The sequence below is a fragment of the Lemur catta genome, chromosome 11, assembly GCF_020740605.2.
Source record: "Lemur catta isolate mLemCat1 chromosome 11, mLemCat1.pri, whole genome shotgun sequence".
Taxonomy (NCBI): Eukaryota; Metazoa; Chordata; class Mammalia; order Primates; family Lemuridae; genus Lemur; species Lemur catta.
In genome coordinates this window covers 75969914-76042002 of record NC_059138.1, presented here as the reverse complement: position 1 = coordinate 76042002, position 72089 = coordinate 75969914, and positions in this window count along the sequence as shown.

Below are 72089 nucleotides of genomic sequence, written 5' to 3'. Positions count from 1 at the left end.
CCATTGTCTAAAGAGCCACCTACCTGAAAGTAATAGGAAGTGGTGGTTTATACAAACTACAGAAATAAATACTTTGGTTTTTTTCCCATATTTGCAATGAGTCACTTATGTAATGATTTTCATCACTCTTTCAAAAAGTATGGGCATCAAGTTTTTAAACAAAGAGTGAAGAATATAGATATAAAGACATTTATATGCACTGTGTATATATGTATGTGTGTATATACACACACATAAATGGAAAAATGAAGGTACTCATTGCCACTATATGGAATATCATGTTAAAATGTGGTCATCTTTTTTTTTAATCTCCTTACAGATGTCCCCTGTCACAACCCTCCTCCCCATCATCACAGACTGACTTCAGTGTTCCCACTCATTGCTGTATAATACCTCCTTCATGGCACTGATCATATTGTTACCATTATTAGACTTCTTGCTTGTCAGTAAACAACTGGCTCCATGATCAACTTCATGCCTCCGCCGTCTAACACAGTGCCTGGCACCTATGATGGTACAATCAATGTTCTGTGAATGAATGAATAAATGAGCAAATGCATACATCTTCACCAGTTGTACTAAAATGGTTGTCTCTTGAAGGTAACTCATGAATTTACCATGTTCTTATTCTCCTTCTCATCTCCCTTGTGGTGGGTGCCCCTTCCATCTCCTCTCTAGTGGGCCATTTTGTTTCTTTCCCCACGAAGATGTTGGGGATAAAACTGTGGCTTTCTATGTTCTTTCCTTACCCCTCTTCCCTCTCTCCTCAACCCTCTCATCTCTCTCCAAACAGTAATCTGCATGAAGCTATCATTGTGTTTTATTGTCAACCAACCAGTTCTGACTTCATTTAAAATTTGTAGCTTCTTTATTACACCCTAGCAGTTCTTCAAAAATTGAAAGTGTTACTTCATCCGAATGACTACACACGGGTGTACACATATGTGGAACTGAAACAAGTTTTGTAAGATAATACCTATGCCACATGGGTAGTATTTCTATTCTATTTCACTTTTGTAAAATGCTGGTCACTGCCCATGGAATTGATTTCATAACCCACTGATGGGTTGTAATCTGCTGTTTGACAAACAATGATCTAGATAAATCAGCACTTTGCAAACTTTAGTGCATAGGGCGACCTTGTTAAAACAGACTACTGTGCCCCACCCTCAGTGATTCTTATTCCATAGCTAAGGGTTGGGCCTGGAGAATTTGCATACTAACAAGCTGCCAGTGGTGTTGCTGCCACCAGACCTCAGACCACATTTGCAGAAGCCTGCAGCCTCAAGGTGACATGTGGCCCTGCAGATCCCCAAATGCAGCCCCTCGAGTGATTCCAAACTTCACAGAACAAATCCCTTTCTTTATTAAAAGGATTTGTTCTGTAAAATTTGGATTCAATAAGGCCACACTCAATGATCCAGAAGTCCACATGTGACCCCAAGGCCACAGGTTCCCCACCCCTGCATGATGTTTCCCTGTACACAATCAGAACTGTTGTTTTAATGTCCTGCTGACTTGTCAAGAGACCAGAGCCCCTGCTCCTTAAAATTCCTCATATTTGAAGCTTTTTAATATACTATATTTTTCTTCCTCCTCACAGGGCTAAATGATGATATTTTGACCCAAGACTTAGGTTTGAGATTAGTTTGAATGTTCTGTTAAAGTACTTCACATTGACAAAACTATTGGCCAGAAACCCATGCTGGAACAGGTAAGCTACTTATGAGCTTTCAATAAAAAATGTCTGACTGACCCGTTTGCTGTTGTCTAGTTTGAGTTTGAGTTGAGGGAAGCTTCTACCCTTATTCTCCTTTGTGCTCCCCTTTCCTGTCTTGCTGCCTCTTTTAAAGCTGTGCTGGATCAGACCTTTGACACATGGGACAGCAGATTTACATAGGGCAGAAGACCTGTGGCACCTGTTGGTTCCCACAGTTGGGTCCCACAGCCTCCCACCAGGGTTCTCCTGCAGCCAGCACCAGCCCTACACATTTTGCTCAAGTCTTTGCCAACCTGCTTTCCCTCTCATTATAGTGTTTTAAAGATGGCCCTGGTTTTGCCTTTAAAAAAAAAATGTTCATACACTACCTGGTTTGTTTACCAAAATAAAACTATGTGTATAATTACCTTTGTTTCATTTCTTTCTTTCTTTTCTTTTTTTTCTCTTTCTTTGACAGAGTCTCACTCTGTCACCCTGAATAGAGTGTAGTGGCATCGTCATAGCTCGCTGCAACCTCAAACTCTTAGGCTCAAGCAATTCTTCTGACTCAGCCTCTTGAGTAGCTGGGACTACAGCCACCCACCACAACACCTGGCTAATTTTTCTATTTTTAGTAGAGATAAGGTCTTGCTCTTGCTCAGGCTGGTCTCAAACTCCTGACCTCAAAAGCAATCCTCCCACCTTGGCCTCCCAGAGTGCTAGGATTACAGGTGTGAGCCACCTCGCCTGGCCAATTACCCATCTTTAAATAGGCCTTTTTTCCTATTATTATATTTTATTTTTTAAAGAAGTAAATGGACCATCTAAACATTATGTTTATCTTAACATATTCTACAGAAAACACTGTTCAAGATTTTAGTGGTGACTACAGACTTACATCTTAAATTCTAAAATTTAGAGCATTTAGGAATCACATTATTGGGTAATCCTTCAGAGAACATCAATAGTTTATGTAACTGTATTTAACAAACTTTCATTCTCCCTTTCCTGTACTTTCATTGGTTCTTTAATGAAAAGCAAAGGATGGGAGCCAATCTTGACGGGATTATAGGCACACACCATGAAGTGGGTGAGCTCAAGCTGGGGTTAGGCCCTAGCTCTGTCTAACACTGGCTGTGGGATTTAGGGCAAGCCACTTAACCTGGCTAAACTTGTTTCCTCTGTAAAATGCAGATGATCATACAGTTTAATATACCAGTCTCACAGAGTGGTTATGAGTCTCAAAAGATTGTCTCTGAGAGTTTGAAATTTAATGGATATACAAATTGTAATCTCAATGTTATTATCCCTAGTGGGTTGTAAAAATTTGCAGGTTATCTCTAGCAGTTTGTGATATTGTCCAGTTTAATATATACTGATACTCACTGGAATTGATTTTACCATTTTGTGTAGTTTTAATGCTTTTTTTGTTTTATTTATTTATTTGAGACAGAGTCTTGCTCTGTTGCCCTGGGTAGAGTGCAGTGGTGTCATCATAGCTCACTGCAACCGCAAACTCCTGGGCTCAAGCCATCCTCCTGCCTCAGCCTTTTGAATAGCTGGGTCTACAGGCTACAGGGTGTGCATCACCACACCTGGCTAATTTTTTCTATTTTTGGTAGAGACGAGGTCTCACTGTTGATCAGGCTGGTCTCAAACTCCTGACCTCAAGTGATCCTCCTGCCTCGGCCTCCCAGAGTGCTAGGATTACAGGTGTGAGCCACCATGCCTGGCCTCTTAATGCATTATGGATGCTTAAGGATTTATTGGTAATAATTGTTTAGTAGTAGTTTACTAATAAGCATAGATATCACTGCCATAATATTGAGGATAATACAACATTCTTGATGACAAATCTATATATTTCTACCATGGCTTGGATAGATGTGTATGTATATATATCTATATAGATAGATAGATAGATGAAATTAGAAAAGAAAGTGTCATTAAGAAACCAGAGACTATTTGAAATTTCTGATACTTAAAGCTTTTAAAAAAAAATTTCTCTTGATGCTACAGGGTAGTTAACAGTTTGACTAAAGAGTCTTTGGGGTCCTAAATAGACTTAAATGTGTCACAAAAGCATCTCATGTTAATCAAAGACCAGAGCCCTATGCTATATTTAACATAGATTCCAGAATCATCTTGCTTTCTAAAAACAGCTTGAGATACAATGTCAGCACCTGCTAATAAAAATAAATAACTTAATTCTTGCTTGTCAAAATGGTATGTAGTATTAATAAAAGCTTAAATATTTATGTTACATTCTCAATTCACTTTGGCTTGCAAACTATTTTCTTTAATCTCTAAAAGCCCTTATTTAAAAACCCTTAATACAAACCAACCACAGCCCATGATGCTTTTCCTCCATTATAAAGAAACCTCTCAGATTCCACATATAGTGTTTTGGAAGTATTCCAAGATCTTTACTGGGGCCATACTGTTAGAAAGGCATAAAATTTAGTGGAAAGGCATGTCATGGGGTCAGCACCAAGGGGATTTTCCAAGCCTACAGAAGTGACGACTAGCTCAGAGAAAAAATAGCTCTCTGCTACATAATGCATGTGGTCCCTCCTCCAATGCATATGCACCCTCCAAACTGCCTCCTGTCACTTGCTTAAATCACTATGGTTATACATGAATGATTAAAAAATATTGTAAGACATTTTCTCTTACCATCTCCTCCCTCAAATGTAGCCAGAAGCACCAATAAAGACAAGCCCCACATTTTAGGCCTAGATTGCCTCCCAAGTATAGGAACTCTCTTTCTGCTTTATTTTTAACTCCTCATGGTGCCTGCTTCTAGAGAGCTCCAAGACAATCTGCAGGCAGGAGACTTTGAGTAATTGCTATGGGTCGCTTAGGACCGGCAGCAGTGATTAATGCATGTCCTGAATTACTACTGACTTGGCAGACTGTCATTACCACATTGTGTGTGTCAAGTTGGCTGTCTGCTACACTTTTCCACCAGGGCAATTTGTACCTTAGGTGGCCAATTCCCTTTGAGTTGCTATTGAATGATCTGTGCCCCCAAGTTGAAGCGGATAAGGTCATAGTTACAGGGACTATCTTTCTCCAGCAGCAAGAAAGAGAATAGAGCAAAAAGAGCTCCTGGTCAACTTACCGCACCCTCTGTTCCTCAGAAGCTATCTGGGCTCTGGCTGAACTCTAGGCATACAAGTCTAAACCGGGTAGGTTTTGGAACATAGCCCTGAGCTGGGTCATCCCTAGTGCATGGAAACATCAGGATACCTTAGGACCCATGCTGGAGAAGTTTTCATTCCTTAAACAAAGAGTGGCTGAGCATCTGTAATGTACCAGGCCCTGTGCTTGGCACTGGGGATCCTATAAAGTTAAGCCAAACAGGAGGGTCCCTGCCTTCAAAAACCTTATAGCTTACAGTCGGGGGGGGGCCTAGATATAAATAAAAAGAGGATCAAAGTGCAATGTGGGAAAGGCATACCAGAGCTGAATGAAAGAAAGAGAGTTGGGTGAAGAGCAAAGATGTGGTCCCAGAAGTGACACTGAGTTGAATCTTGACAGACAGCTGGCCTAGGCAGCCATGGGCATTCCAGGCTGAGGGAGCATCTGAAAAACTTCAAGAGTTCATTACAGCTGGAATAAAGAGCAGCAGGCAAGAAGGGGAGAGAATAGACTAGAAAAGTAGGCTGGGGCAGAGTCTAATGGGTCTAAGAGGGTGGAATCGATCCAGAAGGCAAAAGAGAACCACTTTCCTAAACAGGGAAGTAGCATGATCATATTTACAATTTGGAAAGATAACTCTGGCGGTATTTTGGAGAGTGGATTGATGGGAGGGAAGAAAACACAGTGAAGTGGAAAACTAGTTTCGAGGCTGATACAATCATCCAGGCAAGAAGTGAAGGGAAACTGAATTAGGGCCATGGTAGGGCAGATTCTAAAGCTCTAGAGAGAATAGCTGCCACAGGGCTTGGAGACCAACCAGATGTCGTACATGACAGAGAAGGAAGAGTCAAGGATAACAGGGAACACTTTCTGGTCGCTGGTGCTAGCACTAAGTAGGCATACGGGGGAAGGAGCACATTTGAGAAAGGGGGAGCAGAATTCAGCTGTATGTGGGTAGAACAAAACCAGCCTTGAGGTTGCAACAAGTCATGGGTGAGGTTCTGTTGGCTTTAGGCATCCAACTCTATGTTGAATTTGCAAGGGAGGTACACATGGGTCACCCTAGCCTGGTGTCTCAGAGCACTGCATTTCATTTTGCTCGATGCTTCCCAGTGCAGGGACTGTCTCTCCTGCTCTCTGTGTGTGCTTACCCTGTGCCAACTTGGTGTTATTCCTGGGATCAACATCCTGAAAATAGGGATCACCGTGAGGCAGCGGAGTTACAGCCCGGTCAGGTTGGAGGCCGACCAAATATTAATGCAGGGTGTGGCAAATCTATTTTTCTACATTGCTATCATTCCATGAGCGAAGGAAATCGAGGCCTTGTTATTTTCCAACATAGTCTACTGTATAAACAGCAGTTGTTTATGGCACTGAATTAGTCTATTGTAAAGTCCATCACCTAAAAAATGCATATGTTACTTTTAAAATAATGATTATTTTAGGCAGGAAAATGCCCCCTCCACCCACCCAAAGATGTTCACATCCTCATTCCCAGAACCTGTGAATATGTCACCTTACAAAGGCAAGAGGGACTTGGCAGATATAAATAAATTAAGGATCTTGAGATAGGGAGATAAAATCTGGATTATCTGAAAGAGAGAGGCAGGAGAGGCAGGCTCAGAGTGATGCAAAGAAAGACTCAGTAGGCTTGTTGGTTTTGAAGACAGAGGGGGCTTCAAACCAAGGGATGCAGGAGGCCTTTAGAAGCTTACAAAAGCAAGGAAATGGATTCTCCCTGAGAGCCTCCAAAGAACGAAGCCCTGCTGACTCCTTGATTTCAGCCTAGTAAGACCCATTTCAGACTTCTGACCTCCAGAACTGTAAGATAAATTTGTAGTGTTGTAAGCCACTAAGTTTGTGGTAATGTGTTCCATCAGCAACAGGAAAACTAATAGAGTGAGTATTCTTTAAGGCTTCAGAAGCTGTCTGATTACAAACTACCTAAAAACAAAAAATCTGGTAAACAGCCACTAAATCCTATGTGGCTAATCATATATATTTTTCTTGGCTTCTTGCCCCAATGTTGAGCCATGGTAGCAGAGAGGATGCCACGGTTTCCTAAAGCCGGGCCTACAGGTGTCCGGGTTATCAAGCTGCTGTTAAAAGACCATAAGTGGGATCTTCCATTGCCTGCCTTCTAATGTCCTCGTGGCTGCCTTCCCAATGCAAGCCCTGAGATTAGAAGATCAGGGCTTTAAAAAGAACCACCTTTGATTCAGAGTTTCTGTTTGTGTTTTTAAAAACTCTGAAAAGTCAAAATATGTAAGTAGACAAAATGTTTGGTAAAATTACGGTTCTGAAAATAGCCCTGCAATTGCCAGGACTTGAGGAAGGACCCTGGCTGATGTCTAATACATCCCCAGCAAAGGCGAAAAGGTGGTGGTTGGGAAAGTCCACACTGACATCTAGTGATACAAAACTGCGCTGCTGAAGGTTCCAAACGAAGCAGTTTGCATCTGTGGGCTCCTCATTCGTGATGCACCTACTACCCACCAAGTGTCTCAAGGCTCAGTGCAGACCAGCCAGATTCAGCTGCCCTGGTGGCAGCTGGGGCAGTTCTGGCTTCTCTATGTTTGCACTCACCAGTACAAAGTTTGGCTGTCTAAGAGTTTTGTCTCAATTTTTTGAAATGATCCTTTGTGCACATTTTAAAGCTAAAGATTTTACTTCTAAAAGCCTTTTTATGTTTCTAGTGGCCAGATCCTTTAATGCCAAATGAGTTTTTTATTTTCTATATGTTCTCACAATTGCTTGGGCTGAGATGTCCCAGTGGGGAATAACCTACATCAGGGGACAGAACCGGTGCAGCGGGTACCCGCCCTTCTTTGCCCTGAGAGTGTTTTCTGCATTTGATTTTCAGCAACTCTGAAGTCTAAAACCCAGAAGAAATGACAAAGAATGCCCCTTCCTTCTTTCCATTTTTCTTCTATGCACAGATGAAAATAAGTCAGCAAACATAAGATTTCTATTTCCTTCCTTAAGGGGGGCAAAATTAAAAGCAAGACTGGAGTTTGAAGGCTGTTGCAATAATCCAGGGAAAAAAATAACAAGGGGGTTGTACAGCAATGTGAATGTACTTAATGCTACTGAACTGTACATTTAAAAATGGTTTAAATGGTAAATTTTGTGTTATGTGTATTTTACCTCAATTAAAAAAAAATGATGAGGGCCGAACAGCATCGGTAACAGCAGGAATGGAAGAAGATTCTGTAGGACTGACCAAATGCCTGGATGCAGATACATTTTCACATAATTCTTATAGGCAAAATGTGCAGATGAACAAATATTAAATTCTTTAGAACACCAATGCCAAAAACACTCCTACAACCTCCACATTGAAACAAACAGACCTAAACATTAGGAAATAACTTAATCAGATTTTACAAGGAAATGTGTTTTTTTCATACATTTAGAACATTTCCTTTTATGACATGTAAGTATCAAAAGCTTCAAGCAAATTATACAGATGGGAAAATAAAATGTGCTACACTAAAAACACACAGATTTAGCAAAGAAGGGGCAAAAAGAAAAAACAAAAAACTCCATGAGGCATCTCTGAATCACTTTTGACTGTCAGAAATATATGACAGAGAGAAAAACATTTCCAGAATTCAGTTCTTCTGTGAGGCAAGCAAAAAAGGAAAAGATAAATAACTTTTAGGAAGGTGCTCCAGACATAACTTGTGCAAACAGCAACTTCAAAGGTTTGGAAATGCCGATTTGTTACTTTTAAGAATTTGTAATAAATTGACATAGTGGTTCATTGACATTCCAGGCAGGCATTAGAAGGAATCTGGAACTTCTTTGGTAAACTGTAACATTTCAGTACAATGTTTAGGCATACATCTATCTGTTTTCTCCAGTATATCTTTTAGCAGATGGTATACTACCATTTAATAATAATAATAAATCTTGCTGTGTTTCTTCATGGCCACCCCTCCCCCGCCCCCCCCCCCACACAAACACACACTCTACCAATGATTGGGTAAAAAAGTGAAAAATAAAGTCAAGATCAATGTTAATGAGAAGAATGACAGTTACAATTAGGGTTTCATTTTAATACAGCAGGATTTTTATACTGAATTAAATGTCAGTATATATTTATTTGATAAGAGCTCATGAGTTTCAATAGCAAGAAAGTATTTTCTGGAGTTCACAAACAAACTTAGGATATACAACTAAAAAAAAATTAATTGCCCCACCATGCAGAAAATTTACTTAGCTTGACACATATGGACTTGAGAGAAACAAGAATTTTGGAAAGCCAGGCTACCTCCTCTGGTATTTTTGTAAACTCTGTCATCATGCAGAGAAAAAGATAAACAAGTGCCTCTTACCTTCAATGCTCAATACTAGCATGAGAGCCAGCTACAGCCAAATTTGAAATGGTGATGACTCGATAAACTAAATAAGAACTATCTTGTTTTTCATATTTGGTGTAATCTAGCTAATGGCTTGTGAATAATCTTCCAGACTACTTAATGGATTTTTTTATGACTTACAATAATTATCTTCCATGTCAGGCAAGACATAAGGAATCCAAATTTCCTCATAGAAGAGTGAACAGCCTCAGGAAGAAGTTTATTTTATATCCATTGGAGGAGTAATTCTAGGTACTGGTCTACAGACCAGCACCAGTCTGTAATGAAGTGTTCATAGTGAAATAAGAAAAACTAGGACAATATTTGATGTACAAAACTATCTCTAATCTAAGATTATATCTTCCCACACTTATGATAGTTGTAGATGGCAGTAGATTTGCCGGGGGGCGGGGGGAGGGTTGGGTTTTTTTTTCTTTTTAAAAAATATTCTGTTATTTGGGACAAAGAAAAATTGACACCTGGATATGGATTCCTAAACTCTTTTTGAATTTTTATGGGACCTGTGAGATCTAAAATGTGGGAAACCATTGCTCAAGAGATCAGTGGTTCTCACTTTTGTTTCTCCTGCCTGCCCCTACACACTGGAGCAATAGGATATACCCCCATCAACCAGAGCATCAGTGAGACTTGTTTTCAGTTGGAATTTAGGCTCTTGATGGGGGCGGGTGCATATCAGATGGGCTGGGAGTCATACATACTGGACAAAGGTCCCAAGTGGTTCTAACAGGGCCCTCTCCTCCTCCCCAGGTGGCATCGTCCCCTCCCCAAACCTAGCTAAACTGAGAATTCCTACTCAGTAATATTGATACATCCAGGGTATTTTAGTGGGGCTAGAAATGTCCCAAATATCTCAGTTATTAATTCACCATTTTGCCCTCTCTACAGGGCTATGCCTTAGCTTCCCAGAAAGATGGGTAGGACTTCGGGTAAGACAAGTCCTGCTGAAATAAGTAATAACCAATGCCATACAGGCTTTCTTTGTCTTTAACCCAAATCCTTTACACTTGAATTTGAACACATTTCCCTTTACTCTTCCAGGCCAAGCCATTTAGTTATTCTGGGTCATTGTTTCCTCAAGGAAAAATTGAAGGGACAAGGTCAAGGTCTTTCAAACTGCAGGTTGTGACCCACCGGTGGGGCAGAAAACCAGTTCCGCTAAGCATGACCAGAATTTTTTTTTTCTAATGAAAGAGAACACTATTGAAAGACTAGAAAATATTAAAGTGCATCACATTTGGTGAAGGTAAATATTATTTATGAAACTTTATATATATTATATATATATATTCTAAGCTGAGACCTAGAATGTTTCTCTTAATGTGGACTATAGTCAAAAGAAAGTTTGCAAACCATTAGATTCATTAGATGATCTCTATAATCTGTTATAGCTTAAAATTCTATGACTCTCCCTTTGGTAATGAGCACAGAGCTCTCCCTTCACCCACATCAGCTCCACATTCCCCTCAACAAATCTAAGAGCTCTCCTTTGTCCTTGACACTGAGCTCCTGAGTGGTGTCCTCCAAGGAATCTGACTTGGCGTCACCTTCCGCCAGGCTCCCCTGGCCCTTGGGACAGTGCTTCACATGCTGCTTATCACACTAGATTGTAACTGTTTGTTCATCTCCCCAGCAAGCTGCGGTGAGGAGCACCTGAGTGCTGTTGGTGGCACATAAAAGAAGAATGAGGGAAGGAACCAAGGGAGCAAGTAACAGCTGTATTTGCTTAGTAAGGGAGTGGTTCTCAGGGCTGGCTTAGCATCAGAATCTCCTGGGAAGCTTTTAAAAAGCCCAATACCCAGAGCCACACCCAAACAATGAAAGCAGATTCCCCGGGAGTGGAGCCCAGTCGGCAGATTCTTTAAAGCTCCCCAGAGGGAGCCCAATGTGCAGACAAGATTGAGAACCACTGATTTAGACCAGGTCCTGGCAATCTTCTGAGAGTGCAGATCCTGTCCCCCGAGGCCTGGAGTCGGCGCGAGAGTCTATCGAGTGTTCTTCTGGGTGCTGCAGACGCCGGTGGTCTGCAGACCACACTCTGAGAAGCAAGGGAAGAGTATCTGAGGGACACTCTGGCAACACAGAAAGAGGTGAGATAGCAAAGTCACACAGACCTGGAAGACAGTGAGGGGAGGGACCAGGCATGTGATTACTGAATAAATTGCCTGGCACAGTTTCTTACTAGCTATGTGACCTTGGGCTAGTTATTTAAAGTTTCCTCCATCCGATAATGGAGATACAACAGTATCTAATACATAGGGTGCTGATGAGGACCCAGCATCATATCACATAGACACCCTGGTACATATATGTGAATTATTAGTATTATTATTATGTATCCCAACTCTACCACTTGTTAGCTTTGTGCCCTTGACAAGTTGCTTAACCTCTCTGAGCCTCAGTTTCCTTAAATGTAAAATAGAAAATCATAATATCCATCAATATCCTTACAAGATTGGGAAATAAAAGAACTATAATATTCTTAGCACAGTATTTGATACATGCACATGCTTAATAAATGGTTATTCCTCAAATTAGTTTCATTTGTACTGGGCTAAATCCTTCTGCCCTCCCATAGGTACATTCCCTATTTAACCATCTGCCAGATCTCAAAATCTTCTCCTGCCCCCGTCCCACACAGGCCATAGACTATGGGACTAGATGACAGGGGATAGGAGGCTCTTCTCACTCTCCATTTCAACACGTTATACTTCAACAGCAGGACTTGTTTTTATTACCCTATTGCGTTCACATGGGTAGGTTTTGGCAGCAGCAATTATTCTCCTTATTACTCTACAGATGAAGAAGAAATAGACTTGGCTCTGACATGTTGGATTTTCTCAAGCAAGTCCCATATGGAAAATAAAAGCTTTTAATTCTAATCAGAGGCAGCTGAAAAAACTCCTGGCTTCATGCTTCTTTAAAGTCTCTTTTTGAAAACATTTTCAGGACCTGCAGCGTGCCAGGTGTTATACCTCATTCAAAGTGGAATACAAGGCAGAGGTTTGAACAAATTGCTACAAGATCACTGGGGAGTGGAGGGGGGAGGAGGCACCAGACAGATGGGGATGCAGCAGGCAGGAGGTGGTTTCACAGAAGAGATGCTGTCTTGGCTGGGCAGTGAAGGTTAAAGAGGGATTGACCGGTGGGAAGTGGGGGAACGGTGTTCAGGAAGAGAAAACAGCATGGACAATGACAGTGGGGTGGGGAAGAGCTTGGTGTATTGGGAGAATGACAGTTGGACATAGTGGAAGAAGATGGAGAGAGAAAGTTACCTTGGGGACAAATTTTAAGCCAGGTAAAAGAGTTTGTATTTAATCCTGTTAGCTATTATGGGAGGACCACATAATTCATCATCCAGATGGGTCACTTTTGAGAGCAATGTGCTAACCAGATAGAATTACAGAACACCCAGCAGAAAAGGGCACTGTTCTAGGCCAACAGGGATATATAGTCACCCTGGCTTTGGGAAACCTCTAAGGCATGACACTGATCAGATTTGTGTATTGTAGAGGGAATTTTGGCAGCAATGTGGATTGGAAAAAAGAAGGGGTTCCTGCAGTCAGGGAGCCAGCTAGGAAGGCAGTGGGATTGAAGAGGAGAGACAGATAGGAATGGTTTTGTCAGAAATGTGATGGATTGAACATGAAGACAGACAGAGAGAGAGAGAGAGAGAGAGAGAGAGAGAGAGAGTAGCTAATGATGACTCAGCATTCCCAGGCTGGATTCCGTGGGGACTAGGGAAAACAAGAAGAGAAACAAGTTTGAGAGAAACAGTTTGTACAGTTTGAGACATGTTGAATTGGAGATACTTGCTAAATGTCAGTGTCGGTATCCAGTAGGCAGTTAGAACTAGAGATGTGGAGCTCACAGATAGGGGTGGGAGATGTGGATTAGGTTGTTAGGACACTAGGTGGAAGTTGCTAAAAAAAAAAAAAGAGAGAGAGAGAGAGAGAAATTGAAACCTAGGATGGACTTTGAGTAAATTGCAAGGAGCTGGTGGAAGAGGAGGAACCAGGGAAGAAAGAGGTGGAATCAGAGGTGTAGGGGGAAAATAGGAGAGAGGTATCCCAGAAGGTGATGGAAGGAGAAAGTCCTGGAGAGGAAGATCAATTCATTCATTCAACTGTGTCAAAAGCAGCAGCAAGCAGAGAATGATGAAGACTGACATCATCCTCAAGAGGACAGCACCCATCATTGCTGATCTTTCAAGGAGTGGGGATGGAAGGCAGGCCACTGCGTGCTGCAGACAGCATGGGAATGAGGACTAGACAGCAATTAGCTCTGCCCAGGGGTTGACAGCCAGAGGCAGGAGAGGGAGCGAGTGGGTGGATGGGGAGGTGAGTTTTCCCAGCTCGATTTTCCCCGTGCTGTTTACTGCTTAGTCTTGTGTGAACATGTGGTTGGAAAATTAGAGAAAAGGCAGCGATTCGCCCCTGGTCCCCTGGGTCTCACTTTCTCAGTCTTGAGAGCTGAACCCAAAGTGCTTTTCGCAGCCATGAGAGCTGACCCAGAGTGATGGTGGCTTTAAGCACTTATATTGACAGTGTGTTTTCCAGCCCCAAATCTTGAAGTCTTGGTTTGTATCCAGACACAAGCATAACGCTTTTTGCACATTAGTGTCATAAGCTGCTATAACTTAGGATTTGATGGTCATGGCTATTATAGATTGTGAAAAGATCGATTAAAGGAATTTTACATAATGAATAGTCATGACTGTGTGTAATACCAAAGATGGCTAAATCAGTACCATCAGAGCCTGCAGAAAGTAGTGACTTTCCAAAAATAAAGGCAATGTGTGGCTCTCTGGGATTCTCTAGGCCTTCACTGACCTTGGTCTCCAGATGCAGGTCATCAACATGGTCTCAGGGTAGGTCAACTCCAGCAACAGAGACTTGTAGGCTCTAAAATGATGTAAACCTAGAGACAAAACAGGTAACATAAGCTCAGAGAAAGAAGCCAGCCTTCAAGAATGAAGAGAGAGGGTGAACCCCAAGAATATGCAGCTATTAAGGGCTACAGTTCATGCCTTCACCTCCTGATGTACAGAGGGAGGAGAGAAAAATAGTAATAGGTGAAAGAAAAATAGAGAAATTTTTCTACTAGCAGACCAACGGTCCCCAACCTTTTTGGCACCAGGAAGCAGTTTCACAGAACACAATTTTTCCACAAACCAGGGTGGTTGGGGGATGCTTTCAGGATGATTCAAGGGCATTACATTTATTGTGCACTTTATTGCTATTATTATTATATTATAATATGTATCAAAATAATTATACAATTCACCATAATGCAGAATCGGTGGGAGCCCTGAGCGGCTGTAAATACAGATAAAGCTTCGCTTGCTCACCACTCACCTCCTGCTGTGTGGCCCAGTTCCTAACAGGCCACAGATTGGTACTGGTCCATGACCTGGGAATTGGGGACCACAGTAGTAGACCATATAAGTTATACTGATAACTTATCTTGGTATAAGATATCCATCTACTTGTCATGGTACATGATAGCCACCTACTTGTCATAATTCTCTTTTAAAACGTGTTGGTCATCTTCAGTCTTCAGACCATCTCTATCATTGTTCTCTACACTGGCCAGGCAAGTGATAACTTTCATTTCCCAACACTGCCACTGCCACCACCCACCAATCTCAATTAACTCCTTCAGTCAGGAAGGACTTATGTACTTGGTTCTGTCTCCATCTCCCTCCAAGCGGCATCCTCATCCTGGAGGATTTCAGCACCCCTGTGGATACCCTCTCATCAGCCTGGCCTTAAGAGCCATTGCCCACCCCCAACACCAGCAGTGACCTTCCCTCGGTCCTCCACTCCAGCTGGCCATTTTCTTGGCCTTACCCTGGAGCCTGTCATCACTTGACTACCACTCACATTCTCTCTCCATTAAGACTTCATTAGGGTAATGTTAGCAAAAAAAAAAAAAAAAAAAAAAAAATGATAGAGTACAGATGTCCAAAACTTCTCTTTTCCGTAAAAGCAATGAAAAAACTGGCAAAAATTATCAAAATCAAAATTTTCAGCACTCTGTAAATTAACTCAAGGTTTGCAATGATCCAGGAAGTGTTTATTCCAGAAAAATGGTTGAGTCTCAGTAAGAACAGTGAGCTTGACTTGCCCTCCTCCCCTACCTCCCCCAGCTCTGTGGTAGCCTTGAAAATCAACAACCCACAATCACAATGAAAGCCAGCCTGGCAGCCACTGGAGAGAACAAAATAGGATTAAGGCTCCTTCAAAATCTCATTCCTGGAGAACTGTCAGGATTTGCCCTGTCCAGGAGGGAGTTCCCTGGAAGATTTCAATTGCAAAGCAGTCTTCATTTGACATGACTGGGAGGTTACCCAGTGTGAAAACCCTTTTCCTGGGGGCACCTGTTGAAAACATTTGGAGGCAATTGTTTAATTTCAAGGCTGCCTGAAGTAGTGGATAACAGGTAGCAAATAACAGGCTAACCAAAAAGCTTAAAAGGAAAAGCTGAGGAATTAAACATCCATAGGGACTTTGAAAAGTTCTGACATATTCCTGAGAAGCCGGAAAACCTGTTCCTAGATAGAGCTGTGCATGAGCCCAGGGCTGTGCATGTGTTCAGGAAAGCCCTGAGAAAGCCCTACGTTCTCACCTCTAGCAACCAAACCTTGAAGCTGTGTGCACGTGGGCAGTGAAGGCTGAGGCAGAATTGTCCACTGCCTGGCTGAGTATTGAAGGCATGCCCCGACATGCCCACAGAGCCCCTTTGCAAAGACCAGGAAGCTTGTTGAGTCCCAGTATTTAAGGAAATCTTTCTCCAATCATTACCTGGCCAGCAAGCTAACTGAGCAGAGGCTTCAGTGGCCAAACATGACCAAGAATACACACTTTACAGAATATTTCAGAAAAGTGACTAAACAAACAACAACAAACAGCAACAATGACAAACCCTTAGGAGAGGGAAGATCTAATTTCCATAGTTGCCACAATGTATTTTAAGTGTCCATCTTTCAACAAAAAATTACAAGACATTCAAAGAAACAAAAAAGTATGGGCGATACACAGGGAAAAAGTAATTAATAGAAACTATCTCTGAGGAAGCCCAGAACTTAAGATGTTGTCTCACATACACCCAGAATATAATGTTTGACCAAATAGTTAGCCACCCAAATAGCTTGGTCAAGTTGACACATAAAATTAACCATCACACCTTTAAAAAAAATCTGAGACTCACACCCATTAAGATAGTTATTATTTTAAAAAGATGGGGGACTATTATAATATGTATTGATGAGGATGTGGAGAAATTAGGACCCTGGGGCATTGCTGGTGGGATATGGTGCAGCTGCTGTGGAAAACAGTATGGTGCTTCCTCAAAAAGTTAAACATAGAATCACCATATGATCTAGAAGTTTCACTTCTAGGTGCATGCCACAAAGAATTGAAAGCACGGATTCAAACGGATACTTGTATCCCTGTGTTCATAGCAGCATTATTCATAATAGCTAAAAGGCAGAAACAACCCAAGTGTCCAATACTAGAATAGATTTTAAAAAGTGGTGTATGTATAAATGGGATATTATTCATCCTTTAAAAGGAATGAAAATTCCTTTACATACATAAAGAATGTATGTAATTCTGATACTTACGACAACATGGATGAGCATTGAAAACATTATGCTAAGTGAGATAAACCATACCACAAAGGGCAAACACTGTATGATGCCACTTATATGAGGTATCTAGAAGAGGCAAATTCAGAGACAGAAAGAAGAGAAGTTATCAGGAGCTAGGGGGAGAGAGGAATGCGGACTTATTGTTTAATGGATACAGAGTTTCTGTTTGGGATGATGAAAAAGTTCAGGAAACGAATGGTGGTGATTGTTGTAGACCATTGTGAATGTACTTAATGTCATTAAATTGTACACTTTCAAATAGTTAAAATGGTAAAGTTTATGTTATATATATTTTACCACAATATAAAAGGGGGCAAGATCTGAAAATCATATATATATACACACACACGTATAAGAAATTCATGCTTCTTATAAAAAGTTAAAATATTTGGTATGTAACTCCCACTTGTTAACAGTTTAATGTGCTAGCCGATGTGTATATGCTTAGTTTGTTGTTGCTATTATTTTTGGTTTTTGCAAATGAGATCAATAGCACATCTTGACATCTGTCCATTCCTGTACATATAGAGCTACAGAGTTTAGTACTTGAATACTTAGAGAAAGAAAATTCTATCTCTTTCTTTCTGTGTTTAGGAATATTATGGAGAATGAGTTTTCTTCAGGGGTCCAGACACACCAGCTCTTACACTTCACAGCTTGTGTGGTGTGCTAATTGTCATAATCCCAGAACAACAGTCCTGGTAGCAAAGAGGGTTATAGAAAACAAAGGAGATGCCCCTAACCTTCTCCTGAGGATACCTTTAGTGTAGTGGAAAGTGGTGACAGTTTGAGTTGGGAAAGAAAGACTGGCGTTGCGTTAGGATGAGGCTGAGAGAGGGGAAGGGAAGGTGAGGCTGGCACTAGCCAGTTAGGCTTCTCTCCTTCACTGGGAATTCTCTGCAGCCAGGAAGTCAGAGTGGAGAGGGGAGGTGGGGTATGGCAGCAGTGCTTGGATAGTAAAGAGGTGAGATTTAGGTTAACTGTTTGCTCAAAGTCGAGCTATTAGCTAACATTAGTTATCTCTGGGCAAAGAAATTGGATGGCTGGACATTGGAGTAAGAAGAGGCTTTATACCATGTGCTCTTTTACTTTTGAATTTTGTACCATTTCACTGCAGTGAGTGAAATGTGTGAGAGTTTCCCAAGCTAAGGACTCAGTACTGTGTTTTCCATTGTCTGGTGTGGAGCATAACAGTGGATCCAAAATCAGAGACATTTCCAAGGGTCTCAGACATGGAGGGATCCCAGTAGATTACTGGGTCTACACATTGCCTCCAGCCAAGGCCCTAACCATTTAGACCAAAAAGGTTACATATCATGATGGTTCAATATGTTGGCTCTGGAGCCAGCTACCCGATTCATGTCCTGGCCCTGCTGGTCATTAGCTGTGTGACTTTGGGCAAGTTTCTTAATCTTTTTGTGTGCCAGTTTCCTCAATTTTAAGTTAGGGATGATGATAATAACAGTACCTACCTCACAGGGTAGTTATAAGTCAATGCATGTTAAGAGCCGGTACATAAGTGTTTGCTACTGTTGTTGTTGTTGTAATTATTAATTTAAGTAAGTAATTGAGGCTCCAGCTTCCTGGTATTGTACCTCTCCCACCATGCAGCTAATAAATAATAATAATAGCTAACATTTAAGGAGCACTTACCATGTTCCAGACGCAGTCCTAAGTTACTTTGCATACATTCTCATTGAATCTTCTCACTGAATCCCCAGAAGGGGAACCATCATTACTTTCATTTTAGAAGTGACAAAACTGAGGTTTAGAGAGATTAAATATCTAGCCCAAGGTCACACTGTTACTAAGTGGTAGAATCAGGAATTGAAATCAGATGTGGTTCCTGAACTTCTACATTATATGAACAACTCGACAAGCAGAACTGTCAGTTCACTTAATAGGAAACAGTTTAAATGGCCCCAAACGATCCTCCTCCCTATCCCACTGCTATTTCTCTACACGTTTCCACAATGGCGTTTTTTCCATGATTAGCTATAGCAATCAAGTTACCCGCTGCTCTTTTTAAAACTGAAAAACACCATTATATTTTCTAAATCTTAATAATTTTTAAGGCTCTATTTTCTCAACCCAGTAGCACAAGCACACCGGACCCCCCTAAAACCCAAAGCACAGAACTTTCAGGTCAAACTGCAAATCAAACTCTTCAGTGTTAGAAAGTTTGGTTGCATTATCACATGGTGTTTTCCATTGAGGACACACCTTCTGGAAAGGAGAGGGTTATGACTGAATGTTTGTGCTCTCCCGACCCAAATGTATATGTTAAAACCCCACTCCGCAATGTCATGCTATTTGGAGATAAATCTCTGGCAGGTAATTAGGTTTAGATGAGGTCATGAGGGTGAGGCCCCCATGATGACCTTGGAGTCCTCCCTTACAAGAAGAGACAGAGACAGCAGCTTGCTCTGTCTCTGCCACGTGAGGACACAGAAAGAAGGTGGCTGTGCACAGGCCAGGAGGTTGGTCCTCACCAGGAACTGAATCAGCCTGCACCTTGATCTTGGACTTCTCAGACTCCAGAACTGGAAGATATAAATACTGGTTGCTGAAGCCACCCAGTTATGGTGTTTTGTTGCAGCAGCACAAGCAGACTGTAACAGAGGGTCTCCCTGAAGACAAGAGTCTTTAAGATTTAAGGAAAACCTGACTTTTATGAAAACAGCGAAAGGCCAGGCAGTGGAGCCATAAGGGAACACAGTGAGTGGCCTGTCAGTGTCATTTCCCCTCCACTCAGCAGGACACAGGTGGGGATACCAGCACTATCAAGAGGGGAAGATATTTCCAGCTATGATGGGAAGAGCTGGTGATTACACAGTCATAATTCATATCACTCCACCCTGTCTTCTGTGGGAAGCCCAGTGACAGATGTCATAGATCCTGCCACAGTCATGATCCACTTCAGGGGATTAGAGGGTGACAGTTGGTTCCGAGACATGGGAGAAGCCCATGTGTTGAACATCTGTTGCAGAGCGTGAAAGTGACTACACAGGGAAAGCCAACTTGTAGGGGTTTCCCTGTTCGTAGATTTTGGAGACATACTCGAAGTGGCATTTCCTGCTCATTAGCCCAGATACCTCTGAGAGATTCTGCCTAAGCTACTGTAAATCTCTTATCTGAGCAGCAAGGAGATAGCCATGTATATTCATGAGGAGAGAGAAAGAGCTGGTGTGTGATTATGAAAGGAGAGATCAGTGAAAGGCCAAAGAGTTCAAAGGGTAGCCCCTGTCCCCCAGAGTAGGTGCACCAAGTATGCCACACACACTCCCTATGCGCCCATGGCAGACATCAGTAATCAGTCACGGTAGCTGGTTACTACTAATACTGTCTGTGACCTCAGAAAACGTTCCAGCTCAGGAATACCAGGAGCTGTTACCCATCCTTCAGATTTGACTCCTACAGAAATTCTGCCATTCTTGGCCTGGTTTCTCCAATTAGTTGGGGACACCATATTAAGTACTTTTAGCTGTATTCTCTGCTCTCCCTCCTGCCACCTCTCCTCAGGTTCCAGCTGTCGTTTCTCAAGCCACCCTCTAGACCCTTCTCTTTTTGTGGCCTGCCATGGTCGAAAAAACCTCAAAGAGAAACTTGTCCAGGAGTCACTGTCATCATTAGGAGTGACATTCAGTGCAGGTACACCTCAGAGATATTGCAGGTTTGGTTCTAGACCACCACAATAAAGCAAATACAGAAATAAAGCAAGTCACACAAATGTTTTGGTTTCCCAGTGTATATAAATATTATGTTTACACTATTCTGAAGGCTATTAAGTATGTAATAGCATTATGTCTAAAAATTTACATACCTTAATTTTAAAACACTTTATTGCTAAAAAATGCCAACAATCATCCAAGCCTTCAGTGAGTCTTGATCTTTTTTTGCTGATGATAGTCTTGTCTCGATGTTGGTGGCTGCTGACTGATGTTGGTTGTTGCTGAAGTTTGGGGTGGCTTTGACAACTTCTTAAAATAAGACAACAATGAAGTTTGCTGCATCAATGTACTCTCCCTTTCATGAAAGATTTCTCTGTGCTATGCAATGCAGTTTGATAGCATTTTACCCACAGCAGTACTTCTTTCAGAATTGGAGTCAATTCTGTCCAGCTTTGCCACTGCTTTATCAACTAAGTTGATGTAATATTCCAAATCCTTTGTTGTCATTTCAATAGTGTTCGTAGCATCTTCACCAGGAGTAGATTCCATCTCAAGAAACCACTTTCCTTGCTCATCCGTAAGAAGCAACTCCTCAGCCATTCAAGTTGTATAATGAGATTGCAGCAAGTCGGCCACATCTTCAGGCTCCACTTCTAACTGTAATTTTATTGCTATTTCCACCACCTCTGCAGTGACTTACTCCACAAAGTCATTCATGAGAATTGGAATCAACTTCTTCCAAACTCCTGTTAATGTTGATATTTTGACCTCCTCCCGTGAATCATGAACGTTCTTAATGGCATCTAGAATGGTGATTCCTTTCCAAAAGATTTGAATTTTCTTTGCCCAGATCCATCAGAGGACTCACTATCTGTGGCAGCTATATTGCCTTATGAAATGTCCTTTTTCTTTTCTTTTTCTTTTTTTTTTTTTTTGTGACAGGATCTCACTTGGTTACCCAGACTAGAGTGCAGTGGCTGCATCACAGCTCACTGCAACCTTGAACTCCTGGGCTCAAGTGATCCTCTTGCCTCAGCCTTCCGAGTAGCTGGGACTACAGGCTCTAGGCATGCACCACCACGCCTGGCTAATTTTTCTTTCTTTCTTTTTTTTTTTTAGAGATGGGTCTCGCTGTTGCTCAGGCTGGTCTGGAACTCCCGGCCTCAAGCGATCCTCCTGCCTCGGCCTCCCAGAGTGCTAGGATTACAGGTGTGAGCCACTGTTTCCAGCCTGAAATGTATTTCTTAAATAATAAGACTTGAAAGTTGAAATTACTCTTTGATCCATGAGCTGCAGAATGAATGTTGTGTTAGCAAGCGTAAAAACCCATTAATCTCCTCGTATGTCTTCATTAGAGCTTTTGGGTGACTAGTTGCATTGTCAAAGAGCGGTAATACTTCGAAGGGAATCTTTTTTCTGAGCAGTAGGTCTTAATAGCAGGCTTAAAATATTAAGTAAACCATGCTGTAAACAGATGTGTTATCATCCAGGCTTTATTGTTCTGTGTATAGAGCACAGGCAGAGCAGATTTAGCATAATTCTTAAGGGTCCTAGGGTTTTCAGAATGGTAAATGAGCACTGGCTTCAACTTAAAGTCACCAGTGGCATGAGTCCCTAACAAGAGAGTCAGCCCTTCCTTTGAAGCTTTGAAGCCAGACATTGATTTTTGTTCTCTAGCTATGAAATTCCTGGATGGCATTTTTTCCCAATATAAGGCTGTTTCGTCTACATTGAAAATCTGTTATTTTGTGTAGCCACTTTCATCAATGATCTTAGCTAGATCTTTTGGACAACTCACTGTAGTTTCTACATCAGCACTTGCTGCTTCACCTTGTACTTTCATGCAATAGAGATGGCTTCTTTCCTTAAACCTCAGCAACCATCTCTGCTCACTTCCAACTTTCCTCCTGCAGCTTGCTCACCTCTCTCAGTCTCATAGAATTAAAGAGAGTTAGGGCCTTGCTCTGGATTAGGCTTTGGTTTAAGGGAATATTGTTGCTAGTTTAATCTATCCAGACCACTCTAACTTTCTCCATATCAGCAATAAGGCTGTTTTGCTTTCTTATCACTTGTGTGTTCACTAGACTAGCACTTTTAATTTCCTTCAAGAACTTTTCTTTTGCATTCACAATCTGGCTAACTGTTTGGCACAAGAGACCTAGCTTTTGGCCTATCTTGGCTTTCAACGTGTCTTCCTCACTAAGCTTAATCATTTCTCGTTTTTGATTCAAAGTGAAAGACACATGACGCTTCCTTTCACTTGAACACTCAGAGGCCATTGTGGGGTTATAATTTGGCCTAATTTCAATACTTTTGCATCTCAGGAAATACAGAGGCCCAAGGTAAGGGAGAGAGATCAGAGAACAGCAAGTTGGGGGAGCGGTCAGAACACAGGCAACATCTATCACTTAAATTCTTCATCTTACATGGGCACCATTGATGGCGCCCCCCAAACAATTGCAATAGTACCATCAAAGATCACTGATCACAGATCGCCATAACACATATAATAATAATGAAAAGTTAGAAATTTTCTAAGAATTACCAAAATGTAACACAGAGACATGAAGTGAGCACATACGTTGGAAAAATGGCACCAATAGGCTTGCTCTAAGCAGGGTTGCCACAAACCTTCAATTTGTTAAAAAAAAAAAGAACAGGCACTATCTGGGAAGCACAATACAGTGAAATACAATCAAACAAGGTATGCCTGTATATTTAGCCACTGATTCAGCCCAGGTGTTGATCAACCAGCATGGCAGCCTGCCCATGAGCAGCCGCAAAGACGGCCCTGTGCACGGAGCACGTTACCTTGGAGAAGCATGGCAGGCTGCCAGAGGGTTGGCATTTTCAGGCAGTATCTGAAAGATATGCTGACTTGTATATTCAATAAAAACAGAGCTGTCTGTAATCCTCAAAGGACTTCTGAATTACTGTGACTGCTCCAGCCGGATTTATGGTCTTCGTGCTGACGGTGCCCTGGCACATTCCTTGTCCTTATGAATGGTACATGCAAAGGTGTCCTCCCTTTGATCATTAGGACGCCTTGGTCCTCACCCCTCCTCCACCTCAACCCTCTGGAATTCTCCACTGATAAAGATTCTTCTCTTTGGCCCATTTTTAATATTAAAACATACCCAGAAAAAGGAGTGATTATTTGGAGGCCTGTGCAGTTCCCTCTCAGCATGTAGGGTCAAAAAGGGATATTCTTTATCCCTGTCAATTGGAAAGAAAAATATTAATAAAGGAAAAACCTCCGTCTACCAAGTGAATGATGATGTGCCTCTTGAGTGAAATGTGGATTTCTTAGAACTGTTTCCCAGTGTGCATTCCGTGGCTCTTTTGCCTGCATTCAATTGCCTGGTTTGATTCCAAGACACCCCCACCAGACCTACTGAATGGGAACCTTTAGCCAGCAGGACCAGGAACCTAATTTTTCAACTAAAGTTTGCAAACCAGGGGTTTAGGAGCTTTTGGCCATTCTGCCCAAAGCTTTGGCCTTCCCTTGAACTGATTTCTTAACTATGAAGGTTTGAAAATTCAAAACATTAGCCTGTCTTTGTCACTTGGATAGCAAAATTTCATCACAAATAAAACAGATATCAGATATAGAAATAAACACTGGCCTCAAAATCACTGAATACAAGGCCAGTTGCTGGTTACAGCCCTGGAGGACAAATGATTCGTCTGTTTCTATGCCATTCAATCCAGTCAACATCGATTATTCTTGTGGCTAGAGGGAGCATCAAGGATAGATGATACTATAGAAAAGATAATCCAGCATGTTTTACACTTAGCTCTGGAACACATTCAGGGCCACAGACTCGGAGACTTGGTCTTACTTGGTCCTTGGCCTTGGCACCTCTTCAGACTCCTTCACAAACCCCACAGACAGGAAGGAGGCTCTGGTGTCATGGATTAGGTGGTCTCTATGACAGTGAGTCCCTGTGCCTCTGAAGTCTTTTCAGGTTTTTTTTTTTTTTTTGTAGGTATCAGGATTAAAATGCCAGTCTCCAAATGGCCTTCAGTTGACATTAAAAGTATATTCCCAGATTGGAATATGTGTTTTGAAGTATTTGTTTCTTTGTTTTGAGGACAGACTCTTGCTCTGTCGCCCCAGCTAGAGTGCAGTGGCATCACCATTGCTCACTGCAACCTCAAACTCCTGGGCTCAAGCGATCCTCCGGCCTCAGCCTCCCAAGTAGCTGGAACTACAGGCACACACCACCATGCCTGGCTAGTTTTCTATTTTTTGTAGAGACAGCATCTCGCTCTTGCTCAAACTGGTCTTGAACTCCTTCCTGACCTCAAGCAATCCTCCTGCCTAGGCCTCCAAGAGTGCTAGGATTACAGGTGTGAGGAACCTCACCTAGCCTGTTTTGAGGTTTTATTTTGGGAGTCAGGCTAGCTAGTGAAGTTAAAAGACTATGGACTTTGAGCTTAGACAAACTGAGTTCAAATTCAGACTTTAATGGTTAACAGCTGGAGACCTGGATCAAGTGACTTTTCTTCTCTGAGCTTCAGATTTCTCCTATTTTAAATGGGCATAATACTTCCAACTGTGTAGAGTTCCTAAGAGGATTTGATGAAATAATGTACACGGAAGCACCAAATGCTGTTCCTGGCATGGAAAATACCCTTAGCAAATGTTAATGTCCTTACACTTAAGAAGCTGGGTAAATTTCCACAGCTTAGCGTTATCTCTGCTAGCCAAAGTCAGTTAATCGTTGACTGACAAAACCAGGTCACAGACCATCTAGGAAACAACAACAGGGTTGTCCTTTGGCTCAGTGTTTTCAAGCAGACTTTGGAATTTTATGACAAGTACATTTGATGGCCATTAAAAAACCAATTAACACCACAAAATAGGAAGGGTGTTATCTCAGAAGAAAGAACAGCTGACAATATGGGCACTCATACCACATTTGTCCTTATTTTTCTCACTGGCTACAGATCAGACCAGATTAGACTTGATGCTGTGGGAGCCACTGTTCTAGAAGTCCCACCAAGTCTCAGGCCACAGAACACCTGTGAGGTGTCAGGTCTACAACAACCTTCCATGGAACCCAGAGAGAGTGGTGTCACAAGCCCCTGGCAGGCCTGCATCCCTGCACAGCCCAGAGGTCAGACATCCCTGTGTGACGGGCACAGCAACAGCCACACATTCCAACTGCCCTTTGTCAGATTCCTTGGGACACAGGTAGAGCCGGGTACTCTTTCTATCTCACGTGTTAAAGAACTAAGACATAAAGGGGTTAAATGGCTTTTCTAATTTAGATTGATTGAGTGGTGAAGACAGAATGAGAAAGCATATCTCAAAACCGGGCCTCGTGTTCAAAGATCCGAGGTGAATCTATCCAGCCACTTATGCAGGCAGGACAAATAGGACACGTAGAGCAACTATAAATCTGCCAGCATCAATCTGGCTGGCAAAAGTGGCACTAATGCCTTTTCTTATTCTCAAGAAAATATGTCCTCTCTAAGCCTATTATTTAAAGAAAAGTTCACATGTGAGTGATCTTTTTAGATACAAACATGAATATTTAGAGACTATAACAATTTTTTAAAAGCTAACAAAATCACAAACATCACAATATCAAAAAAATATTATATGTGTTTTAATTAATTGCCTGACACACTTCTATACTTACACATGAGAGACTGGGCATTACTGATGTCAGAAAAGTTACATTTAAATTAAGGAGTTCTAGGCTGGGTGAGATGGCTCACATCTATAATCCTGGCACTTTCGGAGGCCGAGGTGGGAGGATGGCTTGAGGCCAGGAGTTTAAGACCAGTCTGGGCAATAGCAAGACCCCGTCTCTACAAAAAATAAAAAATTACCTGGGCATGGTGGTGTGCACCTATAGTCCCAGATACTTGGGAAGCTGAGGCAGGAGGATCGCTTGAGCCCAGGAGTTTGAGGTTGCTGTGAGCTATTGTAACACCTCTGCACTATAGCCTGGGCGACAGAGCAAGACACTGTCTCAAAAAAATAATTTAATGAATTAAAACAAATAAATTAAGGAGTTCTAGTGTCTGTTAAGGAGTGAAGTGGAGAAAGGGGTAAATCCATCTACAGAGGAGGAAACTGAGGCCCAGAGAGGAAAAGTGACTTGACCGGCAAAAATTGGATTCTGGTTCTTGTTCTGTTCAAAGTTCATTGTGAGCTGGGAGCACATCTCAACCTTACTGTCTCGATCTAATGTTTACACCATTGTGCTTCACATTCTAGGGACTACTGTCACCAGTGTGTTTGCTCAAATGCAAAGGAAAATGCTTCAAATTTATGCAAAGAAAGATTTCATAGTGAGTCAAAGTACTGTTGACAAAAAGTTGTAGGACAAGCTGGTACATTTGGGAGTGACAGTGTTTTCTGCTGCTGGTGTCTATCCTTCGAGAGTTAGTTAAGCATGGCAGGTAGAGATGAGAGACAAGTTTTACCGTCTCAAAAATGTCCCTCCCCCCATCAGCATGTGCCAGGGCCTGCCATTCCCACCATCTGTCTGTTCTTTGGGTTAAGATGGTGCTTTCATTCATTTGTTCATCCATGCACTTACCCAACAATTATTACCTGAACCCCTGCTATGTGCCAGGCAGGTGCCAGGTAAACAATGGCACAGTGCCCTCATGAAATGTGCAGTCTACTGGGGACCATTAAACAGTTACAAGATGTTTTCACTTTCTGCTAAGATCTACGAAGGAAAAGAGGATAGCAGGAGGGCTCAATTGGGGGAGGGATTTTGAGGCTGAGAGTGAAGGGTGAGGAGGAGTTAATCGAGTGCTGAATTGAGGGGGAGCTTTTCTGGGCAGTGGCAACAGCATTGGCCATAGGCCAAGGCTGAGGGCATTGAAGAGCGAGTTCCAGGAATTGTCCTTGAGGCTGAAGCAAAGCATGTGAGAAGGTAAGTTGTGAGAAATAAACTGGAGACTTTACCAACATTGGTATCTCCAGAAAGTAACTTTACGATGTAAGAATGTTGCCTTAAATGTGACAAACGCAGCCACTGGATGACTTGGCTTGAATGAATATATCAAGATGGCTAGTCTCAGTGGGGGAATGACAAAGGACAGAGGTGATGAAGGCAGAAAGTGAAGGTAAGGTCTGGAAGGGACACTTGGGTAGGAGCTCCATCCCACCTCGAGGGCCAAGGCATGGGGTAGAGACTGGCACAAGGTGGGGAAAGACCACTGGGGATCAGGCTTTACCTGCTGACATGGCAGAGTCACCCCCTGGACCGTGGGCCTTACTAAGGCTGCCTAATCAGTCACACACTCCACTGGGCCTGGTTCTGAAACAGAATTACAGCCATGGCATCTAGGAGCTGAAGGCTCTGGGGAGATACTCTAATCCAAGCTGCTTATTTTACAGGTTACAATGTTGTGGCCTAATTCAGGGGGAGCGGAAGCCTACAGCTGCTCCTGCTGAGCTCCAAAGCATTCCCTGACTCCCACACACCACACACCTTGGCATCGATCAAAAGCTTCTCCATGTGGTCGGAATCAGCTCTCAAGAGCAAATGAGTCATATATGGTCACACAGTAGGTGCCCAAGAAACACTTGTTGAAATAAATGACTTCTCTGCATCAGTTTCCTTTAGTTTCTTTTCAAGTTTACATAGATTGAAGATCGAACCAGACAACTACAGTCTCACACTTACATGAACTTGTGATTCAACATTCTTCCAAGAAATTGCCATTTTGCCAGTTTAAAATAGTATTTTAGATTGAGAATATTTAAGAAAATGAAATATACAAAATGCATTATTTTACCCATCAAAGAAATTGACTAGGATCTGAAATAGGTTTCTTCTTTAAATTAATAAACTATAAGAAAAAAATTGGAGCTAAGTAAAGAGACAAATAGCAGATTATTTCATTTCCAAGAGAGATTATATTTACAAAAAAAAACAACACCATAATATCAGTATGTTTAATGTTGAAACAACACAGATGATAGCTAACAATTGGGTGGTAGGAATTAGTAAAATTTTGGCTCTGAATATGTCTTTTTAGAAGTATAACGAACACCAGAATGTATTAACATATAGTGTGTGCATGTGTGTGTGCATACACACATGTGCATGTGCTCCTGACACACATGAGCACAGTGCCGTTTCCATAGCAACAGGGGGAAAGTGTGTCTTGCCATGAAGCAATCTTCTTAGATATAGACACACTTATAAAGACCCATGGATTGAAAGCTGCAGGGAGATGTTTTATTCTAGTATCCTTTGAGATGAGTCAGGCTATGATCCCTGCCTCTCCCGGTCATTCTTATGTGCTGGACCCATCTGCCACCTCCAGACTAAGCATTAGGTACCTTTTTTCACACATGGCACCATTTCCCCAAATCCAGCCTAGCAACAACCTCAGTCACTGCTGTCATCTACTATATTCCTTGGGGTTTCTCAAACCTGGCAGTAGGATAGGACAAAGATCTCATTGTCATTGCTCCTGAAAGCAAACACATAGGCTCTTTTCTTATTAAAGTTTTATCATTAAACTCCTGTGTGTGTGTGTGTGTGTGTGTGTGTGTGTGTGTGTGTGTGTACAGTAGTAGGAGTAGGGGGAGGAGGAAGGAGACAAAGAATCGGAGTTTAAAAATGTGAGAAATTTGACTATACATCCAAGTTTCTTACAGTAGTGGTCCTTGGTCTGTAAAGTCTCACTTCCTTTTGTGATGGTTAAAAAATAAGGAAGCCCTAGCTGGGCGTGATAGAGCACACCTGTGTCCCAGCTACTCAGGAGGCTGAGGCAGGAGGATTGCTTCAGCCTGGAAGTTCAAGTCCAGCCTGGGCAACATACCATTGAAAAAAAAAAGGAGGCTTGGTTTTCAGACTTCCATTTTTATTCCTAGACATGGGGTTCACAAACCTTTCCCTTTCTTCTGATTCCAGTTTTAGGTGTAGACAAAGTTCAATATAATAATAAATGTCCCTTTTGCCTTATGTGAGCAAGTTGATTTCTAAGAGTCTGCTCAGCTCGGGGTGATTCCATCTGAGCTTTTCCTCAAAGACATATAATAAATATGATTTCTAACAATGGCTCCTTATTGAACTTTTATTATTTCTAATGATTCTGACAAATAATTATGCTGTTTACTTATTTCATTTTCTTACCTTTTAGTAGCTAACACTTCCAGAAATAGTGATCCTGATTGATAAGAATGCCTCCATTGTTTAAACGTATTTGAATAGGATGAACTTAGGCATTTCTCCATGGTCGTTTTCTCATAGGAAAATTTCATCATGTGCTTTCTTAACTGGGAGTCTGATGTTGGCTGCACACTTTGCCACCAGACAAGCGGGAGCGTATAGATCTTCTAAGTGAGCTCCTAACACTCACAACTTAATCCAGTATCAGAGTTAAGAGTAAGCTCTATCAGGGAGAATATTCTGTTAACATAAGACCATCAAGCCTGTAGTAGAGCAGAAGGCAAGATCTTCATTCAGCAGTGAGCAGTAATGACGGTGCGCACCTCAATAAAGAACAATGTCAGGTTGAGTGGAAAGACTACACACTGGGTAGACAAAGGTGAATGAGCCATAGCAGAGTGCGGGCACGCAGGAGTGAGTCAGTCATTATTGTTGATGCCCATCTCCTGCCCACACTCCCCCATGAGAAAAGACCTAACAATGATCCCCTCAGTATTTTTTTTTTTTTTTTGAGACAGATTCTCACTCTGGCTACAGAGCAGTGGCATCATCATAGCTCACTGCAACCTTGAACTCCTGGGCTCAAGCAATCCCCCTGCCTCAGCCTCTCAAGCAGCTGGGACTACAGGCACACGGGCCACCATGCCCTGCTAGTTTTGTTTTTAAATTTTTTGTGAGATGGGATCTTGCTATGTTGCCCAGGCTAGTCTAGAACTCCTGGTCCCAAGCAATCCCGCTGCCTCAGCCTCCCAAAGCACTGGGATTACAGACCTGAGCCACTGCACCTGGCTTCCCCTCAGTCTTCACAGCAAAACACTTCCTGAGCTACGTCGAGAGGATAAAAAACCCCAAGCCAAGGGTGATTGCCTTCCTCACTATGTACAACTCATCTTCCTCTCATGAGACAGGGATGTTAATCACATTCATCTGACCGTTTTGTTTTCCGAATTAATATCTTGCAGATGAAGTCTGTAAGACAAAAAACAATTTCCTTAGGATTCTCATAATCACGAGGTGTCCACAGTCATAGGGAGCAGGAATAGCTACATAATACATGCATTATTTTGCTTCCTTTTCGCCCTTTATGTGCATTTCCCAGTGGAGTAAACCAGAGTTCAGCTCGGAAAACAAAGAAGCAATGGTTCCTGAAATCCTGTTACTCTGCAAGCTGTATTTGCAGCACGGTCATGGGGCAAAGTCACAAATGATGTGGCTTTGCTAGTGAGGCTTGCTCCATTTGCATGAATACATTGAATTCAATGAAATTAGGAATAAAAATAAGAAATGTATTATCTTTTCTGGTTTCCTCTTTGTCATGCTTTCTGTTGGGTCTTTATAGTTCTTTCCTAGCTAGCACTGTTTTTCAGTATTTTAAATCACCACTCATGAGTTCCTCTGCCCTGTTCCTCTACTATGAAAACAGCTTTCTTAACACCAGGTGTCAGCTGGTTTAATGATTCGGTAGCCCTGCAGCGTGGCTCTACGTTGGAAATACACACAGAATCTGACCGCTTCTCATAGCTGCTCTGCTACCGCCCGGCCCAAGCCAGCATTCTCTCCTATCGGGATGGCTGCAGTGGCCTCTGACCCAGCCTCCCTGCCTCCACCCTTTCCCTGTTAGAGTCCATTGTCAAAGCAGCAGCCAGAGTGGTCCTTTAAACACAGAAATCGGAACAGGCCATCCCTCTGCTCGGAGCCCTGCCAGGCCCTCCATTGCCCTCAGAGTCAAGGTCTTTACTATGGCTTCAGAGGCCCTTGTGACTTGGCTCCCACTACACTGTGGCCACATCTGCTGCTGACCACACTGTCCTGACCACCTTACCTTATCATTGTCCTTCCAGCATACTGGACATCGCCTGTGATGCTCTTCCCTATAGAAAGACACAGCTACTTCCCTCACTGCCTTCATTTTTGTGTTTGAGTGCTACCTTCTCAGTGAGACCTCCCTTGACCACTTCATTTAAAAGCGTACCCTGTCTACCCCACGCCAGCACTGCTCGTCCCCTTTACAGAGCTGTAAGTTTCCTTTTTCCCATAGAGCTTTATCACTTTCCAATATGCCACATTGTTTCCTTAACTATATCTTGCTCATTGTCTGCCTGCCCCAGTGGAGTGGAAGCTCCAGGAGAGCAGAGGGCTTTTGTCTGTTCACTGATGTACCCTACACACAAAACAGAACCTGACACATAGTGAGCACTCTGGACATATTGAAGTATTGGTTGAATGAACCAATGCTTCCGTAATGTCTAGAGCTATTCCTGGCACACAGTAAGTTTATAATACTTATTGAGTGTCTCTCCCTGGGGGATGAACGGGACTAAGTGTCAAAGCAGGGAGGACCCAGAAGCACGATACAGTGATTCAGAACGCAGGCCAGCCTCAGCTGGTTTGGGGTCTTGGCTCTGCCTGTCCCACTGGCATGACCTGGGCCATTTACTTAATGTCTGAGCCTCAGTTTTCTCATCTGCAAATTGGGGATGATGAGTAGCTCCCTTATCAGGTGGTTATGAGAATTAAATGTGATAATTTGGATAGTAAGTCTGGTAAATGCTCAATAAATCTGAGCTATTATGATGATGAGATCTTACTCTTTTCCCTCTCTTTTCAGGGAAATAACTTCCACACTCTTTCTTACCACTTAGGATTACTGCGATGCAAAAATGTACAACATTGTAAATGAAAAACACTTTGTACACCACACACCCCTCCACAGACACTGGGGGCTATGATTATGATTCTTCTGAGTTGCCAGTGATTCCTGGCACCATACTGCACGTGTCAGAGGTGCCCAGTGGACACTATTGACTGATTACTCTGGGAAGTCTGTGGGCAGGTGTGGAACAGTCTTTTAAGTTCTGAAAAAGAAAATTACACTGGCTCTGATCAATAGCTAGCCCCTTCCCTGTGGCATCACAGAGGCAGGAGGAGGGCCACGGCTGTATTTCAAAGCCTGCCTCCTTCTCTTCCCTGTCTCCCAGGCTGCCAGACCTTTGCTTTGCAGCGAAAGCACCACCGGATTGCTGGAAGTGAAATTTGCAATCTGCCCTATCGGATGGTTTCTGCACACGGGCTGTTACTATGTTCAAAGCATTAAACTGTTGACAAGTGGATTATTTACAGAGCTTCTCTCTTCCTAGAGCCGCCGATATGTGACAACTCAGCCTCTTTGCCCTAATGCACACTTTCTCTCCTACTTTCTGCTGAGACTCTTTGTTTGCTGACAGCATCTGGCTCTACTGGGTACTTACCTCACCTGGCACAATTCTCTCTGATCCCTGAAAGAAATAGCTCTCACCTCCATGCCAGAGATGAAATAAGATTGCTGCTCAAAGCTAGCAACCTTTCTCTGAAGTGATGTCACACCTAGGCAGAAAAATAAATGTGCTATTTCTTCTTGGATGATGAGAAGTCAGTCTTTCAGACAGACTTTTGACACAGGAAGGATCAAGGTGTAACTGCCTTTCAGGAATCCTTGCAGAGAAAACAGCCCCTAATTGAGCAAAGGGAGAAAGGAGCCAGCTGCCGCTTTCATGATTATTTAAACACCCATCTCCAGTCAAAAACGCTTCATTGTTTCATTACAAGTGAAATTTGATTGCCGCTACATTTTTCTACTGGCCTCCCCTCTATGCAAATTGGAGAGAAGAAAGAAATTCATAAGGCACTGGAACCCATTTGGTTTCTAAATGGACTGTTTGCATATAGACATCAGCAGCCTGAAAAAAATCCTAGCAAGGAATGTCAAACTGACAACACTGTCTGTTTTCCCATTGTTCCCTCTGAAAACATCATTTTTAACATGCTCACAAAGGCAAGCCAGATTCTGTTTTATCGATGTTTTAGTAAAAGACAAGCGGCGTCGTGGTTCAATTGTGTGCATTGGACACTAATGAAAACAATTTCTGGGAGAGTTGAGTTTATAAAAGATTAAAAGAATTCATCAACTTGAAAAAAAATTTACCTCTCTCTGCTGACAGTCGATGTTTGTGCTGGGGGCTGAGTATTATGTAATATTAATAATTTGTACAGCAGTTTATAGTTTTCAAAACATTTCTGCCTTAGGGACATCATGTGACGGTCCCACGGACCCTGTGAGGAAGGCAAGGGCAGTTCTCTTATCCTCATTCTACGGATGAGAAAGCCGGACCACAGAAAGATGGGGACTTTTTATTGTCACAGAACATGCCCCACCCCTGGGCATTCACCTTACAATGCAGATGCCCTCTCATCCTTCAAAGTCCAAAGCAAGCATCTCCCCTTTTCTGTAGCATTTCCTGTTCCCCTCTGCCCCGCCCCACCACCACCACTGCGGCAGAAAAAACTGTTTATTTATTTAACCAGTATCAGTGAGAAACCATTATGCGTGTCATGGGAGGAGATGTAGCAACGTCAAGGTCATCGTGGGTCCTGTGGCAAGGAGATTAAGGTCTGTCCAGTGATATATAATGTCTAACTCTTGGGGTCTCTGTGGGGGACAAGAAACAGCTCCCCTCTGTCCTCACCAGGTTCTCAACTTACTGAAAAATAAGTTAAAAAGCATCCGGCAGATGGTGCCCAAAATATATCATCTTTGATTACTGACAAAGGTGGAGCAGGGGGATAGCTGAATAGGCTGCTAAGGGAAACCCAAATCAGGCCATGCCCCTGGCCACTGGCAGGCAGGGCTGGTCAGGGCAGGTCTCCCACAGGGCCGAGGGTGGGCAGGCACACAGAGGACCAGCTTCCTGGCAGGGGACGTGCTCGAGAAGATAGGGCAGGAGCCAAGCAGTTCACGTCAGCTATTCTCCCAGGTCACCACTCAGACAAATTCCACAGAGACGGAGTGAAGCCACCAGGATAGGCAAGAGTGTCTGAGGGGAAAATCTCTCTTCGGGGGAAGCAAAGAAGAGGAAGGTGCCCCCTGTAACATGAAGCCAAATCCAGCTCACTCTGTGGCCTCAAACTCAGAACTCCAAGATGGAGAGGTGCAAATACTCCCCCTGGAGCTAGCTGGGGCCCTCTGCATGGGGTCCCCACTCTGTGACAGCCCCTATGTACCTGCTGATAGTGTGTCTTCTGCTTCCCTCCACAATGTGCAACTCTTGAGAGCAGGGACCATTCCTCTACCAGTGCCCAGCATGGGCCCAAGGAAGGACGATGCCCCATTAGTGCTTTCTTTTTTTTTTTTTTTTTGAGACAGAGTCTTGCTCGCTCAGTCGCCCTGGGTAGAGTGCAGTGGCGTCATCATAGCTCACAGCAACCTCAAACTCCTGGGCTTGAGCGATCCTCCCGCCTCAGCCTCCTAAGTAGCTGGGACTACGGGCACATGCCATGATGCTGGCTAATTTCTATTTTTTTAGTACAGACGGGGTCTCCCTCTTGCTCAGGGTGGTCTTGAACTCCTGAGCTCAAGCGATCCTCCCGCCTTGGCCTCCCAGGGTGCTAGGATTACAGGCATGAGCCACTGCACCCAGCCCATCACTGCTCATTGCATGAACCTGTAGCATAGTGACCTATGTCTGTTCACCAGAAAACAGGGCCAGAGTCCACAACTCTGACTCCTGGCTCTGAGCTATTTCTGCCCTGGGCTGCCCTGTGGCAGCTATGCCATGACACATAACCTGCCGCACTCCCCGACAGACATGCCTCACAACCAGCAGAGAGAAGGAGAGGCAATGACACTAACAATAGCTCATATGCACAACGGCTTACTCTGTAGCAGGCCCCGGTGGTTGCACGGTCACATCCCCTGATCACCCCATCTGAGGCAGGCACTAATGCTCCCTTGTTCTGCGGATGAGGAAACTCCTACTTAGAGAGGTGTAGGCACTTGCCCAAGGCCACACAGCCAAGTAACTGATGCTGATTCACACCCAAGCTCTTAACCTCTCAGAACATGTCCAGAAATTGTTAACAGACAAAGCAAGCCAATGGCTAAAACTTGCTTATGTAAATATCCAGGGATGTTTCCTGGCCGTTAAGTCTTCATTATGGACTCTATGAGTTCATATAGAGTCACTCAAAGATGATTGGGAAACTGTCACCAGTGTGTGACATGGTAGGGGCAGAAATTGAGAGTAAACATTCAAAAATCTTTATGACACCTTGATATTGGTGCTATAACCAAATGTGTGTGACCAGTGGACTTGCCTCACTGAACAGGGTAGAGATTGTTTGGATGACGTGAACTCGCCTGATGAGTCACAAGTGGTCTGAGCTGTGTGCTAGTGTTAGTCTGCAATAGAGTGGAAAGGTTTAAAAACTGGTTCTTTATCACAGTTTGAGAAGCACAAAGACTGTGGTACTATTGCAGTTACCTTGGGAGTAGAGGATGGAAAAAGTAGTCCAGCAATAGCTAGGAGACTCTCGTCCAGTCTCTTTGCTACTGCTTAGCTGGGCGGCCTCAGGCAACTTCCGTTTTGGTTATCATAGAGTGAGGGGCTTGCGCCAGATTCTAAGTCCCCCTGGGCGGCAGCACACCGAGAGTATTTGCTACCAAAGCAAATCATTTTTTAGCATCCTCCTCTTCTATACAACAAAATTATTTTCAGCAATAATTGTGTCATAAACAGAAATGAGCATGATCTTCTTGATTTGTTTTTTACTTTTAAAAACAAATAATTTAAAAAGAATCATTTCCTTTTAAAAGATCGCTCGAATGTGGTGAACTATATCACATATGAACTCAAATTTGCATCTGCCAAACAAAAATATCATACCTCACTGTTCATGCTCTGTTTGCTCTTTTAACTTTAAATACAATACAAATAAAAATTCCCCGAAGTCACGCGGAATCGAAGTCACTCAAGTTTTTGTGTCTCGGTCTTTCTAGCCATCGAGTTCTCGTTGTTGATTGATCTGCTGTTTACATTCAGGAATATGCAGGAGACACAAATCAAAGCCAGCTCCAACAATTCCAGACTGGTATAATATGAGTCTGCAGGTGTCAGAACTGGGAATTCTCCAGTAGAGCACAATATTTATTAAAGGATAAGTAATAAAAATGTGCTAACTTGCACCTTACAGATCTATTGTTAAAACTCAGTAGTAATTGTAGCGATCATTTGGAACTTAAGGAAACAAAAGTTTTGGGAGGGGGGGCTCTGTTATCACTAACATCGTTTAGAAATATGGGCACATGGTGATAATAAAAAGCAGGTCAACTTTTTATTTTAGTTGGGTTTTTAAAAATTATTTTTAAAATAGTCTTTATAGACAATGAACCCCCTTGTTTCTTGAACCCAGGGCAGGCCCCCACAGCAGCACCCCACTGTGGGTATGCTGCTGCTTCCAGTTTTAATGGCTTGTGTATTTTGGGGATTGAAAATGACTTGGTTTTAAAGAGTTTCAGCAGGGATGCTCTTGCTCTTTTGATTCGGTAGGTTTAGTCCTGGGCCAAGGGAGGAAAAATCGCCATCAATATTAATAATAGCTAACACCCACCGGGTGCATACGTTGTGCCGGGCACCGTGCCCAGTGCCGTCTGTGCATTAGCTCTTCTTTTCTTCCAAATGCACCCGTGAAATATGCACTATTATTACCTCGGTTTACAGATCGGGAAGCCGAAGCTTAGAGAGGCCAAGCAATTTCTCCAAGGTCACACAGCTAAGTAAGTGATAGAGGAGAAATCTGGACCCAGCAGCCTGACTGTGCTTGACCTTCAAGCTCTACTGTCTGCTACTGTGCATCCATTCACTGCAGGTCCATTAAACAGAACACAGCACACCACGATAGAATAGTTACTCTGGGGTATCTCCTCAGGGCCAGGAACTGTAAATACACTATAACCCTCACAGTGGCCTCGATAGGGAGGTATTTAGGACCCACTTTTACCTAGCAACAGAATAACATTCAGCAAGACATTGCTTTTAGATTGCAAAGTCAGTAAATGATTGTATTCAAACCTATGCTTTTTTTCTTTGCTTTTTCTGTTATCTTATACTTCTTGCCTAAGGCACTTGGTGCCGTATGGCACATTGAGCCACAAATAGAAAGGTGCACACACAATGTGAAGAAATCCCTATGCCTAAGAAACAAGATGCTGTCAATCTAGTGGGAAAGCTAGGTACTCACTTTCCCAGGCTGCCTTGCAGGTAGGATGGCATAGATCAGACCAATGAGATGTTAAAAGCAAGTCGGCTGGTGGAGGTGGGTGGGTTTTTAGAAACCTTTTGCTTTTCTGATAAAAGGAATGACCTAAGCTGTCAAGGACCTTCTCCCATTCTTCCTTTCTTGAACACAGATGCCAATGCTGGCTCTGCAGCAGCAATCTTGTAACCATGAGGCACAAGCAAAAGGTATCTCAGAGATGGCTGCCCTAACATCACAGAGCTGCTGAACCAAGACCAATAACCACCTACCTCTGTACTTCTTATGTGAGAAAATCAATATTTATTATATTTAAGCTTATCTTAATTGGGTACTCTGTTATTTGCAGCCAAATACAACTCTAATTTATACAGAAAGAAGACCCTATTTGAGTAGCCTCACTTTCCATATACAGGAGTTAAGCCTTTGGTAACTATGACTATTTTAACTGATCTTTCCCTGTCTTCTTAAATAGAATACCTTGAATGAAATTTAAGATGCCTGGTGCTGTGGACATGACACTGCAAGTATCTTCTATACTCATACCCCTTTTGAGGATGATCACAAGGGGTTCTTTATGAGTGGGTCCCCATGCTTGGTGCCAGGTGACTGTGATTCTTTGGCCAAAACTAGGTTGACTTAAACATTTGGCAGTTTCCCCAAAGCAACCATCCATATGTCAGCCAGTAGTCATGAGAGCTCTGTCTAGTAAGGGCACTGTACTGACGGATACTGACTGGCCCACCTATAAGAGAGAAGTTGAGTGATACAAGGAGAAGACATAAGACAAGACAAGTCAGGAATAAGCAGAAACCAAGAGGTAGAGAGAAGGAAAGTCAAACAGTTATATGATAACATCAGGGGACTCTTAGCTATGGCACAGCCTCTAAGGTAGGAAGCCACCAACGACTGCTACTGAGGGAACAGTAAGATGGCCAGCCCCTTATCTTAGACTTTCTAGAGTTGATCTAAAGTTCTCTGGAGCCACAAGAGCTGCTGTGATCCCTGGTTGATCATTAACCTTGCCCTAGCCTGTGAATGTCATTGAGCTTACCTCCCAAGACACACTTACAATGGCCCCATCAGATCACATTAGTCCTGGTAGTCTGAAAGAGCTTAACCAACATGTTAGCAACCCAAGTTCATCATTCCCACCATCGGTCCTAGTGATGGGCTGCACACACACCTGTGAAGCCCTGAGATTACAGGCAGGGTGCCTGTGGACCAAATTTGGCCCAAATACGTCTTGTCTAGCCTACATGGTATCCTAAGACGATGTGCAGTTGGCTGCCTTTTGATGGGGTGTGGGGGTGTGTGCTGTTTAATTTGTCATAGTCCCCGCCTCTCTCTACTCCTAATACCTGTCCTACTTTGTACATTTACATTATCTACGTGGTGCTTGTAGGCACTTGAGCTGCAGCCTCGGGCAGAGCGTTGCAGAGGTGGTTATGCGTGATGCTGAGGTGTTCCACATGGCAGGACAGGAAGCTACTGCTTTCCCCAGAGTCTGCCTCGTTCCTAAGGGCTATAGCATTGATAGAGAAAGAGAGAGAGAGAGAGAGAGAGAGAGAGAGAGAGAGAGCACTGGTTGCCACCTCTGCAGACCGTAGAGCTGCTATCTTCTGTCACTTCCTCATCAACCTGCCTCTCCACTGCAGAGTGTCTGCTGCTCATAACTCCTGTCCCCACCTCTAACCACATCCAGCACCACTTATCACCACAGCTTTCTTCTCTCCAGGCCTTCTGTTGCTTTTTATTATGTCTGTCTTGCTGGGTGTTCCAGCGGTTGACCTTTGTGGTCAGAGCTAATTAGTGGGTACTTTTTCCTTCTGCTCAGCAAACCATGAATCTCAGCACAATGTGGTCTCTGGGATAGCGGCTTTGGTTAGCAGTGTTTGCGAGCCAGGTCCTCAGGGGATGTGCTTTACCGTCAATCAGTTCTACTTCTGTTTTCCAAAAGACTTTTGAGTCCAGAGGGTTGCCAGAAGCCCGAAGGATCCAGAAAACGGGGCTGGTGCCGGGGTGTGGCTTGTCCAACACTGAAAACAACAGCCTGTGGAAATAGTGGGAGACCACTGTAGACTGGTGTCTAAGGAGGTAAGCAAGTTTTCCTTACAGAGTGGGTTCAAACAGACGAAGAAAGGATTACAAGGCACAGTCAAAACCTCAGAGGAGGCAGCCCGAGTAAAAGGTGAGCAATGGTGCCAGGCATGGTGTACACACACAGGAGTGTGTGTGTGTGTGTGTGCGTGTGTGTGTGTGCGCGCACGAGCACATGTGTGTAGAAGGATTAGCATTGGGACCTATAGACAATAAAGTCAGGAAGGAACAAATTATGCATGTCTTGACAGCTAGATGAACAAATCTGGAATCATTGCAGTAGGCAGTTTAGAGCTAAGAGATTGGGGCACAGGTACCTATCTAGGTGACGACATAAAGGCAAAGGTAAACGGAGAGGAAATCACCCTAGGATATCTGGAAGGCATAATCAACAAGCCTAGATGATTGGCTCAATTCGAAGGGCTGCATGGAGGAAACAGTCAATATGGGTGCCAAAGTTTTGAGCTCAGGGGCATATTGGCACCAACCATAGAATGGAAAGTTTGAGGGAGCTGAAAGGAGATAATGAATTCCTTTCCAGAAGTGACATTTCGTTCCTCAGAAAGACCTTCCCTCCTCATTCACGGCTGCCTATGTGGTTAGCAGAACAGATCTGCCACTGGCGTGCAGTGGGGAGGCCTGAAGAACAAGGACGGGCTTCTCTCCTACCCGCATTCCTGGGTTTCTTAGCCAACAGGACAACACCAGAAGCTTCCACTAGACATTAATCGGCTTCTTGGTCTTTCAGTGAGGCTTGTGGCCAGAATGAGACATGTGTAAACTAGTTAGTGCAGGAGAAGGTAGAGCTCAGAAACTCATTATTTGCGTGACTTCAGAACAATGCTCACATCTTTTTGCTGTTGAGTAGGGACCAACCGAATTTGGCGCTGCCAGCATTCTGGCAGGTAGCCAAAATGTTAGATGGAAACTGACCCTTCACAGGAAAAAACGGAGAGGGAAAAAGATCCTGCTACCCCACATTCCTTGCCATAAAGCTCATTCCAGCCTCTGAGAAACCAGAGACCACATCCCTGTCCTTTATAATTCAAATGACTTTAAATACAGTGCCCCCAAATGACATGAAGTTGTGAGGCCCTAGTAAAGGCAATTGTTCTGAGGCCGTTCAAACTCTGCTGGGAGTTTGGGAACCTTTCTGCATTCCAAGCAATTAAATGGGGGCTGTCCTGGCAGGCAGTCCCAGGGGTAACTGGACTTTGATTTTCACAACACAATCATGCACTTGAGTTTCACACTGGCTATGGACTTTAGAGCAGGGTCTATATAATTTTTGAATGCTAGCATGTAACTCTATCACCCTTACCATAATTAGTTCATTTGGGGACGTTCGGCTTTTCTCTGCTTCCGGGCATTCTGGAAATCCTAAGTGTGTCCACATGACATTGCAGCATAGCAAGCAGTTCTTCAGTGTATAGGTTCTATGCAAGCGGAACTATACTGGAGTACCAGCTTTGCTTCTCCCAGCTGCTCTGATCCTGGGAAAATTAACTAACCTCTCTAAGCCTCAGTTTCCTTATCAGTAAAATGGGAATAATAATACCTAGTTCAGAGTGCTGTGATGAATAAATTATATATAAAAGCTGTATCAGTTGTCCACTGCTGCACAACAAACTACCCTAAAATGTAATGGCTTAGAGAATAATCATGTTTATTGTTAATAAGTTAACAATCAGTGTTAGTAGTTAATGTTTAATTATCTCACAGTTTTTGAGGGTCGGGAACTGAGGAGCAGCTTAGCTAGGTGGTTCTGGTTCAGGGCCTCGTCAGATTCACAGATGTCAGGCAGGGCTGCAGTCATCTGAAAGCTAGAGGGGCTGGAGGATCCGTTTCTAAGGCTGCTCACTCACATGGCTGACATGTTGGTGCTGGTTCTGGGCAGGAGGCCTCAGTTCCTCTCCACATGGGGCCCCCCACAGGATTGTTAGAGTGTCCTCAGAGTATGATGACTGGCTTCTCAGAGCAGTTGGTCTGAGAGACCAAGGCAGAAGTTGCAATGCCTTCTGTGTCTTGGCCTCAGAAGTCACACATCTCCACTTCCACTGTGCCCTGTTGGTCATACAGGTCAGCCCTGATTCAATACGGGAGGGGACCACACAAGGCACGAATACCAGGAAACAAGGACCACGGGGGCTGTCTTGGATGCTGGCAACCACAGGGCTTGCACAGTACTTAACTAAATGGTAGCTGCTAATAGGGTTATTATCCGCTTCTTATCACACACACACACACACACACACACACACACACACACACAGGACCATTCCTTTTCTTTTGTTCTAATATGGCCAACATTGCTTTTCTGCTTTCAGATCTATTGGGCCACCAGTCCCATGGTGATGTCAGAAAGGGCAGCACCCTGTGACCTCACAAGGGTGAGTCAAATAACTTAAAGATATATTCCGAAACCTTGGCCTCTTCTACTTCTTTCCTCATGTATGTGATGAGAATCCCTAACTGCAGCTTCCCGGTTCCCCTGGTGTTCCGAGTGCTGCAGGCAGCCAGGGTGTGCAGGACACAAGCAGTCGCTGCTACAGAAAAGATGCTGACTTGCAGTTGGTGGCTCAGCAGCTAGGGAGAGTAGTGACCCAGGTCACCCCTGTGACACCGCGGGAAACATGCCAGATATGGAAATGTGCCCTTAGGGGCAACTAAAGGAATCTGTCTTGTCTCAGACAGTCTGACACCTGGTTAATTGTAAGCCAGTATCATGGTAGCTTTCCCTGCATCATCATAGCAGATGCTGCACCTTTGATAAAACTCAAGTTGGCTGGTGATAAGATGGCTGAGGACACCTCAGTGGCAGAAGTTGCCAGTTGTTTCCCAATGTCATTTCTCACCTTATTCCACAGGAAGAGACTCCTAAACACTACCTGTGAACAAGGCACCCCAGAATAATATCTACATTTACCAGGCTTTCTTTTTTTAAGGTTTTTTCATTGTTTGTTTGTTTCTTGAGACAGGGTCTTGCTCTGTCCCCCAGGCTAGAGTGCAGTGATGTCACGATAACTCACAGCAACCTCAAACTCCTGGGCTAAAGCAATCCTCCTGCCTTAGCCTCCTGAGTGGTTGGGACTACAGGCTAATTTTTTAATTTTTTCTATTTTTAGAAGAGCTGGGGTCTCACTTTTGCTCAGGCTGGTCTGGAACTCCTGACCTAAAGCAATCCTCCTGCCTTGTCCTCCCAGAGTGCTAGGATTACAGGTGTGTGCCACTGCACCCAAATCAAACTCTCTTGACAAAGTTCTGGCCACTATAACGTAGGTGGAGGTGGTATGTGCAACTTCTAGAGAGGGGGGCATGACTTTCTTCTCCTCTTCCTCCCTCCTGCTGGCTGGAACATTGAAGTAATGACTGGAGCTCCAGGAGCCATTTTGGACCATGAGGTGACCTTGGGAATGGAAACTATTTGTGGCAGAGCACAGAGTAGAAGAAACCTTGGTTTCTGAAACCATGGAACTTCATTCCAACCCTGGGCTACTGCCTTTAGATTTCATGAACATTAGAAAGAAATAGATTTTTAATTTTTTAAAGCCACTCTTACCTTGTTTTCTTTCTGTTGCTTTATAACAAACCTAACCCCTGCTACACAACTTCCAATTGCAATGGCTATCATTCCAATTCCAGCACTTGATCTGCCTCCAGGGCATGCATTTAGCAGAGACAGGAAAGTCTGTAGAAATGACCCCAGTAGAAAGAAGAGAAACCATCACTTATAGTTTTCTGCAACATGTATTGAGCTCCCCCTACCATGGGCCAGGCCTTGCGAGGGATTCAAAGATGACTGGCGCTCATCCCGTGCAGCTTAGCTATCAAATTTACATGGAGGAGGTCAGACAGCTGTATGCAGTTTGTCATGAGTTTCTCCTCCGTCTTGGACCTCCTGTTGTCACCACTTTGTTCACACATTTGTTCCTTCATTCATTCATTCATTCAACCAATATTTATGAAGAACTTCCACATGCATCAGCTAGGTGCATTGTGTTATGTGCTGGAATCACAATGATATATTAAGACTGATGTAGTATGTGTCCTTGTGAAGTTAACAGCATAGGACGATATTGTGTGGTATAGGTAAACTTTGGGTTCCTGTGCCTTTAAAAAAATAAAATTGTAAGTCTTATTTCAAAGGTGACATATATTCAATAAAGAGAAAATAATCACATGTAATCCAGGAACAACTATTTTTAACATTTTGATGTTTTATACTTTTTAAAAAACTTTGGGATTATTTCATTTTCAGACCTGATTTTTCATTTAATATCATATTGTGAACATTTTACCGTAACAATAGTATATTCCCACAACAATATTTTTAGAGAAAATCATGTATTCCATTAGATGGAGCTAATGTAATTTATCCAACCCCTTTTTGTGGGACATATAGGCAGGTCTTAATTTTCACTATTATAAACAGCTGCTATAATGAATATTGATATAAACATTTTATATATTTATGATTTTTCTTTGGAATAAATTCTTAAATATGAAATTCCTAGGTTAAAAATTTGTGTAAAATTCTAAGAGTTTTGGTACAAATCTAAATTAACTTTCAGTAGATAGACAAATTTAGTCTCCCTCCAGCAAGCCAAGAGTTTCCCTGAATGGTTCTTTTGTAATATAAAGACTTTGACAGGACTGCCATAACTCGATGAATCACTTACATCTTTGCATGAATCATTTTTCCGACTGCTTCATTCCCAGAGGAAAGAGCAGAACTCCCAGCGAGGCAGGAGTCTGGCGAAGGGCATAGCAAGACAGGCCAGGCCTGGGAAGACCAGCCTTGGGAAAAGGCTTGCTGCAAAAGTAGACCTGCCCAACTCCTGCAGAATGTTCTAGCTGATGAAGGTGCACATTACATTCACACCACATGCAGTATGCTTAGATTCAAGCTCCAGGTCCTGCCAGTGGCAGTTAGATCTCGAGAAAATAATGCTGTCTCTGCTTCTCCAACTTTACCTTCTCACCCTTTTCCTCCTCTCCCTCATTCTTTGTCATCTGACTATTATTTTCCAAAATGAAAATAGCTTTATTGTGTTTTCTATTTATATCTTTCCAGGCAAGAAATATGGATCTACATCACCATTTGAATGGCTACTCATTACAATGTCTCCGATTCTTGAATTTTTCGCTAGTGTGCACCCCAGCACTTTTATCTTTGCGTGTTTGTCCAATGCCCTCCTTAGGATAAATTTCTCAAGGAGGAATTGGGTCAAAGTGAATGCATACCACCAGCGTGCCCTGCAGAAGGGTTGTACCAGCTTCCTTCAAGAGGGAGGGTCCTAGTGCAAGCAGGCATGGGAATTTCTACTTCTTCCTTCCTTCCTTGTTAGCTGAGAGAGGCAAGTCGCTTTCTAGAGATCCCCACCACCCAATTAACGCTTAAAACTCTTCTTTCCTTCCTCAGATTGAAAAAAAAAAAAAGAACTGTTTGCTGTCCTAGCCAGGAGTCCCATACCTTCTGTTACAAAAGGGTAAAATTAAAGGTGCCATGAATTCAATTGAAAACAAAACAAAAATCTCTGAAACCCAGTTCTGCTGAGTCATCATACATACTGTGTGCGTGTGTGTGTGTGTGTGTGTGTGTGTGTGTGTGTGTGTGTGTTTGGTCTACGTGGTTGGTATTTTCATACATAGGCACACACACATTGGATTATTTATATAGGGAAGGATATGCGTCTAGGGGATATACTCACATGTGTATCATACCTGTGTATGTATATATGTGTATATAAATGTATGTATATATTGCGTATATGTATGTATGTGTATATAAATGTATGTGTATATTGCATATATGACTGAAAACTTAGAGCAGAAAAATATAACCCCCTCTTTTCAATGCCTATATTGATATTTCCTATAGAAGTAATGAATATGCTGTTTTTTCCATGTTTACAAATACTAATGAATGGTAAATATTTATTGTCCTGATTTTCACAGCCATTGCTGATCTATATCTGGCATTTTTTTTGTTACAAGCTTATATCCTAAAATGGGATTGGACGATAGCTGTGGGCAGGGGTGGTGGAGAGCTGGCAGGGCATTTTACAATTTATCAGAAGGTGAATACTGGCAGCCGACTTCCATATTAGATCCACCTCCAAACCTCCCTCACCCCCCAAAAACCACCCCTCTGACTACAGAGACTTGGCTACTCCCTTCTTTGACTTGGTATCTATAGAAAAGATGTAAAGAGGTTTTGATTTTTTTTTAATGCAGCTTCTTTACTCTACATTTCTTAAGGAAAGGAGCCATGCAGGGCTCAAGTTGGGATGATGAAGCTGTAATCAGAGCATCTGGTCTATCCGCTTCCAGCAAGGCTGGGCACTTCCCAACAATATGTTCCCCCAGGTTTTCTGGTTTAGAGTCAAGCCCCTGGGATACTGTCTCACAGCTAAGTAGATCATGCAATTAGGCAGAGGAGAACATGTTCTCTCTTCACCCTCCCCCTCCTTCAGTATAGTTGCATCTGCAGTTTGTGTCGATTCTAATGAGGCGAGTTAGAAGTCAAGCCCTCCTGCCTTCCAGCTAAATGTTAACAAGGAGATAAGGTGGGAAGTTCATATTATTTTAATTTTTAAACACATAGAAAATTTTCAGAAATGCAAATTAAACTGTAGTGGGAATCCCTACCACCCCTAATATCTCACCAGATTCAGAGTTGCAGACATTAGCTGAAAAGAGCAATTGATCAGGAAACCCATGCGGCCCCAGCTCCCGTGCTAACCAGCTGTGCCAGTGTGGGCAGCTCTCTTCACTCTGGTCTCCTCTGCCAATGGTGATAATGACACACGCGCTTCCCCTCTGACTCCTGGAGTTGCCACTTTAAGAAGCGATTGAAGTAACATGAAAGTATTTTGGAAATATACAATGCAAAGTAGTCATTACTGCTGTCATGGTTTATTTTAGTTGCTTGGGAAGACATAGAAAGGAGGGGAAAGACTGATTTTATTCAGCTAGCTGCTCCCATTGTTCTCTTGTACATGACACAAAGCTAATTCTTCCCTCCCATGCGAGCCAATCTGCACTTAAATCCTCCCCGGGTCTCCCCTCTGCCTCTAAAGACCTCGGGGAAGGAGATTCTGTGCTACCCAGGCAGCTCATTCCAGAGTTCAAAAATCTCATCATCTGGAAGTTCTTTCAGTGTCTACCCACAGCCCCTTGTGCTGCCAAGTAAACTAATTGCCTCTGATTCTCATCTGGGAGGAGATAAGAATGGGCTCCTTCACCCTGACCTGATCTTTACGGCTATCGAGACTTTTCCTCTGCTGCTCCCTTTTCTTCTTTGAGAAGAAAGAGGAGGAAAGGTAAGAACTCACTTCACATCCAGTTAAGAGCAATGTCAATTTTATCGCAGCTCAAAACGTAATGTTGCAAGAACCTAGGACTCAAAATGAGGCGGAGGACAGGCTTTTAGAGAAGGAGACTATTTAAATGTTGTTAAGCACAATGGCCCCGCCCGGAGTTGATCAAAGCGTCCCCATCTGCTGCCCAGGAAAGAATGGCCCAGGCAAGGCAGATAGAAGAAAAACAATGTTTCCCAGCAATAAGCTTTAGAGCCCTAGGACTCCAGCTCTCAAGGCTCGGCTCCTGTCACTCACTGGCAAAGATAGTGGAGGGGTCCAGCAACATTCTGTTTTTCAGAATCTTCTTTTGAAAGACTTTACTCGGCAAACAAGGCGCAGGGGCATATATTACCACCATCTGTATTTCACAAAAAGAAAATTCAGATATATTGTTCTTCCCTTTTGCATCTGTCTGCACCTACACAATGGACTCTTTATCAAAGCCGGGGAGTTTTTCAGTGCTGCTAAACTAAGGTATTGAAATAAGTTCCAGTGCTGGTGATTTATTTCTACAGAGAGGCTTTCTCATTGTTCACTTTCCAGTGCAAAGGGACCACTTTCCCTGAGGCAGGTGGCTTTGAGTTTGAATAGACTGTGGTCAGTCAGGAGGCAGGGATGCGAAACTGCCACCCTTATGTTGACTCCCACCTAAGGCAGAGAAGGGGCTTCTACAGACCAGAATCCCACCGGCCTTGGTCACTGCAGTAGCAGTGCTTTTCCCCATACTGGTCGTGTGCTGGGGTTTTGGAGCACAGCACACCTTCAGCTCTGTCAGCCCTTTGACTGTGGGTCTTGGCATCAGATCCTGGTGCAAGGCCTGCCCCTGACATTACTTGGGGTCAAGGCAAGAAGAGTATAGCTGGAAGCCCCTCCATCCAGTCCCTCCACAAATGCTACCCTCAGCCACCACTCAGACCAATCTGGAGCATGTTCTAGAATAGGGGTGGGGCTTGGGCTCCAGCTTGGCCCCATGGTCCCTTTGCTCCATGCAGGGGGAGGTGGGGTCCTGTGGCTTGAATGAGGGTGTTCTCCCAAATTCATGTTGAAACTTAATCCCCAATGTAACAGTACTAAGTGTAGCCTTTGGGAGGTGATTAAGTCATGAGGGCTCTGCCCTCTTGAATGGGATTAGTGTCCTTATAAAAGGGCTTGAGGTTGAAGAAAGCATCTCTAGCCCTTCCATCTCTTCTGCCATGTAAGGACACAGTGTTCCTCCCCTCTGGAGGATGCAGTGACAGGGTGCCATCTTGGAAGTGCACGGCAGCCCGTACCAGACAGCAGTCCTTCTGGCACCTTGGTCTTGGACTTCCAGCCTCTAGAACTGTGAGAAATAAATTTCTATTGTTTAAAAATCACCTAGTCTGCAGTATTTTATTATAGCTGCACAAATGGACTAAGACATGGGGCATAAGCAGAGGAAGGCCAGGGTGTGGTCCTCTAAAGCTTGAGCCTAAACTCTTTCACTTGCTAGCTGTAGGCAAGTTGCTTGAGCTATCTCTGCCTCAATGTCCCCATCTGTAGAATGGGAATAACAGTAATACCTCATGGGCTGTTGTGAACACTAAATGAGATAATTCATGCAAAGCATGTAGGACTGTGATGGCTCAGAGTAAGAGTTCATAAATGACAGCCATGACCGTTATGACTGTATACCTACGGAATCTGAGTTCCAGGCAGGAAACTACTCACCCAGCAACTGCATTCACACCAGGTCCTATTTAAACACCCATGCTACTATGCAATTGCCACAGAGCAGTAAACAGTTTTCTAGACTAGCACTGTCCAATAGAAAGAAATTTGATGCACGTCAATACGTAATTTAAAATTTTCTAGTAGCTACATTACAAAAAGGAAGAAGGAACAGGGGAAATTAATTTTATAGTGTATTTTATTAATTCGGTATAGCTAAGATATTATCATTTTGACATGTAATCAATATAAAAACTATTATTGAGATATTTTACACTTTTTTGTACTAAGGCTTCAAAATCCAGTGTTTATTTTATGCTTTCAGCACATCTCAACTTGGACTAGCCACGTTCCACACGCCCAGTAGCCACCCAGGGCTCGTGGCCACCATATTGGACAGCTCTGGATCCTTGACACCCCATGTGTCATGCTAACCAGCTGCATCTGCACCAATACACCAGATCTACTGAGTCAGAAGCCACCCCAGGTGACGTGTGTACACGTTAAAGTTTGAACAGCACTGCGCTGGTACTATCCACTGAACTCAGAGCTCGTAGAAAGCAGGAAGGAGCTCTCTCCTCTCACTGTTCAATCTTTGTGCCTCTTTTGAGACCCCTCTAGAGAGCTTTAAAAATATAATGCCTGGAACTGACTACTGAGATTCAGAGTTAATTGGTTTAGGGGGGTACCTGGGCGATAGGGCTTAAGATGCTCCACAGGTGACTCCAGCAGGTACCCTGGCTGGAGAACCACAGGCTCACCTACCACCCAGCACTGTGGCCTCACTCAGTCCTGCCACCTGGCAGGGGAAACACACCTAAACTTACATCCTTGGGGGCTTTGAAGTAACTCAAGTTGAGCAACACAGCTCATGCAAGCAGCTAAATCTCTATAAAATTGTACAAATAGTCTTAATTATCTCACAAACTCCCAGAAATGAATGCCAGATGTGGAAATAGTATCCCTTTGGGAAAATAAGGCAGTCTTAATTTGGCAGCTGCTGTCCATTCCTGGCTACACTTTGCTAGCTCAGGTAATTTCCCTTAGGTTACTGAAATACAAGGAAAATATAAGGATTTAATTAATTGTCCTAATAAAAGTCCCCATGTTCAACATATGAATATCATTTGTCCTTTCCAGAAAAGAGTTAAATTCTGCAGATATTTATTGAGTCCCTACTGTATTCCAGACCTAAAGGGGATGCAAAGATGTTGCAGTATAACAGACCCTACCTCGTCACCTTGTCAGGACCCAGCAAGGGTCTGGGATTCAGGAGAGTCGAGTCCTATCTGTCCTTCAGTTTCTCAATCAGTAAAAACTAATACACAATAGAACATCTTTATTACCAGAACTTAGGGTGTCTGAGGGATTTCAAGCGTCATCGCTTTTTAACATTATAGTTGGCATTTTTTAACCTTAAAAAGTAATCTCAATGTATAAATTTAACTTTCTAAAGTCACCCAGTTTCTTTTTGCAAAGAAAGCTTTCTGGATGAGGCATACATATAATTTTAAATCGTAGAGGGAACTTGATCATTTTTTCCCCCCACTGTTTTGAAATACTGTAGATTCAACATCATAAAGAAATGGTCAGAGAGATGCAAATTTTTAACTTATGCAAATCCTGAATGCTGGAAAGGAAGACTTTTTGGTACTCTATTTCTTTCCAGAATGTGTGTGGGTGGGTATGCACATGAGCACGTGCTTGCATTTTTTGTTTGCTGAAAAGGAGCAGAGAAAGGCAGGGGAAGAAAGCGGAGGGGCACAGAGTCCCAGGCTGCCGCATAGCTGGTCACAGCAGTAACACTGGCGTTTCTCTCTCCCACTGTACCCAGCATTAGCACTATTCAGTGGCAAGTGTAACTGATGAAATGCAGTTCTGCAAAAAAGTTTTGTGTTCAATTAAAGCAGACAGTCAAAAAGACAGTGAAAGAGGCAGCAGAAGACGTAAGCAGAGAAGTAGGAGCAAAGATGGCTTTGAAAGGCTGCCTTGCGGGAGAACACCTGGACTGGGGAAAGGAGGAAAACCGCCCTCAGAGGCCACCTGCCCTACGGGCTGGTGAGGACCCAGGTTTTCTCCAGGAGTGAACTGCGCTGTCCCCACTGCAAACTAGCCGTCTGCCCAAAGAACAAACAAGTCCCATTTTAAGAGCAAATCGGTTTGACAGCACGTTGCCATTCTGTTTTATCGGGTTGAGTCTTAGCATGGCCACCTTTGCGAGCAGTTTAACAGACATCAGGCTGCGTGCTCCAAGGTGAAGCGCCTCCCCCACGGCACACATGGCCGGGAGCTGGCTGCTAATACGGCGCCCCTGCACCCTTTGCACCCTCCGTCTGCACCCCACCCCTCCATCACCCCCATGTGCAGCCAGGTGACGGGGGCTTGGCAGACGCCTCCCTGGCTCTGGCTTGCATCCTCCTCCGTCGTGGACCTTCTGCCCACACATCCTTCTGAACATGCAGACAGCCATTTGGCCCGTGAGACTGTAAATGTCAGCCTGCCATCGCCTGTCTTTCGCTGCTCGTCACCCTGAGGGCCAAAGCTGATCTGAAGTAGACAGTGAGCATCATCGTGGCAGGTGAAATGGATACTTGGAGCCAAAGGGTGTGATTAAAGGCCTAACTCCCTCCTCTCCCCAGCTCTGGGCGCTGGCCCTGCTGAGCCCATCTCCCTGGAAGAGTCCCTTTGTGCTTGTGTGACACCTAGGAAGGAATGATAGCATGTTTCCCCAAGGAGCTTCCTTGAGAAAAGATAATATGTCAAGAAAGCGGGAGAGGGATGGAGGGGCAGGAGGGAAACTTTGCAGCTGATGCCGGCTCTAGCTGTTTCCCCATTTTTGGATACTGCAGAGGTAGATGAAGCCTTGCACGGCTCTGCTAAAAGGCGGGTGAGCAGCTGGGACAGAGAGCGAGGGAGCTGAAGCCTGGCGGTGATTCAGACATAGAGCTGGCTAAACCAGTGTGTTTTATGAGAAGGTGGCAGAAAAGGGAAGTGGAAAGGGAATGACTAATAAGGAAGTAATTGGGAGACAGAACCTGTCTGGGTTTGGAAGCCAGAGTGACAGCTCCAGGTGGGAGAGCAAGCCAGGTTGTGATTAGGATTGACGAACACAGAAGTGCTGCGTCACTTCCCAAGAGCCAGACTGTCTCCATCTCAAGCCTCCAGCAAGTGGCCCGGCATCAGGAGTGAACGACACAGGAACAAAGTGCTTTAGACGGACACAGCATTTACACTGCCAGAGCCCGAGCTGCAGAGGCCTGACCCATGTGCAAGGCCTACGGATAATGAAATGAATTCAAAAATGGAAGGATCAAGAGATTAATTTTTTAAAAAAACACAGCAACATAGCAGAAAATGTAGACAATTGAAGAGGACAGTCCATAGTATTCCACCTCCCCAATGGAGGTATTTTCATTTCATATGTTTTCCTAGCCTTGCCCACACATATACATTTTTATAAACTTTTCAGTGTACCCAGAATTTTGTACCTGCTTTTTCATTTGTTCTCACATCAGAAATATTTTTCATGTTATTTCATACTCTTCATAATCACTGACAATTGCTATAACCTATCCATCTAATGGTTATACCAAAATTGACTGAAATATTTCTTCTGTAAATAGATTGCTTTCTTTTTTAAAATACCTGTATTGAGGTACTATTGGTATGTGATAAATTATACAAATTTACAAATTTAAATTATACAAATTTAAAGTGTACAATTTGATAAGTTTGACATGTGCAGACCTATGAGACCGTCACTGCAATCAAGATAAAAACACATTCCTCACTCCTCAAAGTTTCCTCCTTCCCTTTTGCAACCTCTCCCTCCTCTCTGGGTCATTTTTGCTCACTAGTTTTTTTATTTTCATGTCTCCAATGCCTCCTTGTATTCAAGTGCTTATGTAGTACCCTCCACTTGAATCTGGGCTGCCCTGTGATCTGTTTTAAACAATAGAATGTGGCGAAAGTGACACTATGTTAGATTCAGGCTTCAGCCTTAGAAAGTACTAGCAGTTTATGCTTTTGTGCTCTTGAAGTATTTCTTCTTGGAACCTAGCTGCCATGCTGTGAGGAAGCTCAAGTAGTAGAGAGGACCCCTGGAGGAGAACCAAGGCCCCTGGCTGACAGCCCTAGCTGAGCTTCCAGGCAGTGGCCAGCACCAGCAGCTAGCCATTTGGGCCTTCCAGGCACTCAGTGTTCCAGCCCACACTACATGAAGAGAAGAACTATTCAGTCAACTTACAGAACCCTGAGAGATTATAAATTATTGCAGTTTAAGTCACCAAGTTTTGGTATAGTTTATTACACCATCATCAGTAAGTAAAGTAGGATGAGAACATAAGCAATTATTGTTAGGATGGATTCTCATTCTTTGAGAGTCCCATGAAATAATAAGAAAGAAATGAAGCAGGACTTTTTTCAACTCCATGTTACTCTCCAGCTATTGTCTCCCTACAGCTAAACTTCTTAACAAAGTGCTTACAGTTGCTGTCTATCCTTCCTCACCTGAGTCCACTCTTAGAGTTGGGCTTTTAATCCTATCACCCTTTGAAAATGCTCTTACTGGGGTCACTGGTGAATTCCTGGCTGTTCAGCCAAGAGGAAGCTTATCAGCCCTCATCTTATTTGACCTATCAGCTGCATTTTTCTCTGTTAACTACTCCCTTCTTTAAATTGTCTTTTTCCTACATACATTGGGTAGGATAGATAATGGTTCAGCCACATGTCAGAGACCTAAAGAAATAGTGGCTTGAAAAGCAAAGGATTTTATGCCACTCTCATGCAAACATTGGAGTTGGTATGTTGATTCTGCTCTGCAAAATTGTCCCAGGCCCAGGGTCTTTCTACCTTGTTACTCCACCAGCCTCAAGAATCCCATCTGTATGGTCCAAGATGGCTCTTCCCACAGTTGCATTCCACCACTGAGAATGAGGAAAGGTGAAAAATACATAGGGGAAGACATGCCCTTCCCTTTAAGAGAGTCATGTGTAGTTGCACACATTGAGTTCAGATCCTATTAGTCAAAACATAGACACGTGGTCAAATCCAGCTGTAACAGAGGTTGGTAAATACATTCTTTAGCTGGCTGACCATGCAACCAGCTAAAAATTCTACCATTGTGGAAGAAAGGGAGAATGATGTTGGGCAACTGGTGGTCTCTGCCATGTCCATCTACAGAGCTCCTTCTCATTCTCTTTTGTAAGCTTTTCCTCTACCCAGTTCTGAAATGCTGATATTGCATAGTCCTTATCCCACCTCTCTGCCTTTCTCATTCTACACACACTGTACTCCTTGGAGTTTAAAAACCTCCAGAATGTTCTTAGTTTGTGTCCCCTTATGGCTGTCCTGCCAGTCCTCCTCTCCTTACTCACAGCCCATTCCATCGTCATGTTTTTAAGGAAAAATAGATTTGTTTTTAATATTAGCTATAGCTCAACTGTAGAGCTAAGGTGTATGTGTGGGAGGAGAGAGGTTAGAAAGGACTTAGTGGTTTTCCAAACATGTTAGAAATAATTTTTCTTCCTATCCATGAACATGGAATATCTCTCCATTTATTTAGTTCTTCTTTGATTTCTTTCACCAGAGTCTTGTATTAATATTTTTCCTCATGTAGATCTTGTGCATATTTTGTTAGATTCATACCTAACTATTTCATTTTGGGGGGTGCTAATGTAAATGGTATTGTGTTTTTAATTTCAAATTCTACTTGTTCATTGATAGTATTTAGGAAAGTGATTAACATTTATATATTAACTGTGTTTCCTGCAGCCTTGCTATAATCCCTTAGTTTTAGGAGGTTTTTTTTTTTTCTGTCAATTCTTTCATATTTTCTACATATACAATCATGTCATCTGCAAACAAAGACAGTTTTATTTTTTTCTTCCCAATCTGTGTATCTTTTATTTCCTTTTCTTGTCTTATTGCATTAGCTAGGACTTCCAGAACAATATTAGAAAGGAATGGTGAGAGAGAACATCCTTGCCTTATTCCTGATCTTAGCAGAAAGCTTCCAGTTTCTCACCATTGGGTATGATGTGTTAGTTTTAGCTTTTACATTTAGATCTGTGCTGTGGTCTATTTTGAGTTAATTTTTGTGTATGGTATGAGGTAAAGGTAATCAATTAGCTTTTATAAACCTATATCAGTATGACTTTGTCCACATAATAAAATGATAATTTTAGAAGAAATGAAGGATTTAAATTCATAGAGATGGATAGTGGAATGGTAATTGCCAGAGGCTAGAGATTGGGAGAAATGGACAGGTACAGAGTTCCTCTTTGGGATGATGAAAAAGTTCTGGAAAGAGATAGTGGTGATGGTTGCACAACAATGTGAACGTACTTAATGCCACTAAATAGTACCTTTAAAATGGTTAAAGATGGTAAATTTTATGTATGTTTCACCACCGTTAAATAAATAAATAAGAAATGAAGGAAGAAACAGAGAGAGGGTGAGAGAGAAAAAGCAAGGAAGGAGAAAAGGAAAGACAGTAGGCAAACATCTGGGGATGTTTCTGCTTTCCAACACAGCAGCAAAACTTGGTGTTATAAAAATCTATTAAAAAATAAACCAGCCAGTCTTCAGCCTTAGAACTGTGAATTCTCAACTGAATAAGGAAGTGTTTCATTTTGTTTAATTTGCATATTAATGCAATGCAAATACCAGAATGGTAGGAAGTGAATGGGGGAAAATGCCATCAGCAGTAAACACTTGGTTAAAAAGTTGAACACAATACGTCAGTGTGAAGGGCATGAAAATGACAGATGAAGAGACATAAGGGCTGATGAAATCATAGTCAGTTTATTCCAAAGATCTTCGGACAGACAGAAATGTGACAACAGACAGACGGCAGCAGGGTAAGTGGGCGTAATGATGAGACACGTCTTTGTTTAAAATTCATTTGAGATTGGTGTCAGTAGAACAGTAGAACAGATATGAAAGGCAGAGAAATGCTGGCCAGGAAAGCGCTGATGTTGCTGTCTCCATGCCCTGCGGAAAGGAGAACGGGAGTACACACAAGTTTTCACACCATGCCAGGAATGATCCCCCTGTGAATTAATACACATCCCTAAAAACTCACACTGCAAGAACTCTTCGTTTCTGCAGACAGCTTTGGTGAAGATTAGAGTGTTATTTGAGTTTTTTTTTTCCTTAAAAGAAAAACAGTTTTGTTTTGAATTAGCCAAGCAAGAACAAAGACTTCACTGTTAGATATTTATGGCATTGTCTTTAAATGTGATCTATCATATCTGCTGGCTCAAATTTGGGGCAGAATACGTATAAGACCCACGTGTTTGCTGTTTGCACTAGCCCTCCCCTCTCCTGACAACCATCTCCCACTCCTGGACTCGACCCTACTTCTCATTCTGTCTGCCAGCCATGCAGTTTTTCTGGTGGTTCAATCTGCCCAATGCTCACTAAAAACTTAGAGAAAGAGTAGGCTGTAGACTAAGGAGGCTCAAGGGGGTTAAGTACAGCTTGAAGAAGACGTGAACAGAAGAGGGCAGGAATCTCTGACACTAGTGGCAGCTGCAGCATGTTGTTGAGAAGTACTCCAAGGCCTCAGCCTGGCCCTGTGGGGGAGAGGCAGTAATCCTTCAAGCATGTCTGCCATGGGCAAGTGACGGGGACTGGTGGGCACTAAACCACCTGTTTGCAGGCTGGGGCTAATCCTCTCACTAGTCTATTACTTTTCCGTTACAGTCACATCCAATTCATTTTTTTCTGCTGTCCAGTTATATGCAAAGTGACTATATTAGTTTCCTAAACTTGTCCTAACAAATTACTGCCAATTGGGTTGCTTAAAACGTCAGAAATTTAGTCTGTTATAGTTCTGGAGGCTGGAAGTCTGAAATCAAGGTGTAGGCAGGGTTGGCTCCTCCTGAGGGCTCCAAGGAAGGCTGTGTCCCCGGCCTCTCTCCCAGCTGCTGGTCTTGCAGCGTTTCTGGGCATTCCTGGGCTAGCGGCTGCATCATTCCAAACTCTGCCTCCATCATCACATGGACTTCCTCGCTTGTATCTTCACCTCGTTTTTAAAATAAGGACACCAGTCATATCAAATTAAGGGCTCACCCTACTTCAGTATGACCTCATCTTAACTAATTATATCTGCAATCACCCTGTTTTCAAATAAGGTCACATTCTATGTACTGGAGCTTCAGACTTTAACATACCTTCACGGGGGACACAATTCAACTAATGACAGTGACCAAAGCTGAAGTTTTCACTGAAGTGTTAAGCCACCGTGGTAAGAAACCAGAATTGCTTTGGAATCTACCTCTTCTGTTCTTGTAAGGAAAACCAGGATAATGGGCCAGGTGTGGTGGCTCACGCCTGTAATCCTAGCACTCTGGGAGGCTGAGGAGGGAGGATTGCTTGAGGCTAGGAGTTCAAGAACAAACTGAGGAAGAGCAAGACTTCATCTCTACCAAAAAAAAAAAAACAAGGAAAATTAGATGGGCGTGGTGGTACACGCCTATAGTTCTAGCTACTGGGAAGGCTGAAGCAGGAAGATGGCTTGAGCCAAGGAGTTCAATGTTGCTGTGAGCTATAACAAGGCCACTGCACTCCACTTTGGGTGACAGAGCGAGAATCTGTCTCAAAAAAAAAAAAACCAAACAGATAAACAACAACAAAAAATCCCAGGATAATGAAGGGAAATGCTTAATTTTAATCTGAGGAACTATACTCTGGGTTTAAATATCCTCTTTTACTTTTGTCATCCAGAAAATCATCCGGATCACTAAATATTTAATAGTAGAAAGGAGAGCTTTATTGGCTATATTGGTTTGCAAGCTGCAAAGAGCAAGTCTGCAGTGTGGACTGAAGGTGTTCTCTTTGCAGCGGGTGAGGACTGAATTCTGACCACTGCTTTTTGCTATTCCTTCACGGGGGCCTGGAGAGATGTCATGTCTGCAGACCACCAGCTTTGTGCATTGTGCCTTGGTCTCGCAACCCGACCATGGCATGGCATCACACAGGGATTAGCAGACTTCTTGTCTTTCTGCTGATTGTAAGTTTTTAGATAAAGCCTTGCTCTTTTAACCAATTGCAAATTAAAGAATCTCTGAATCTACCTGTGACCTATAAGCTCCCACTTTAAGATATCCCACCTTTTTGGGTCAAGCCAATGTATAATCTCCATGTACTGATTTATGACTTTGCCTGTAACTTCTGCTTCCTGGAATGTGTACAACAGAATTATAATCTGGCCACCCCTGGGCCACTTGCTCAAGACATCTTGGGTTCCTGTTTTCCTCAGGTCACGATCACTCACACGGCTCAGAATAAACCTCTGAAATATTGTATAGAGTTTGGTTTTTCCAGCAACAAGGGGAAGGATGGTTTGGGTTTTATGCCTCACAGGGCCATATGTCTTCAGCAGACTTGGAGGAAGAGCTGTTTATTTATGTGCATGCATAATGGGTAAACGTATATAATATACATCCCATGTTCACCTTGGGATGGGGTTTTAGCATTAAAATGAGGAGGAATTTGGCTCTTTATGTCAAAAGGTGAACTCTAGGACACAAAGACAGTTTGTGCCGGCCTCTGTAAGCTGGCTGGAACTGGCTTAAAGTCTGCAATTGCTCGGAGAAGAATGTTTGTAAGGCTGGTCTTCTGTTGAGTCAGATCTGTAGGGGTCTGGGTTGTAAACCAGAGTTAGGATAACTGAACTGATAGCTCCTCTTGTTAGGGAGTTTATTGCTGTAGGAAGTTAGAAATTTGCCATGCCGGCCAGACTCTGAACCCTCAACTCTTAGGTAATTTTCTGGTTTTTTTTTTTTTTAACCCTTAGGGTCTTAGTTGATAAAGGGGTATCTATTTTGGTTTCTTAGATCACACTTCAAAGGACTTTTCATTCCTCAGGCTCAACGTCTCTTATGTTTATGAGAATTGAGGACAAAGTTTTCTCCAGACTCCTGGGCCCCGGAATTCAGCTGTGCACAGTCAGAAGGTAGTTTGAAAGTCCCTCTGTGTCCTGTGTCCATGCTGGCCCCATGACGGAAATGCACCATAGAGAATTCTCAGTAGTGTTCTCAGCATGTTAGTTAACATGAGAAAACACAAATGAAACTAAATATTTCTACAAATTCATACAGACCTTGTCCAGAGTTTAAATGCATGAGGATGGGCCCAGAAGTTCCTGTATGTCCCTAACAAATTCAAAACATTACTCTCCAGAGCCTCAAATCATTCATCTGCAAAGTGGGAGATATTAGCTTCTAGAGGAAACTTAGGGCTTCTTTCTCCTCTCCCTTCTCCCCTGAGGCTGCAGTTCTGAAAGGTCAGGGTAAGGCTTTCTTTAGCCGTGGCTTGCAGGGGGAGCTTTCACTGGGTCTGGTTAAGTGGACAAGGGTAGTGTGTCCTTACTTCTATCTGCAAAGATGACATTCAGTGTCCTCCTGGACTCTGGGCCCTTGGGACCACTGTGCTACTCTACGTTCCTTCTCAGGCTTCACCCCGGGCTGCAGACTGTGGTCTCTGCTCTCCTTCCCTCCCTCTGCAAACTTACCTAAGTAACTCATAGGCATGTGTTAGTGGCCCAGAACATGCTCCTGTGTGACCTTCCTAAGTAACACATACATGTTGTAACAAAGGCCTTCAGGGACTATGTCCTAACCTTGTAAGACCTTTGCCTGTTGCCTCATGGAAGACACAGTGTGATTCCTCCAATGGGAGTATCAGTCTGGCTGTGGGATGGACTGTGGGGAGGCAAATGATAATGCAGGGAGAGTCCCCTGCTCAGTTCCAGGCAGCGCCAGCCACTGGACAGAAGACCCTTCCCCAGCCTTGCAGGCTCTAGAAGTGGTCATGGTTGGTGGCCGCATCCTCTGGCTCCAGTGAAGCAGGGCTGGGCATGACTATGCTCACTGTGGACTGTGCTGTTGGTTTTGACCTTGAGGAGCTGACTGGCTTCTGTAAGTCCTGTAACTTGTCCTGCCCTTGCACAGACACTGTCACATGTTGCCAGCCAACTCTCAGAGTTCTTCAAGGCTTCTCACCCTTCCCGTCCTCTGTGCTATGTAGTTCCCTCCAGGGCTTCTCCAGCGGCTCCTGTGACACCCAGACACCACTTCCTCCCCACCCGGTCCTCCTTGCCTCCCCATTCTCACCACTACTCACTCCTCGTCAGCCACAGGGGAAACTCACATGCAGGTTTCTGTGAACTAAGAGCTTCAGACAACCAAAGGGTTAGACTATCCCTGCCTTGGACTTGATTTAATGTGCACAGGGACAATAGATTTCCATGTCCTACAGTTTCGTTTTTTATCCACTTACTTCTCAGCAACGTCCAGACCATGAGTTCACTCTTCGACAATGATCAATCTGATCTTGATTCTTATTGGACATTTGGGATTTAGCGATTTGTCCCTACCCTAGATAATGCTCGGTGAGATCCTTTTGTTCTGGTGAGTTACCTCCAGACCTGCACTCCTACCTACCTCTCTCTGGTATTGTTGATTTCTCTAAGACCGTTCAAATCACATAAGCACAGTATCTTGCCTCACTCTCCCACCACCTTTTGTAAAGGGGTGTGGGAAAAAAACTCAGTGAACACCTTGCCTGATTGATTTCTAGAAGCCCTTGACTTCATTTTTGCCTATTAATCTCTGCCTTCCACGAGCAGTGTGGATTAACAACCTGAACACAACGACTCCGAGAAGCTAAAAGTGGGTGGTGTCTTTTCTAAGGGAGGAAGGGAGGAGCCCCTCTCTGCTACGCTGGTCCAGAAGGGAGAAGTCTGAGTGACAGAGCACTCAAAGTGGGTGGACAGTCCCAAAGAAGAAGCTCTGCAAACCATGGTGAGCCACAAGTTGAATGTCAATAAACGCAACCCAGCAGCTCAAATGTCAAATGGGCAGACAGTAGGGACCCTTGTTCAGGCTTTACCACCAAAATCCTGACCCCTGCCCTTTTATTAAATCTTTTCTCTATTCCAGACTCTCTCCTAAGTGCTTTATACCCTTTTCTCAGTGATTCTCAAACTGGGGTCCAAGAACCTCAGAGGGACTAAGAATTCCCTTAGAGATTTTAAACATTTTGTATGTCCATTTCAATAACAATTTGAAAACACCCTTGCAAACGTATGTTGGTCAGATTACCTGGATGGGCACACTATAGCTATGGGATGCTCATTATTTCAGCAACTTTTTGCACTTGGGGTTTTTACCTTTTGTTGGTGTCCAGAAGTGCTGTTTTAATTGTCACTGGCTGGTAAAGAAAGGACAGATACTTTTCACTAAGTCACATGGAGAAGGGATCAGGAGCCCAAGTGCTACAGGGGCTGGCAGGGTACGTGGAGTCAGTGGCAAAGTAGAAGCCCAGGCTCAGGCTAGAAGGGGCCACCATCCAGCTCCACACTCTGTGTCCCGTAGGGAATGTGGGCCCCGTGGGGCTACATTTTCCGGCTTTTCAAGAGAAGCTGGGAAGGCAGATTTTATGTGAAATATCTTTCTTTTTTTTTTTTTTTGAGACAGAGTCTCACTTTGTTGCCCAGGCTAGAGTGAGTGCCGTGGCGTCAGCCTAGCTCACAGCAACCTCAAACTCCTGGGCTTAAGCGATCCTACTGCCTCAGCCTCCCGAGTAGCTGGGACTACAGGCATGCGCCACCATGCCCGGCTAATTTTTTTTTCCATATATATTTTTTTAGTTGTCCAGATAAGTTTTATTTCTATTTTTAGTAGAGACAGGGTCTCACTCAGGCTGGTCTCGAACTCCTGACCTCGAGCGATCCACCCACCTCGGCCTCCCAGAGGGCTAGGATTACAGGCGTGAGCCACCACGCCCGGCCCAAAATTTCTTAATTCTTTTATAATAGAAACTAATTTTAAAAAATGAATACTATGAGAATCAAATAAAACATGTCCACAGGCTGCATACAGCCTATGGTCCTCCAGTTCACAACCTCTAGACCAGAGAAAGGTTTGGGACAAATGGAATCATTGTGTAGCATATGGTGGGCTTGGGGTGCCAAGTTCAAACCAAGCATGTGCTGGCAGTCACTGGAAACTAACATTTCAAGAAGCTGAATTAATTTCAGCAAAATAACATCATCTATCACACTAATCAATTTCAATTTTGTTGAGTTGTTTTTGGTTCTTATTTATTTGTAAACTTGCTTTTGGTTTTATAGTTGTATAAGCGTATATTTGTCAACATTTAAGAAATGTTCTAATTTATTTTCTAATTGATAAATTAAAATTGTATATATTTATGGTGCACAACATGATGTTTCAGAATATGTGTACATTGTGGAATATCTAAATCAAGCTAATAACATATGTTTTACCTCCCTTACTCATGAGTTATTTGTGGTCTCATTTAAATAACTCAAATCAGCAGTGGGCATCTGTAAGGCATAGTTATTCTCAAAAGGATGTCCTGTCTCATCTAATATTAATGTAAGTCCTTAGGAATATGTGTTACTGTCTCCATTTTTATAGATGAGAAAAGTGAGACCCAAAGAGGTTCTGTGATGTGCCCAAACCCGCACAGCTAATGAAAGGCAGAGCTGGCATTTGAACCCAGTCAGAACTGACTCCATGATTTCAACCCTGACTCCTAAATTAGCAGCATGGGACTTGGGGATGACACCATGCCTCTTCCACCTGAGTCCCCACCCTGCTTTTCAACTCTGACTGCCATGTGCCCAGCCAAATCGACATAGCCCAAGAATTTAGAGGGGCCCAAGACAAAGCAGAGGGATTCCAGACAAGGGATTTGGGTCCCAGAAAGACCAGAATTCAGGAGGGCTTAGGAGAAATCTAATCTGTCCATAACTATTATCAATGATTTCTAAATTACATTGGTCACCTCAGCTTTTGTGAGCTGGCCTGGAAACCTAGCCACCATGTACAATCTTGTTTTTAAAAATAAATATTGTGTAAGTTCCAATAAACGTTTGGAACCAGCTCAATGTCAGCTAGCCTGCCTGTATCGAGAGTAGGTGTAGTTGGTGAGGAATCTGCTGAGAAGATGGCAGGTTTGTGTCCCTCATAGACAAATAAGCTTTCTCTCTGTTCCACGTCACACGCCGTCTTCCTAATTCCGTCTGCTACCATAGCACCGAGTGCCCGGGGAATACGAAAGGTGCACTACAGGGACATCAGCACGCCTGGGGCAGCGGGACCCGAAAGAGGGACCTGGCTAAGGACAGACGAAGCAGTGCACAGGACCCTGGGAAGGAAACACACTGCAATGGTAACAGTGATGATCTCAGTCCTTGTAGCACATGGGGATTTTAATTTTCTTCTACTTTTCTACAATATCAAAACAATATGTTGCTTTTGATATAAAGAAAGATGTTTTTTGGTGAAAGAAAAAGGAGTTTATAAAAGTCCACCCTGCCGGTGGGGAGCCAGCGCTATTGCCACACAGAGCCATCTGTCACATCTCCTGAAGTGTCCCACAGGGTGAGAAGACAATGGAAGCCACAGATTGGATGTGGAGTAAACCGCGTACAACTGTGAGAGCTGGGGAATGTTCCAAGGCATTTGTTAAAGGTGTGGGCAGTGACACGCGCCTTTGTTTCTTCCCAGTTGACTCACATCCAACTCTGAGCGCTTGTCCCACCCCCCCCCCACCCCTGCAGCCAGGCTATCTCGGCGTCCTCTCCTCCCTCCAGCGATTGACACGAGAGTAGACAGCTTAGGTGGTCCTGAAGAATAAAAGTGGGGCCTGCTCCTTCATCCATGGTGGCTGTTCTGGGTACACTGCACCTTTTGCCACCTGCTGCTGTCACCATCGTTGGTGGGACACCTCTCCCAGCTGTCACAGTGTGCACGCTTGGGATGCCTCCTGCCAACCGAAGCCTCTGCCTTGGGAACCTCTACAGCAATCAGGGGTCCTCCTTCTCCCAGGCATCAACATAACTTCTCTCTGGGGCTCCAGAAAACCCTCAAACCCCCAATCCCTGCCTAGAACTGAGGCTGGATCTCTCTCAGCGGTCAAAGCCCCCATCTCACATTCCCGGGCGCCCCCTTCCTGCTCCAGCCCCTCTCCACTTCGGGCAACTCCTGACTCTCCCTAGATGAGTCCAGAATGACCAAAGAAAGACTGGCGAGGGTGGTGGTCTGTTCGGCAGTTGTTTTTTTTTTTTTTTTTTTTTTTTGAGACAGAGTGTCACTTTGTTGCCCGGGCTAGAGTGAGTGCCGTGGCATCAGCCTAGCTCACAGCAACCTCAGACTCCTGGGCTTAAGCGATCCTACTGCCTCAGCCTCCCGAGTAGCTGGGACTACAGGCATGAGCCACCATGCCCGGCTAATTTTTTTGTATATATATTTTTTAGTTGGCCAGATAATTTCTTTCTATTTTTAGTAGAGACGGGGTCTCACTCTTGCTCAGGCTGGTCTCGAACTCCTGACCTCGAGCGATCCACCCGCCTCGGCCTCCCAGAGCTAGGATTACAGGCGTGAGCCACCGCGCCCGGCCTAGTTCGGCAGTTTTTAAAGCACAGAAAAGCTAATCATCTTCCGTGGGCCACGGAAGCACAGAAATTAAGGACACAAAAGCCTGGCTCTTTTCTGTGAAAAAAAAGGAGGGAATTACGATTTTATTATTTTGTTCAGGATCCCAAAGCAGCAAAATCAATTACAAAATGTGTGCTTCTGTGCAAATATGTAACTAAATAAATTATTCCAACTGCAGAACTGTATCTGGGGGTGGGGGTGGGGGTGGGGTGAGGGAACACCTTCCAACGTTCTGCCTCTTCTGCAATTTTTTAAATAACATAAAATTTATCATCTCAATTATTTTTAAGTGTACAGTTCAGTGGCCTTAAGTACGTTACATTGTTGTGCTGCCGTCACCACCGTCCATCTCCAGAACTTTTTCATCTTCCCAAACTGAAACTCTGTCCCCAATGAGCCATAAGTCCCCATTCTCCCCTCCCCCCAGTCCCTGGCCACCACCGTTCTACTTTCTATGTCTGAGTGTGACTACTCTAGGTATCTCATACAAGTGCAATCAAAAAATATTTGTCTTTTTGAGCCTGGATTATTCTATTTGATAGAAAGTCCTCAAGGTTCATCCATGTTGTGGCATGTGACAGGATTCCTTCCTTTTTAGGACTGAATAATATCCCATTGTGTGCCTGTGCCACATTTTGTTGATTCATCCATCCATTAAGGGAGAGTAGGGTTGCTTCTGCCTTTTGGCTATTGTGAATAATGCTGCCATGAATATGGGTGTACAAATTTCACTTTGGAGTCCCTGCTTTCAATTATTTTGATTTTCAACAGCTTTTCTCAAGGCACTATGTGAACATAATGGTCATTAAGTCTGTGGTAAAGACCACAAGATAAAATTAAGGCAGCAAGACGCGGAGAAGGTTTTCATGCTCACGCCTTGGTGATGGCAGCAGCTCAGCGTTCTCTGCCTCTGACAGCGAATTTCTCAGTGGTTCCCCCAAATAAATTGTTAAAGAATTGCAAATAAGAACCCTGAGAAAAGATAAAGAGGACTGGGAGTTTTCAGTCCAGCGAGGAGCTGGCTCAGGTACTTCCTCCCTGGCTAAATAGTCTTGACAGAGTCCTGCTTGAAGATCAAGTGTGACTTCGGTGACTCTCCAGGGTCCAGGCTTGATTCTGGCACCATCTCACCCTCCCGGGCAGCTTGACCTCTGTCACAGCAGGAGGAAAGCTCACTGAGGTGTAAATACAGGCCAGGAAAAAGGTGTTAGCCATCTTCACACCTTGGCTGCTCCACCCCAAAGAAAAGAAGGACATGGCTTCAAGAGAAGTCTCCAGATTTTTTTTTTTTTTTAATACTCTTTATCATTTTTGTCAAACCAAGTTAGTAAACATTTTTAATAGTGTCAGCATTAACAAAAAATGGATCAAGTTTGTTTTTATTTTTGTTTTTAAAGAACTAAATCAGGCATCTGATATCTAAAGAGTGCTAATCATTCAAACACTGCATAGGTGGTTCCCTGAAGTAGCTTTGCTTTGTACCAAACAACCAGGGCAGTGATCTTCAGAGCCAAACTTCAACGTGGCTTTTTAACATGGGTATGCCAAGGCGTAGGTTAAAAGTCAATTTAACTTGAGGAGTAAATCTTTATAAACATTATTTTTATTGTAAAGCAAACATGAATGTATTATGGAGAGGAAGACAAATATTCCCATTCAGGAGATTAAGAAGAAATTAAACTCAAAGCAAGCCAGTTAGGTCATAAGCCCCAGTACCTAGGGATGTGTGTTTACTATTATTATATTTGTACTTCTGGGAACTTCACAGGAAATCTTTTGAGAAGGAAATAGATAACTTTGGCCTCTCTACACCATGACTTTTCAGCTTCAGCCCTGTACTAGTCAGCATGCTAACTGCTGTAATAAACAAACTCCAAATCTTAGTGTTTTAGCACAACAAATTTTAATTTTCACTCACATCTCAGTCCAATGAGGATGGGGATGTGGTGTGGTGGAGAGACTGCTCCATACAGTCACTCAGGGATCCAGGCTCCTTCCCTCTGTGGCTCTGCTACCCTCTAGGGTTTCAGAGTCTCCTCCTCTCTGCATCTTCATCAGCCAGCAGATGAAGGAAGGGAGAGAGTGTGAATGATCGCACGGAAGGTTTAGGAGCCAGACCTGGAAGTGGCATCCAACACTGCCACCCACATTTCACTAGCCAGGACAACTCACATGAGAACCTAGATACCAGGGGATTAGGAAGTGTCATCTAGCTGTGCCCACAGAGCAAGCAGAGCACATGGATATTGGTGGGCACTAGCAGCCTTTGTCTCAAACTCCCAGCTGGCTCCTTCTTTTCAATGTTTTAAGTTCATTCTCCCTGGATAGAGTACGTGATGGCCCATTCCTAAGTCCATGCCAGGTTCTTGGCCAGCCTGCGCTAGCTTCATCACAGGCTCCTCTTCTCAAAGCTGCCGTGCCTCATGAGGCCAGACAGACGCTGAGTTTTCTGCAGTCATATGGAAAGTAGCCCCTCCCAGTTCTGCAACACACTGTCACATGGGGATGGGGAAAACCAAGCAGCATTGTTTGGGTAACTCACCTCCGCCCCCCCATCCTCCAATCATACCCCAGTATCACAGGTCACTTTTTAAAAACAACTCCTCCAGTTCCTCCAGTTTTTTTTTTTTTTGGAGACAGAGTCTCACTCTGTTGCCTGGGCTACAGTGAGTGCCGTGGCGTCAGCCTAGCTCACAGCAACCTCAAACTCCTGGGCTCAAGCAATCCTCTCGCCTCAGCCTCCCTAGTAGCTGGGACTACAAGCATGTGCCACCATGCCCGGCTAATTTATATATATATATTTTTAGTTGTCCAGCTAATTTCTTTCTATTTTTAGTAGAGACAGGGTCTCACTCTTGCTCAGGCTGGTCTCGAACTCCTGATCTCGAGCAGTCCTCCCACCTCGGCCTCTCAGAGACTCCTCCAGTTTTTGTTGTTAATCCTTCCTTCTTAGAAGGGCTCACAAACTGTCCTTGGAAGCAGAGAGGGGCACAGCCCTCCACATCCCCTCTCGTGACCTACAACTCCCCAACTCTAGGCCCTGCCTCTCCCTCTCAGCCAAAGCAGAAGGCTCCAGGCCTTTCACAGAAATCAGGCATCTCTGGGCTCATCGGCCTCAGCAGGTTGCCACACAAACCAGGACAAGTCTGAAGTTCCTTGTTTAGGCGAGGCAAGGGGCATCTCTTTCATTGTCTGTAGAGTCCTCGGCTACATATGGAGAAGGAAATGACTGTGTGAGCCCAGCGAAATCACATGAGCTGGATTACAAGTCAGTGGCAGCGCACAGAGCAGCCTGACTGAGCTTTGTGGCCACACAATGACAGTTCCAGTATTAGGAGGTGAGAACGAGACAGGCTTGGCACAAGGACTCCAGGGAAAGGGCAGATCCTAGAGGCGTTCCTTGGGCCACGGCCGCAAGTGTGCTGATAGACGAGTGTGTCAGCGTCCTTGGCAAAAGGACTTCTGTTGAATCTAAAGTTGTTTGGGCTCTTTTGAAAATACCAGTGTTAATCCAAGTCTGTTACCACCGCGCTTTCGTTTCCTCTTCTCTCTTATGTGTTACATTTCTTGTCACCCACACTAGTCCCAAATGGCTTACCTGCCATTTTACATACAAGCAACACAAATATTTTTAACCACAGTGAGGTCACATCCTAACATCATTGATAGGCCTTCTGTTCATTTCGAGTAAAAGAAAAAACTCCCCAATTTTTCACCTAATTCTTCATTTGGCTTCAATAAAAAAATAATTTGGTTTTCTTCTTTAATATTTATTAAGTATCATATCATGCTACCATTTCTCTGAGGGTTCAAAGGATTTTGAGGGAACATCCACCCCAACTCTCCCTCCTTTGATCTTTTGCCTTTATTGTCCTTCCGCCCTGCTTCCCCCAAAGAAAGTCACTGCTCCCCTGCTCCGGCCCCCCCTGCCTCCTCCGCGTCAGTCAAAATCCACAGTGGTGCCTTTCTGAAATGGACACACGGAGTCTTGCCCTCTTGCTCCATAGCAAATCTGTCATCCAATAGCTGGTTATTTTTCTTCACCTATGTAATGAAACTTATGATTTATTACAAACTTGGTCCAAGGCCTAATTTCTGTTCACAAAGCCCTGTCATTCTTGGATGAACTGTGCTGTTAAAGGGCCAAGATTCTAATGAAACACTGGCTTGTTCCGCACGGTGGGATTTAGGAGACATAAGAGACGCTGTCTGCAACAGTGGACAAAGAGGTTTAGAACACACAGTGTCACCATCTCTGAGCCGTCGGTGCAGTTTGCCTGCTTTGCCGACATTCCCAAGCCTGGATCCTCACACTCACATTGAACAACTCGCCTTGAGATACAGCCAATGCCCTTATTTCAGATCTTCCAAAATACCACCTCTTCCAAGAAGTTCACTGAAATTAAGTGGAAATGAAGTAATGATCTTCCTTCCTTATCCGGCTGCCTTGGAACAGTTTCCAACCCCACAGCACCGAAACTAGGGCAGCTACTTACTTCTTTCATCTCCAGATGGATCCGTGTATCTATAAATGTGTTACTGTCACATTTTCTAGAACATAAATGGCTGAAGACATCAGAAAGCGCTGACCCAGAAGATATTAAAGAGGAGGGACTTTGCCTCATTAAACTTTGGATGTTCTGTAGGGGTCAGTGCACAGTAGGTATTAAATAGTCGGTGGCTGAATTAATTTAATAATGAATTGGCTACTGGTTTTTCACCTGGAAAGACACTGAGGCACTTCATATGGTCTTTTAGGGCATTGAAGTTTGTGCTTGTGTTTCAAAAAAAGAAATCATGAAGAAAAGAAACAACTTGGGCCTTAAACAAATAGTAGTGAAGCCAGAAAAGCTCAGCTGCAGTGAGTAGTGGCAACAATCCAGCCATTGATTTCTTAGTATCTGGAAATGTATAGGGATGATGAGTTGCTGCCTCTTAGTGATTCCAGATTGCTGCTTCTCAGTCACTTTCCTTAGACAAGCTAATATTTTTCCTAACCCCAAACCACGGCGGTCAAAACCACAGAACAATATACTGTAACAGGAGAGGAGTGACACATAACACTTCTCAACGTGTGTCCCACCAGCAACAGTCCTGGGATCTATCAGTGTCAGAGTGTTTGGTGGCCACGTGAATTTATTTAATATCACATTATAAATAGCCCCATTGTAGCCATGTACGATGCACTGTTGTATATTAAAGACTCTGGGAAGTTGTCCTGCTAAACATATTTGACCACAGAATCCTATTTCTAAATAATACCTGTTACTTTTGCACAGAACCCACTTTAAGAAACATTGCTCTGCCCTGAAGGCCACTGATGGCCCTTTTTGTGCACGTGGAGCAGGGATTTGCAACCTCCAATGTGTTTGTGCCAGAAATGGCATGCAGGCCCCGGGCTACCAATACATCTTCCCTTCTCATGAAAGGTGACCCTGACCATCTGCTGTAGGAGTGTAGACCAGAAGGACCAGAAAGCAGGAAGCTTGACAACGGCTGGTCACTCCCGGGGGGAGCTGCCAAGCCCCGGCTGGGCCTGAGTGTGCACTTGTGCCTAGAGTCACAGCGATGCTCTGTCGGCCAGGGCTAGACCCTCGGCCAGCCACACGGATGGGCAGCAGCCCTGGAAGCACCTCTGACACTCACATCAGGGAAGACCAGAGACTGGCACATTTCCTGCAAATATTGGATTTATGGGAATATTCGTGGTATTTGCCGTTACTTTGAAATAGGTCCACACCTATTAGACTAGATAGGGAAATGTACACAGTTTTTGCTACAAAATTGAAATAGTCTCAGGAGTTACGCAGGCTTCCAGGGCAACAGCCTGTACCAAACACCAGCGTGTGAAACAGGTTTCCCGACCCTGATTGCGGAAGCTCCCACGTCCTGCTCCGTGGCAGCATGTCCTCCTGGTGTGGTCGGGGGCTAGATGGCACACTTTCTGTTGTGCTTCTCCTCCCCTCTGCCCTTACCACACTGTGCCCTCTCCCCATCAGTCAGCTTGACGCAGTATCCTGGGAAAATGTTTACAGAGTCAGTTCTTGGCTTTTGGTTTCCAAAAGCCTATGCCTCGAGAGCAACAAGAAAAACCCAGGGCACAGACAGTGGATTTGGGAGAATGCCGGATGAGGGGACAGAAAGTTTACCCCATCCCTGGCCGCTCACCCAGACTGAAGTTTTCCAGGTGGGGAAGGAACGCGCAGGAGGAGGAATGGCAGACACCGACAGGTCGTGGGGAGGCACGCAGCTCCCGCTCCAGACCGAGACTCGGGACTCGGGACTCGGGGACGGGTGGGGATGAGGGAAGGGCGTGAAGGTCAGAGGGGGCAGCATGTGCAGAAGTGTGGAAGTGGCAAGCTGGCACGGCTGTCTGCAGACTTTTCCGAGTTCTCCACGACAATGGCTGGATCACGGGTGCCCAAGAGCAGCACTAACCTAGTGCAAAGAGAGCAGGAAAGGAAGAGATCAAGGGTCACTCAGCAGCAAATCAACAACCACAACAGCAGACAACCACAGTGCAGCAGTCCGAAGGGGCAGCAGACACCTCAGCAGGCCCCCAAGAGAGGCTCAGCCTCACAGGATGATTCGCAGGCCCCATGCAGACCTCTGGCCTGGAAACTGGTTCTGGCTTCCTTGCTCCCCACTGTCCCCCGGCCCTGGTCCTGGTCGATGCCAACACGGACAGATGCCCATGGAAGCCAGATGCAACTCCTCCATCCAGAGGAGGCATGTGAAAGAGAGAGGAAATCCTTTCATGTATTCTCATTCTTCTCCAGTAGACACAAAACAAAGTGCTATCTCAATAAATTACCTTGTATTCAAAGAAATTTTCAGATTCTCTAGAAAGGATATAATCTATAATTGTTAGACAGAGAAGCAAGTTCCAAAGTGGAATCTCTCATTCCTTCTGCGCAGTGTGGCCCTCTCCTTTATCTTCTCAGCTCCTGCTGGTCCTTCCCTATTCAGCTCAAGTGCCACCTCTTCCAAGACACTTAGCAACACTTAGCAAGAAGAAGAAAAAAAGGGACAATAGTCAATATTTACTGAGCACATATAGTGCTGTGAGCACTTTGTGTGTTGTAGCTCATTTAAACCCCACAACAATTTTACGAGGTTGGTAAAATTATTATCTCTTTTTTATAGATGAGGGAACTGAGGCACAAGAAGATTAAATAAGTTGTCCAAAGTCACACAGGAAGCATCGGCACTGGGATTCAACCCTATATGGTCTGCTTTCAGAGCCCTTCTGTCTGGGTTTGGGTTCTCCAAAAGTAGACCCCAGATACGAGATAAGGATGTGGGTACAAGTGGTCCTAGGTGATCCCAGGAAGCCCAGGTGAGGGGGTGGAGGAGGGAGGCTGAGGAAGGAGGAAAGGCAGTAAAGGGTGCATTTGTGGGCAATAGAGCTAAACCTACCAGGGACCTTCTAAAGGGCTGAGAAAAACATACCTTAGAACTGTGCCATTCAGGAACGAGGGAGATGGGGTGCTGAGACCCTACATGCAGCCCTTCATGTGTTGAAGGTTGGTCCTCAGAGTCCCAACCCCTCAGCACTTCCAGCCTGTCCCAGGCTTGGGCCAAGCACACACCTATGCAGGTGCTTGAGATGTGCTGATGATGTGCGTGGAAATGGTCCTGTGAGGTGGCAGGAGATGTCCAGGGTGGGGCTTAGAGGATGTGAG